Source organism: Leuresthes tenuis, unplaced genomic scaffold (assembly GCF_036924035.1).
Source record: "Leuresthes tenuis unplaced genomic scaffold, fLeuTen1.0.hap1 SCAF_22, whole genome shotgun sequence".
Lineage (NCBI taxonomy): Eukaryota > Metazoa > Chordata > Actinopteri > Atheriniformes > Atherinopsidae > Leuresthes > Leuresthes tenuis.
The window spans coordinates 11,674,081-11,728,816 of NW_027325376.1; the positions used below are offsets into that span (position 1 = coordinate 11,674,081).

Here is a 54,736-nt window from a genome sequence, read left to right on the forward strand (position 1 = left end):
GCGCCACTTGCCTCTTAAGTTCCTTCGGACTTTTCTTAAAAATTGTTGCCTCACCTCTGACCCTTGCACTCCCCCTCCTTCGCCCCCTTCATCTACCAAATCCTTTAATCCGGGCTCCTCTGTGACCCCTCCCATTATCCTGACGTTGGGGTACACGTCTGCTCCCCCGCCCCGTGAAATCAGCCAGTCAGCATTGCTAGTCATGCCGCTCTCCTCCTAGGAGTAAAAAAAAAAAAAAAAATACCAGGAAGCGAGAAAAGGAGCTTATGGCTGCAGCACAATTAATCAAAAAAGATTAGAACACTGGCTGAGCTGGAGTGGCTGTAGTTCATAGTTTGTTTTTTTCAATTGACTGTACTGAAGTTTTTGTGTGTTTTTAGTATTTTCTAAAAGTCTGCAGAGGGCTACATTGACAAGAAGCATAGACTAACATGGAGAGAATGTTTAAACGAGGTTGTGCAGTAGCGGAATGTTTCTTAAACGTTTGGAAAACTACAAACTCCAAAAGCCTCATGGAGTCGTATTGTGCTCAAGGAAAATCCCTAATGTCTCGAGAACTAAACTGTGATTGTGATGCAAATATTAGACTAGCTATATATTATACTTAGGTCAGAAAAGCCACCCTGGGTTGCCGTACCACAACCCAAGCAAACTTATGGAGAATGTTTATGAAAAAAAATTCATGGAACATTCTTAGAAAACAAAATTTGTTAGAAGGAATTGGATAACTGACAGGCGGGTTAAGGAAGGACACCCATACAAGAAGAGTTCATACATACAAGATGATTGTCTAGAAAAACATTTGGGTTTGCATTCCAGATGGTCTAGATTAGAAATACTTATTGAATGGACTTTTCTTGTAGTTTTCCTTTCGGTATAATAGCAAAATGAATAATGAATAAACAAACAAACAAAACAGTCAAAATAAACAAGCGATCTACAATTATAATTTCATTAGCTTATATATTGCATCTATCTCAGTTTCAGCTCTGGAATTCGTGCATAAATCATCAAGATTCAATAAATGTTTCTTCGGACCCCCATTGCTGCTTAATCCCACAAAATCAGTCCATAAATCAACAAGGTCAACCAAGAAGTCTGATGTTCTCTCAGGTGTGTGGGCCACATGTTTCTGGAGAAAAATCGGCGTCCACATGCACCTGCCGGCCGTGACATCATCCGTTTACCTGTAGTCCCAGTGCAGCCCTGTCTGAGGGCGGGGCGCGAGTCGCTTGGCTTCGACTCAGCGCTCGAGCCTCTCAAACGGCACATCCTCCGCTCCAAGACTGTCACAGTGCTCCGTATTACTGTGATCCAGTTCAAGCGCTCGAGCTCCAGCGACACAGACAGCGCTCCTGACCTGGACGTTATTTTCTTGTTTGAATTTAAACCGATTTTTTTTTTTTCAAAACGAAGACCGGCGGAGGTTTGGTTCTCGCAGCGGGACAGACTCTCTAGGCGACATGAAGGCTCAGACCGGGTGAAGAGCGAGGCTGCACGGCTTATTATAGCCCGGGACACTGAACATTATTCCCGCACCGGAGGACGGTACTTTGGATTACTTTAGTGCGCAGTTTATGACTGGAATACACAAGAAATATAACTAAAATAATCCATCCGCTTTTTATCAGCGTGACACGTTTATTTAGTGACAAATACCCCCCCACCACCACCATATTTGCGCTAAGCGGATGCACACACTTCTGTGCGCTTTGTGCAGATGGCAGCTCCGGGAATTCAGTAACCTGTAGCAGAACAAAACAGTGCTCTCTCTTTTCATTTACAAATAATATCTGTTTTTTCATGACTGGATTGGACCGAGTCCTGAGCATTTTTAAACTCACAAACCTGTAAACTGACCAGGATCAAGATGCATCGCAGCTGAAACCACGAGTAAGGGACTTTGGTGTTGAAATCAGATCAACTGTGAGTGCAGGACGGGAGCTGAAACAGGATGACTCTCGGTGGTGTGATGCTGGTTTTGCTCCAGGTGTGCTGCCTGCTCTCCGGACTCTCCCGGACAGCGACTTTGAGCAGCCTTGGCGGTGAGTACAAACAGTAAGATGGGGGAAAAAAGGTCAGCGAGGCAAGCTTGGTTACGAATTTGTGACAATCAAAGCTGACTTGATCTCCAATAAACGTAATATAAAAGAAACATAATATGTTTCTTTTTGTTTTTTTGTTTGGCTGCGGACTTAGTTGAAATTTGTAGCATGTACTGTGAATCTGTCAGTGTTCTTCGTGCCAAGGCGCATGGCATCTTTGGTGATAACAAGCAGGGCATCAAAACAGTCGCGCGTGGCATGATAATGGAGCAACACTTGCAACTCCGAGTGCGCATGTTCCCTCAAATCGTTAATCACTTACTGAACTGAAAGCGTTCTCCCATAATATTGCACGGTGAGTTTTGACAAACCTGAGCTCCGCTTCAACCCACCTTAGCCTGCATATGTGTTAAAGGATCCAACCACTGCCTCGGAGTCCGGTTTTACGCGCTCGATGCGCGGAATCAATCGACCGCCTCTAGTCTTTACTGCTGCTTTTATAAATGGTGATGTTGGCAAAGCAAACAGGTGCCAGACGTGTTGTGCTCAATCCAACAACAAGTGCACAGACTGCACAGAATCACTGTGGTGGTAGACCGAGACATGTATTATTTACATTTTTTAGGTTTAAATGGGCATTTCAGTCAAACGTGTATTTCGCTGGAAGGACAGATGCTTGTAGGAAATTTGTCTTTGCATTTGGCCTTTTCAAGACATGGCAAAGGTGAGGATCAGGGCTCTGTAAGCGGTAGTGATTCAGCATCTTTTTTTAGTCTAGTAGGGGAAGGCAGAGCACTGAACTCCATTCCCCGTAAAGTAACAGTGCCCATCATGTTTCAAGTAATATGCTAAAGTGATTATGGCTGAAAAAGAATCAGACAGATGTTTTATGGCCACACATCGGAGTGAACAGAAGAGGAGCTCAGTTCTCTAACAAGCTCCCTCTTTGTGCAGCTGACCCTCCTGGTCACAGACATGCCAGCTTTCCTGCTCTCTAAGAAGCAACTGACAGTTATAATGGAAAACAGAAATAGAAAGCACACATCTATCACAACAAAATAAAAAGTCACACAGCTATTTGTTTTTTCAACCCAGTGGAGATTAGATTTTATTCTGTGGATGTTTACATCTCTTTGTTTCAGTCGGATTCTTTGCAGGCAATTGCTATATGTGCCGTCTGTTGTTTTTTTCTTTAAAATTTTTGATGCCTGATTATTTGTTGTCAACCTGTTCTTTCTCTCTGTGTTTTGATAGTGTTTACACCCAGATTCAGCGAGAAGGAAAAGATTTAGAGGTTGCGTCATTCTGTCCATTGATCATTAGTCTGCTCTCGGGTCACCTGATGGTATTAATGGGCTTTGCCCTGCTTCTGCGAGTCACAGCAGAGCTTGTTGTGCTTTAACCCTTTGTCTTTCCCATGTGTGATCAACCTCCAGGCTCTTACTCTGGACCATTGCTTAGTGTTGATTCAGGCTCATTTGCTGAATGAATGCAATGTCCGTAAGTTATCCCCCTGACTCTGTTTTATTACGCAACTGTGGTCTGTGTTATGCTGGACTCACAACAAATGCAGTTTTGTATGAGTGCCAAGACACGGCAACGAGGGTGAGGCACAGAGCGGGAAACCTTCTGATATGTTACAGTCCTGAGCAGTATCTGTCAGTTTTCACAGAAATTCAATAACAGGCAAAGAAATGTTAAGCTTGTTAGAAACATCTTGCCATCGGATGCTGTGCAGCAAAAAGGCACCATGCTAACTGACATTCACTCTCTCCAGAATGCAGATAATTATGGTGACATTGTGACTTTTCAACTGACACCATAAGATGCTGCACTTCACATTTGTTTCGCATGCACTCCATATCTGTTTTGCATCATAAAGATGTTTCACTGCAGTTATGACACATATGTTATTGTGCCTCTGAGATGCGTTCACGGAGCAACTAATTAGACTGCTGTGGAAATGCTCCAGTTCTCTGCCTAAATGTTTGGACAGAAGTCATAAAACATTTAGCCATGAAATTACACACAGAATAATGAATTCACTATGAGCTTGTTGGTGTTGAATTAAAAGAAATCCCAAACAGGCCTCTCCAGAATGAATTATGCATTTAGTACTCGTTTGGAGCCAGTGGTGAAACTTCACTTTTTCTGACTAAACAAATTTCCAGCAACTGTTTGCCGTTCTTGCCTGGATCAGAATTGCCTCTCTATCAGCTCCACCGAGGTTCACTGGTTTAGCACCAGTTTTAATGCCTCTCACATGAAACTTGTTAGGGAGTCGCCACAAGTGGGGTGGGGTCTGTTGCCCACCCGTGCAGTTTGGAGAGCAGAGCTATTACTTTTAGCTTGGATAGCCAAAACTTATGCGGGTGCACAGGCATTATGTCGCTCTTAAGGCCACCCAGTGTCCACTTATCAAACCACCTGCGTGGTCCACCAAAACTATACTTTATCTTTGTTTGTAGTCAACAGCAGCTTAACACAATCTCCATTCAAACATTTCTCATGCCAGTAGCCTTTAGTAATCAAAGATTTATTACTCTCTTGTGGCATTCTGTTTTCGTGCCAACATTTGCACTTGGCTAGCGATGGCTTCTTTGTGGGGCTACAGTTTGAGCAATCATTTCATTGCATGCTGCTGTGTGTGTTGTGGGAAGGTACTGAGGTGGCTGTCATTGGTCTGGTGTGAGCTTCTTGCGAATTTTACATGCAAGATGAAACTCCTACTTCACGTTAAGTGACAGTGGAAAGGAAACAAGGAAGCATCTCTCACCGGTGTGTGTATGAAAAGCGGAGCTGTAGCCAAGTCTTTGAGGTCATCAAGTTGAAAAGGATTCCGCAGCTCAGCTGCATGTCCCCCTCTTTCAGCTGCATCTCTGTGAAGTCTGTAAAACTTTGTCTTTGTCTCATGATGAATATAGTCGTCAGATTTCTACTAAAACAGCAGTTTCGTACAAAAAAGTAGTTCCATACAGTGTTTTCGGTCAGAAATGATCGTGTATCCTTCTCTGTAGTTGGAATTCTGTGTGTGAGCATAACATGTTGTATTTCAAATTATACACATTTAAGTTGAAAAGTGTAATATTTCTGTGATTATTATATTATTATATTATGTAACAGATGATCCAACCTTTGTCCATTTGAGGTGTTACATGACATTCAGGCATTTAAGCTGTTTGTACAGTGATTATAAAATCTCCTGTTTTGAGGGACGGCTCATAATTCTTGTTATTGCTGTTGTTCCTTTTCAGAGAAAGATCTGGGGATTAGGCCAGGAAGAGTGTAACCACAGGCTTTGCCTTTGAGAGTTTATGTGAACTGAAGCAGATATTGTGTTTGGGTTAAGGCTGCATTGTTGTCCAACCCCCTGGAGAATATAATGTGGTCATACAAAGGCTAAAGAGCTGCTTCCTCTTTGTCATCCTTGCATCCCATTGTGTCCTTCTGTCATTCCTTTGCAGCTCATTGGCCCTCTTCTTCCTCGAAGTGTAGCTGATAGGGTGTGGTGGAGTTGAGTGGTGCCATGGGAATGGGGAGATGGCTTTTAGCGCTTTTTTCAGCTTTGTCTCATAAGCCCTCGTGCTGACCATAGCTTGAGTACATAACAGCAAGCGGCTGCGTTTTAAAATCCGCCTTCAAATATATATCACTCTCTTCCATCATCAGAAATACTTCAGGTAGTTTTCTGACGCGCATTCTTGCGTGTCTTTATGTTGCTGCCTTTTGCTTTTCTGTCTTTCCTGCTCCTTTTTAATTATTCCTCTTTTCTTTTTCATGCTGTCTTTCAAACCCTCTCTTAGTCTCCCTTAAAAGAAACGAAGCAAAAGCTCAAACAAAGCTTAAAGACTCTAACGTAACAAGGCGACAAACAGGTGTAACATACAGTTCGACTTACTCAGCTGTAGTGTTTGTTAGATTAAAAAGCAGTCATCTCTTGACCTAATATCGTTATTGGCAGATATTCAGCTTGTTGACTGCAGCCGGCCTATTGGTGAATAGAATGACATCAACCAATGGCAGTGGTCGATATTTATCTGATGTGTCCCCTTTTTTTATTGTATTGACTTTGTCCTGAAACTGATTTAATTCATTTCCATTTAATTTTATTGGGTACAAAAAAATGGTTGAGTTGGTAATGGTTTGACAAACTACAGCTTTGTATGAATGCGTTTGTGCTCTTTCAAAGATAGTGTGATGAAGTGCACATTTTATTGTTTCCCTGGCATTAAAGGGAAAGTGAATGGCAAAAACAGTATCAGGACGGACAGTATCAGCTATCAGTCATCTGCCAAATTGTTATGTTTAACATTAGTATTGGAAAATGGCTGCATCCCTCATAGAAATTGTGAAGGAAGTTTTAAAGTGAAAAATCTCTGAGTGAAACATTCAGGCAGAAAAAGAGGAACCTCAATCGATTTCAGATCAAAATGAGTCGAATGTGACGGAGAGGAATAGAGGCAGTGGATGAAAAGGAGGATCAGAGGAGTAAATTCCCAGCTGTCACGGGCCACCTACTGGAAATCCTCCCTCACTCCTTCTTACCTTCGTCAGCAAAGTTCATTAGCTTCCCATACGCTTTGACTCATAATGCTCTCTCTATGAAGCCCAGACATTGCCTCTGATCTGGAGAATTATATTAGCAGTGCACACGCACATAGTTGTTCATGCACACCCTTGTGTTGTTTGTCAATGGTCAGCCCACACAGGCACTTCTATGACTGGAGTCTGTCAGAGTACAAGTCAAACCGAGTCAGATGTCAAAGGCCACACATACTCTCTCTGTCTCTTTTTCACACACACAGACACACACGCACATGGACGGAGCAGATTTACTTTGATGGACTTTCAAGATGATTTCATGAATGGGATTACTTTCATTTTAAATCAATTGTTCAGATATGGCAGAAGTCACTTCATCTGACCTCAGTGAACTGTTTGAAATGCAAGATACTTGTAGGTCAGTGACTCTGGAGGCAGCTATTGTAGGTTGGTTTGATGGAATTCAGCTCCATATTTCATGCATTCATTCATGCCGCCCGCCTGGTTCTCACTCCTTCGTTCATAAAGATCCTATGAAGTGTGCTGTTTCTTAATGTGAAAAATGCCTCTCTAAAGGCTCTGGAGTTAAAAGTCTTTAATAGTTTAGCAATGAGTGCATTCATGTGTATTACCTGCAGAGCGTTTATAGAAGTGGCGAACAGCGCAAGCATGTATCATCACCTCATTGGGATTCACACCTGCTTTCCCCTCTCATCGCCAGCTTCTCCAGTCCTCTGTTGCGTGAAAATCCCATCTGACAGAAGGCAAGCTGAAACTGCATATAAGGCCTAGAGATTACTTTTCAGCATTTTGATGAAGAGAATATATACTAAGTTGTCTTAATTTCCAAATGAAAGTTTATTTAAATTTTAACCAGTTCTGGATTATGCATTGTGGTGTTTTCTCTTTGCTAACTACTGCTGTTGACCTGCTTTAATCATAAATATGAGCATTGATCTTATTGGTCAACAACTCAAGGTGCAGTGAAAGAGAAAAAGATTGGACATCAATGTGACTAGTTATTGATTACTTAAGACATGGTGGAAAAAAAGCTGTGAAAATGGTAAATAGAAGTAGAGAGTGTGAAATTAACAAGAAAAGTAGGCAAATTAGAGCATTTAAAACGCATCAGAAAAGCTTTTAGAAAAGGAACACAAACTAATAGACATTGATGAAATTAAAAAGAGCCAGAAAGAGTAATTGATCCGTCCTACTCAGGACAAAATCAAACCGACACACGCAGGGTGAGAGGTCGCAAAGAGTCACCTTGTTCAAGCTTAGACACTGCATCCACTTAACCTCTCAGCCTCTTTGAGATCACACACAGGCAAACACACATGCTCAACTGTAGTCACAATAGGATGACCCTTGGAGAGTTGGTGGCTGTTTACTCAGACAGATTAGAGGTCTGGAATAAAAAAAAAAAGTCATCAGGCGATTGACCTGTCAATATTTCTGTCTGGCTGTTGGTCTCTGTGCTATGGGGTGTATGTGTTTTTTAAAGGTCAGGGAGTACATCCATTAATGGAAAGTCCTTGATTTGAAGGCACGCTCCATATATTCATGTGAACTTTCCTTGCTGAAATCACATGTTGGAATGAAACTTTTAATGACTTTTTTTTGCATGTGCAACTGTGTTGGATTCAGACAGTAACTGGAATGAGATGAGGCTGCAGTGTGATTTGTTTATGCTGAAGGTGAATGCATGTTGTTGATGTGTGTGTGTGTGTGTGTGTGTTGCTCTTTGTGCAGAACCTGTGTCAGCAGTTAGCCAGTAGGATGAATGTTGAAGGCTGAGGAAGGAAACACATTCACACATACTCAAACAATCACAAATACAGTGAGATCTCAACTCTCGTGAGCAGAATGCTACACTTCCTTGAGCCTATTCCTGTCAGACAGACACAAACGAGAACACGCTCCGTCACACCATGCATTTTCAAAAAGATTTTCTGCCATTGATTCCTATACTTCAGGTGTGACTCTGCCTGTAAGAAACCAAAATCAAATTTAACGCTTGATGAACGGCACGTTGTTCTCCCAGTGTTTGTGTTGAAGTAGTTGATAAGGTGGACACGTTTTAACCTCCTCACATCAGCACAGCAGTGAGCTTTTTTAAAATTTTCTTATTTTTCCAGATTTGGGCCTGTTGGCAGTTTTTTACTCTGTGACAGTGTCAAGCTGGGAAAAGCCACAGTGAACACACACAGTGACTGCTGAGTGTGAGCACAGAGAAAATGTCTTGTTAAATCCGGTTTTACTGCCTCCTCACTGCACTGCACTGACACTGAGCTGTCAGAATAAAGACATTTCTGCAGCGATGGTACTCAGTGACATGACCAGGCCATCCTTCTGCATCATATCAAGTATCATGAGTAATTTGTGAGGAAGCTGAAGAAAACCTTTTTGATGATACCTTTATTTTGCGGTCAAAAATGGAGAACAAACTTGTAGACATACGTATACTTTCTTGCAAAGTCCTTTTTTCTTCTTTTTTTCTTCTTAACAGTTAAAAATGTCCTAAATTTGACTTCAATTTTAGTGGGTGCGTAGTCACACTGAGTCCAACTTTGGTAAATGTTGACTGCTGCTCCTACAAGCTTCTAGTGTTGACAATAAATACAACATTTAGGATGCTGAAGAAAAAGCTCACTAATCTGCTGTTTTTGAACAGCAGACACCTTGCAAATCCACTTGCAAACACAGAGATTGCATTGGTCTTAGAATAAATGGAAGCTACCTGATTGCAGCTCCACTCCTGTGCTGTAGTTGGAATCTAACTCAAATGTGAGACAATAAGGCTCAAGGTTAGATTACTGTACCAGCAGCTGGTCTTGCCTCAGGTGTTCAGAGATCAAATTTCTGTTTGTGTTCTGCGTGATCTGCCATGGGAAAATGCATCACTAAACCACAGTATTAGCTGATGTGAGTCTTGATTTAATTCTAAAAGGTTTAAGACATTTCTGGGCTTGAATGTTAAAAAAAAAAAGCATAATCAACTTATGACACAGCAGAACTAGGATCATCTTATTTTGAAACAAAGTACAAAGTGCAAAGACTTTGGAAGGAATTTTAAGGGCAAAGTAAAAGATGATATCTGTCCCATATTGTTAATAGGGCAGTTTAACATCCTTTAAAGTGGAAATTGTAAACATAGTATGCGGGGCAGAATCTTTAAGGACATCATTAGTCGGGTGATGAAAGCTTAAATATATGAGACACAGAGATTATTATACAGGCTCTGGAATGAGAACTGAATTGTCAGGTTAAACTGGCCTTCATTTGTCAACATGAGACACTTGGTTTAACCGGATAGGCTACGAACCATAAATAAAGTCAGAAAAGAAAGCGTGTGTGTGTGCCCATTTACACAAACACACCCACACCACAGGGTGTAAGGTTTGCTTTGCAGAGTAAGTCACCCCTCCTGCCATGATCAAGGTAACACACCTGGTCATAAAGTCAGAGGACCGAGTCATCTGGCGCAGACTCCCATCTTCAAACAGAAGCCGAGCAATGAATCTTTTGAATTAAAAGAATAAACCAATGAGGCATCCGTGTGTGCATGTGTGTGTTTGTGTGTGCGTAACGAACCGAGATATCTATTTCCTCTCTGTGAGTTGGGCCTGGTCTCCCTTTGGCAGCCGGGCAAATCAAAGCACCTCTCTGCACTCCTTCTCCCACACTCCTTTTGTGCATGTGTTTGTGTGTGTGTGTCTTTTGGCAGTTGCAGTTGGCACGCAACTATGAGGCCCATTTCATACGTACACGCACACACACACACTTGCTCACAAAAAGACAGCTTGACAGTGAGGGCTACCCTGCTGCGTCTACTTTGTGTTTATTGATTGATCGTGTCTTCTTCTAGAGAGAGTTTCTTTGCTATTATTTTATGTGTGTGTGTGTGTGTATACACATTGGTCAATATTGAAAGTGCATACTGTGTTGCTGTCTCTTATCTCTGTTGCTTCCGCGACTTGTTGATCTATGGTTCTCCTGTGTTGTTTTTGTAATTCTCTTTTGGCATATTGACCTTCTGTGTCCTTTTCCCTCCTACTTTGGTGGGTATATGTGTGTGTTTGTGGATAAGGCTGTCTGTGTGTGTCTGCTGTTGGGGAAGGAGAGCAACATTGGGAACCTTAATGGCAGGAAGCTAGCTTAGGCAAACACAAAGGAAAAACTGTCAGCAGTCCCCCTCACACTCACGCACACACACTCGCACACAAACCTATGTGTGTGTAATTGAGGACATTTACACAAAGATGCACATGTACAGATGTGTAAACAAATATAGTGTTGTCCTTTTACCATTTAAAGTAACTCAGATTTTAAGAATTGCATAACCTGCATTGCAAAGTTTTGGAAGTTGTGTGTGTGTGTGTGTGCGTGCATAAGCTGCTCATTAAATTCCCCCATCTCTCCTTTCCTTATGCCTTCCCTTGGTCTCCCTCCTCTGATCCTCTTATTGTGGTTTCTTTTAATTGGAGTCTGAGGTGGTAATTACAGGGTGGGAGAGAGTCTAGGAGAGGAGGACGTGGAGGAGGAGGATAGACAGAGCATGGTGAGCCCAGTCTCACCAGAAAATGAGTGTTCGTTAAGTTTGTCAACATCTCAAAATGTAATAATGTGACAGTGCATAGCTGGAAAAAGTGAAATGGTGACATATTGCGAGAGCGTTGTTTCTGGTTTGGCGGGGCACTCGTGACAAAGACCGCGACCCATGAGAAGTAAAATAGGCAATCCCTAACCATGCATAATAACTCCAACCCTAACTATGTCTTTTTAACCCTCAACCTCGACTATTCGTGAGTGAAAGCAAAGTACAAAAATGTTGTGTAGGGTGGATCTGGGTCAGGCCCACTTCCAGTTTCTCCTTACAAGAGTTTTAGACCAAATCAGTGGTCTCAATTGTGAACTATCACTGTGTAGCAAGATGTCTTTGTGGTGGCAAACGTAGCGAGATGACAAGCATCAGTGTCATCACACAGAAAAAACCTGAGCTGCGCTTCTGTTGAGAAACATTGACTTTTATTGTGAAACTGTGACATCTTGTGCTGTGGACCAACACAGCCTTCCATGTTCATTGGGTCTGGACAGGCCCTTAGATCCCCTGCTTCCTTTCTTTTGCACCACAAAGCAGAACAAAAATATGTGGTGATGGTACTTTCAGCTACTACGCCCCAAGCTGCTGAAACAAACTGAGAAGATCTGAGACAAGCTGACAACACCGAGTCTTCTGAGCATACACTAAAATCCCATCTGTTCACTCTGCCTTTAAATGGATGTTTTGTCATTCTATTTTTATTATTTGGAGAATCTTTTTCCAATAGGGTCAGATATTAGAGACAAATGTTTGGATTGAACTCTAAATTTAGGAGCAGTGCAGGTTATGCGGTGTCCTTTGGTTCACTTTGGTACTTCTATTTTGAATGGTTTGGTTGTCCAAATAGTCTGTCCCAATACTGTTAAATTAATGAGGTCCCACTAGAAAACTGCATCTTTTTTTGTGATTCATGAAAGGATGATGTATTTGAATAGTTTTACATTATTTATTTAGAATATGTACTTAAAATGAATTTCTTTAGAGTACTGACTAGTTTACATACAGATTCACACAGAGGAAACCCATAAAAATGACTTGCAGTCCTTATTTTGTCCGTCTCCAGCATTTCCTCAGCGTGTCCTGGAGCTTTGGACCTCACCATCTAAATTTCCCACTTCAGCATTCACAAGAAACTTTCATTATTACGGTGGATAAAGGTCGCAGCGTGCATATATGTGAGTTCTGGGTACAGAAATGCTGAGGACCTCAGCATTTTTCCTATCTGCTGGGAGTAACCTGTATTAAATGAGATACAGTAACAGCCCCTCCTCTCCTGCTGTCTGGGACATACGCACACACTCGCACGGAACATTGTTGAAAGCCAGTCGTGCTGTAAGGATACATTAATGCTGATCCACATTATCATAATTGAGGTGTCTGCTGAGCCTGTTTGTGTATTTTGTGTGTGTGTGTGTGACTCCTGCACCCATGGGGAATACAGAAATGGCGAGATTGGGTATTTAGTGCCAGACAGACACCATACTTTCATCTTTTAGCTTAACATTACAATAGAAGACACGCTCCCCTAAAATACGTGTTTGTGTGTGCATGTGTAACATCAGAGACTAGGAAAGCCTCCTAAAAGCATTATCACACAGATCTAGAACACATATTGACATTACAAAGCAGGCACTGCATAGATGTAGATGGTGGCATTTCAGGGAGAACATGTGAACTGAGCTTTTGTTTTGAATGGAAGAAAGGTCACAGAAATGACAAAAAAGCACAGTACTTGCTTGGTTCTTAGACTGAGAATATACTATATATTTTTCACATCCAAAGTTTTCTTACAGCTAATGAAATAACTCTTCTGTGAAACTGCTTGACACTGATCTACTTGTGATTTAAAGCTATAATTAAAGGTTTTCAATGACATCACACCTCAGAGTGTACTCTCAGACAGCATGATGACATCATAGCGGCCTCTGTCTTGGACTATCTCATCAACTTAAGTGCTTTTATATAATGGCTCCCTTGTCCACATGGAACAGAATGAAAATGAGGTCCCTGCGGTTCTGATTTGATTAATACAATGATGCCTGATATGTTGCAAAGGCAGAGCAGAGCAGTACATGCACAGGAAAAATGCACAAAAGCCAGCCAGTTTACTGGCATAACATTTAATCTTTTGTCATGGAGGGAAATATATATCATGGAAAGTAAGTGAACATTTGTCTTCACGTAAAAAAAACCCCCGCATTGTTTATAGAAAAATGCATCATCTGCAAATGGAAAAATGCAACTTGTTTAGTTTGAACAAGTGAATTAAATGAAAAATAATTGGAACAGTTTTGTTGTGTCCACTGTTGAAAAAGTACAGTGGATCAGAGACCTCAGAGCTTCCTCTCAGCTGGACGTTCCAACAATACCTCCAAAGGTAAGTGCCTAGGACGCATCCTGATTTCATGCCAAAACCACCTCAGTTTACTCCTTTTAATGCGAAGAAACACCGTCTCTATGCAGAGCTTCCTCTGGATGTCTGAGCCCTTCACCCTGTAATTAATTTTATCTGAGCTTTGCCACGGAGAAAACTAGGTTGATAAATCGGAAATATTATCTCCTAGCTTTTTTAACCACATCACAACAATGTGGTACAATGCCTGAATTTCCTTTGATGTCACACCAAGCTGCCACTAGGTTTACTTTGTGAAGAACATCTTGAAATGCTTAAAGTCTTGCAGGGGTAAGTGACTTGTCCCCTAATTGCACAAAATGATCCAGTGTTTTATGGCGGAGAACCAGGGCCAACTTGATTGATTGAGCTAAAAATATAGCTATTCTCAAAAGAAAATGGTTCAGTTGGTGAGTAGTGAAAGTCTAACCTGCTTTTGATTTATGCAAGATATATTTGCCAATCCCTCTAAAAACCTTTACAGGATGATTGGGAATATTATACTTCCAGCGCACTCTTTTCTGACCTTGCCTACTGAAACAATTTGTTTTAAAGTGCTCATAATTGATACATAAGCAAATGTAGTCTTCACAGTCATATGGCGAATGCTAGTTCTTCTTGCTCAAGTTTAATTCAAGAAAAGAAAGCTTTTAGCTAAGAAACTAATGGAGATGTGGAACTTGTTTGCTGGTTGTTATGCAGAGTGGCGCTATTGCACTCATAGGGAATGTAAATAAAACACCTGCATGAAATACACTTAAAGGTAACGTAGACTTATCAAACCCCCACATATGAGGAAGTAAAACTGTGTGTGTGTGTTAAGACAGAAGTAAAGGGTGTTACAGCGGCTAATAAGTTAGAACTTTTGAACCTCATTAGAATTACTTTGATAATGCGTTTCTCCTAATCATGTGTGTTTAAGTGTGTGTTGATTGCAATATGTAGCTGCGAGGTAGTAACTTAAGGAAGCACAGAGTTACCGTATTGTTCTTGATTGTCTCAGCCATGTGTGTCCTATTGTTGCGCAAACACACACACACACACACACACACACACATAGAAAGGTTAGTGCTTGCAGGATCTGTGGCGTGTGTTGTGTTGAAGTTTGTGTGGGAGAGAGCAGTGAGCTGGACAGGTAGCACACAAACTTGTCAGATGTCATGAGACTAGCTTTATTTGCTTCAGGGTTTTTTTTTTTTTAAAGTTAATGATTAACATTAGACACCCTCTGAGGCCAGGAAGCTGTTATGTACCTATCTGTGTAAACAGTCCTCTCAGCACCTGATAATAAGCCACACAATGTAGTGTACTGTGCTGTATAGCAGTAAATTTCTAAAACATCCCATAACTTCTCACCAATTGGGATGTTTGCTTGAAAGTTAATGCCAATTAGGGATAATCCATCTTTGCATATACAAAAGATATTTAGAAGTGACAATTAAACGCTCTTGATTGAGACTAAGGGTACAATGGATACTTCATCATCAATCATTTGGTTGTATTAAAAAAAACTCACAAAATACATATATGTGTGGTTGTGGTGATGACAACAGCTAAAGGTGAAGAGGAAACTGTGTACTGCCATCTGCTCATGCAGTTTTAAAGGCACAGTCTCCTTAATAAATGTCACAACACTGTTTATGGTTGGAGGACTTGGACAGATGAGGCTAACATGTCAAAGGAAGGTCGACCCAAGATGTAGATGATAAATTTTACACTGATGGTGTACAACATGTTTAACTGTTTTCAGGCTCAGCTTTTGGAAACCATAAAGCCACTTTAGTGTTTTAGCTTTGGCAGTTTTATGAAATAGTCCTGTTGATAGTCTTGCATGTTGTTCAGGTTTATTTTGTACACACTGAGTGTCACAGTGGACGTCATGGGTGTGCTTGGATCAGGCAACCATGCTCATTTGCATTGTGAACGTGCAGGGAGTTTGCATGTCACCAATGTACTTTGAACAGTGACGCCCTCAGAGATACTCGGAGGACAGAACAGAAAGAGAACAGGTGCTATAAAATTGATATTATTGAATACTTGTTTATAATTTTAAAATACAAAGCTTCAGTTCAGGTAAAGAAATAAAGGTCTTAAGCAATTTAAGGAGATGAAAATGATTGAGCAACAGTCATTTGTCAAACATTACTCTTATTTAACTGTTAACTTCACTGTTTTCCTACAGGCCACACACACTGTTGTCACTGTTAATGTATTTTTCTCAGTTTTTTGTGATTGCTTATCTGTTCGTAATCATGTGTGTGTGTGTGTGTGTGTGTATGTTGAGTCACCAGGCAAGACCGACCATTTAAAGCAGACATATTGGCCTCAAAGACATAAAGCACTGATAAAGATGTCAAATGACATGCACTGCTTATTTTATGAAAATTGGAATGTTGACAGGAAATCGTTAGCCAGACGCTTTATTTCAGACACACAGAACTGAAACAAAGTTCTGACACGGATCCTTATAAGGACACAATGGTTATGTTCATATGTGTGACACTGATATCAGCTTGCAGTTTAAAGCGTTCCTATAATTGACACTTCCTCCTGTTCTTAGAACTCATGTAGAAGCAGATCAGCAGGTTGACTTTCAGCTAAAAGCCATTAGATGGACAAAGCTTTCCTTGTTAGGTCAGCCACACATGCTCGCGCACACACACACACACTTAAACACACAAGGATGTTAGTATGTGCCAGGAGTGAGCTTAGGGTCATTAATCTTACTCTGCATGGAGCAACCAAATTCAACCTTGCACATACATTGAATATTCATGTTTGTGCACACGCACAAATTTCATGCACACACACACACACACACATGTACAAGAAATCTTTCTGTTAAAAACAAGATGGAGAGATTTATATATCCAAGTGAAGCTTCTCCCTCGGTGTTTTGTATCTTTCTGAAGGGTGGTGTGACTTAAGCTACGCCTTCAAGCTGCATGCCTACATACAGGTGCAACCACATGTTTGCATGCTTTCTTCTGTTGAAATGCATGAATGAATACACCAAGACAAGGTGTTGGCTCTTTCCTGGAATACTGCTTTGTGTTGTTTTGTTGTGTTGTATGTTATGAAATGTGTGGGTATGTTTCACAGAAAAGCAATGGCAAAAACAATCTGACCTGGCAGGACATGCAACTAACTGGGTGGTGAGCAAGGATTTTCAGTTCGAAGCTCCTGCAGTGATGAATAGGATTTGACATCCTCGTGATTATGACGGCAGGGGGCTCAGAATATTAACATGGTTCCTTCTTTTGATTGACAGTTCAGTATTTTGTTGTTTTTAAAAGTACCTGTTACTGTTGATGCATTGCTATTGATTTGTATATATGTTATGTTAGTGGTACTAGAGGTTATATTGTGTAAAAAACAGTGCTAGTTTTAACTGCTCCATCTACTGATGGGATTTTTAATCTGTAATACTACTCAAACCTGGATTTCAGTTATTGAAAGCAGCACTCTTTGTGCTTTGTTTACTTCAGAAGTCAGTAGCTTCACACCGGAGTTGAAAAATTAGGTAAACCAGTGGGAAAACCAGGTTAGATATTTTAATTAAGGTAAGCAACACCAGTAGAGAACAAGGCACTTTTCAGTATTTTGTACATGAGTCTGGGCAGTTTGTGACACATACAGTAGTGCTGAAAAGTGGAGGATAACTGCAGCTTTCACCACTCTTTGGGTATTGAAGTCAATGCTGGCGAGAACTATGACTTTCCGCATCAAAATTCTGACTTGTGGGTGTCTTCCAGTTGAAATGACCCTCTGAAAATCTTGACTTCACTGTTCAAATTGAACGCAGCATGAATGTAGTTGAGTAATGCGAGAAGTATAAGTGGCAGTGAGTTGGTTCCACAATTTGAGTCTGAGTGAGGATAAGAGTGAGCTCCTGCAACAGAGAAAAATCAAACAGATGAGCAGAAGATGAAAAAACGAATCAAAAAAGATGAAAAGGAATGAATAACATTGTGTTTTTATATTTAGCAGAATTTGGAATAAATCAATAGGATGAACTTGCGATTGTGTCTATGGAAAGAGAGATCAGAAGAGAGAGAGGAAGGGCAGAAAGTCGAGACGAGCTGTCATGTTCTGTTGACTGCTTGAGAGGCTCTACAGGAGGAGAGATGAAAAGAGGAGGTTTCTTCCTTCTCTTCTGTTTCTCCCTCCATTTCTCTTTCTCTATGTGCAACCTGCTCTGTCTCTCCCCTTGGGTTTAATCAGGCAGATAGTTGGTTGGACCCAGTCTCGGGGGAGAACTATCATCAGTGGACATTAATCTGTGTGACAGAGGCTGATTAGATGAGTGCAACCACCCCTGCTGGCTTACACAGTGGATGGAGCCAGTCCTAACAGAGAGAGGTGGCGGAGGGGAAAGTGACTCTACAGGAAGGGCAGAAGAAGAAGAGATGCTGTTTTATTTTTGTTTGCTCTGATTTGAGGGTAAATTAGAAATGTGGGAGAGATCGGCTGTCTTTATTTGGAAGGTCAACATTAGTGGTGCAGTTGAAGCCGAAGATGTCCATGTCAATATCATTACGCGGCTCTGTGTTTGTGTGTGTTTGCTCTCTACCCCGACACTGTGTTCACACATGAATGACTGATCTTTAGTGCTGATTATGTAATGGCACAGCCATTCTCCAGGGTTTTTGTTGTACAGTGTCTCCTCAAGCAAAAAGAGGATGTGATCATTTTAGAACTTTGGCCCTGACTGCTCTTTCCTCTTCATGTTTTGCTCGGCTGCACTTTCAAGAGTTCTTTTCAGTCATTTGGAGTTATGAGAGATAGTCTTGCAGCAGAAAGCAGGTTAAGAGAATGTTGTGACTCTGCTAAATCATGCCTTTTTGTATGAGCAAAATGTATTTTTATACATGAAGTTGTGACAATGCAACCAAACCTGGTAAGTAAGTATGTTTGTATCGGTTCAATGAATACTGGGAAATGACCTTTAGACCAGTTGGTAATGGAAGCCAGTTAAGAGAATAGCAAAACATCTTTCACACCAACAAAAGCCTTTAAAAGTAAAAAAAAAAGCCCTGTCCTGCCACTGAATATCTGTTAGTCGCTGGGCTGTTAGGAGGAAACACATACAGGATGTTGCCACTCTAAAAGCTGCATTCCAGGAAAAGACTCCAACAAATCCAATAACCTTATAAAACTACCGTAAATTCTGGACAATAAGCTGCTACTTTTTTCCCAGGCTTCGAGCACGGCGGCTTATAATATGGTGCGGTGAATATGTGTTTTTCTTTTTTTTTTCATCACCAAAAACATTTTGCCTCGTAACATTAGACCAATACAATTAACGAATAGTTTGTTTTGGTTATTGTAAATCAGTCATTTGTACTCGCCCTCAACATGGCAAACAAATGAAGAAATGCATGATGCAGCTTTTAAATTAAAGGCGATCAATCCTAAATGAGACTGTGAGAGCGACAACGATGAGACTGAAGTGACTGACGAAGTTCTGAGGCTGTTCAATTCGGACACTGAAGAAGATGACTGATGGTTTTAGTGTGCAGGAGGAAGATGAAGAACTGATCAATGACTTATGGCTACTGTCTTTTTTTTTTTTTTTACTAGCCGTGTTACAGGCACTGTTTGAAAAAAACAAAAAAAGCATTTATGCCACGAATTTGTGCGTTACTGATAAGTATTTAAGTTAAAACCATCGGTGTTATAGGCACTGTTCGGGTAAAAAAAAGCATTTGCAGCATGTATTTGTTTATATTACTCTACGCATTTAATTAAAAGTTTAAAAATCCTCACGTGTAACATCTTTCTGTGTAAATATCTCATATTACAATGTGGACACCTGCGGTTTATAATCCGGTGTGGCCTATACAAGTACAATATGGATTTTCTTTTAAAATTAGAAGGTGCAGCTTATATTCAGGAGCGCTTAATAGTTTGGAATTTATGGTACTTTACATCACAGCTGCAACACTACAACCAAAATCTGGTTGGTCTTCCTGTTTCTTTGCTTTGCTTATCTTTCTCTTTGGCATTGCAATAAGATGAAGGATGTATGACATCTCAGTGCTGACCTAATTGTAGTGTTTTACAACAAATAGGCACTCGCATGTATGCAAACACACACACACACACACACACGCACACACCCATTGGTACAGTTGCAGGGCAGGTCCAACATGTTTGTATGTTTGTGTGATTGAAAGGAAAGTGAGGAGGAGGCACCTGGGGACGTGAGTTCTCTATAAAAGCCTGGAGGCACGAAGCATGTGTGAATATTTTAATCTGTGTTTCCTTAAAACTTTGCTTTGGGAGCATTTATAGCATATGGGTTTGTTATTTTCTGTTTATTTTGACTCTTGTGCAGGCTTAGAATTGTAGAACAGAACATGATCAGCAGCTCATTTGTCCTGCATAATTGTCTCCATAATAATATCTAATATAATAAATATATTTATATAATAATATCTTTAGATTTAGTTCTACCTCCTGTTGCATGTGCAACTAACTCAGACTTTGAAAACTCCTGCAGATGTGTCCTTTTTATGTATGACTCCCCTGCAAACATAATCAAAGACTGAGGTTCATAAAAAAATGGAAGACACACACACACACACACACGCACACACACACGCACGCACATTTACATACACAGACTTTGCGTGAACCCATCCAAGAGCCTTTCCTGCATTACCCAAAACAGTGTGTGTCCCCATTGTATTGGAGATTGTGTCAGGAAGGAAAGCCCCGCCTCTTTATTTCCCCTTGTCGCCCAGAGTGTTGATGACATCACAGACGACCCTAGAGCTGCAGGGCATCGTGGGAAATGACCTTTAGACCTATGCACATGTAGATGCACACAGGCTCGCACACAAAAAGCATTCACATTGTGGATGTATGCAAAAGAGAAAAAGGTTCAGTAATATTCTACCCTCGACAGCAGTTTGTGGACACTGTGTGCATCCGTGTGTGTACTGAGAAAAAAGGCAGTGCAAGTGGATGGATGGAGGGATGAAGGCAACCTCACAAACATGAATTAGGACTGGACGTTCTGTCTTCAAGTATTTATTCTTCTGTCTAAATGCGTCAGAATTCTGTGAACTTTGAAGCTCATAGATGCAGTATTGGACTCGATTGATGTACGTGTGTCATCTAAACACGAGGTTTGACAGTAAGCTCAGTATAAAAACTTGAGGTAAGAGAAACAAATGAAAACAAACGAACAAAAAAATTCCAATAGAGTCTTGGTTGCCTGGTCAGTCCAACTCATGGCCTCACACAACACATCTTTTTGGTTTTAGTGTTTCACAGCTCCTGTTTGGCAGATTTTAAAGACGGAGCCTAGCTCATTATTTTTGTTGCTTTCAACAGGCATGATATGATAATTCCGACCCTGTTTTAGATTCATAAGCAGCGATTTATTCATATGTATTTATTCTATCGATCTTCTCTTATTTTGCTGTACTTTATTGGTAGTTTGTACATTCCACTTAGTATGATTTATTATATATTATATGAGTAGATAACTTTGTCCATGATGCCCTATCTTTTGCGTGAGTGCATGTTTTTATAGAGCATTAAATGCATTTTCTGCATAGATATCTATACAGAGAATACACAGAGGCTGAGATAGGCTGAGACAGGCTCATAAAATGTTTCCCTCAAAAGGGTTCATATTCAGTTAAAAAGCCAATTATGCAGAAAAAGATCTTAACCTCTAAATATGCTCTGAGAGTTGGGGAGGGACAGAGCTTATAGTGCAGTGTTCAGATATAGCCCCAGATATAAAACCCCACCATCCAGCTAATGTATCCTTATGTCTGTGATTGCGTATGAGTGCAATGTATATACAACTTCCTGTGTCTTCCTCACTACCTCTCTCAACAACTGATATGTTCTAAATGTCAAACTTGTATTATCGGGGGCCAGCAGGTAAATATAGGTTCTTCACTGTCATACCAGTATCTCACAGCAGAAGAAGATAAGGCGGAAGCATCCTAAATAGCAGTAGAGACTAACAGCTATGTGCCTCTGGTAATTTCCAGCACACACTGTCAGATTCTTGTCTTGAACTTACAAACATTTATGCATGAGTAAAAACAGAGCATTGCACACAGGCAGACAGGGAGGACGCGCTCGATCTAGCCATACATGGAGTGGAGAGTATTGATTTTTTTCTTTTTTTTGTCAAGCATTATTTCTATGAGAGGAATAATAGGATTACTGGATGTTATATATTACATTCATTTCAAACTTGTGGGTTTCAGTGTGACTGTCTGTTGCAGCCTTATTTTCTTAGAGAAAAAAAGCAAAATAGCAGTTGCAAGATTTAAGAATAAATTACTAAAAATAGGGCATCACCTTCTGGAGTGGCTTTAGGGATCATTGTTTTCTGTATCAGGCTGAAGACAAGTTCAAGTTGACATACTGTGAGGTATGTGTGAGGATAAACTGCTCTCTCACCTGTCTAAGATTACCATGCTTACTGGATTATGGCACACAAGTTTTCATTATCATCACCTACTGTCCTCTTGAGTCGGAACACACACAACCACGCACCCCCCCCACACCCCTCCCACACACACACACACACTAATCACACCCGTGGTGTTATTTGTGACATTCTTAGAAAAAGAATGCGAAGAGGAAGTGGGCTATTTTTCTGATTCACATGTAGACGCACAAATATGTGACTTGCAGATCATCAGGATTATGTTTATATGCACATTTTTTGGCAGACATTTCTACACACTCTCTTAAGCATTCATGCGTGCCAATGGTAAAAGATATTAACTACTGATAGAATTACTGGGTGTTAAACAGCTATAGTTTGCTGTAACTCTCGAGCTGATTTCAAACAGTAACACCGGATATCTTGTGGAGACTGTGTTGAGAATTTGGCACAGACTTCCTTTGCTGTTGGTGTTTACACATGAACTTCAAAAACTCCACTTCATACAATTTGTGTTATTGATTGCAAAATAAATGCAGTTGAGATTTTTAACTCTGACAGAAGTACTTGTGAAGTGGAAATACTTAAATTCTAGTCTTTTAATCCATTTGTGTCATCCTTATATGTAATTTTTGTTCATGGTTTTAAGTCCAACCCATAGCGGTGTCCTTTAAATTGCCCTGCTCAGAACCTCATGTCCACATAGGACGTTTGGTGCTCCCTCATGTAAGTCTTGTGTGGCCTTTCCACATCGGAGCAAATGTCACTGTCAACGGTTTTCTTGAACACAAAAACCTCTCAAGGAGGGGCGCCATCATGCACAGCACTTTCAGCCAATAAACTCCCCTTCAAGACTAAGACACAACAACAACTCTTATAGTAACGTATGGGTTAAATTCAGGCATTGACACATCACTTTACATCGCTTTACTTAAATATTTGTGTCACCTCCTGGTGGAGTTCATGCAATAAAATTTCTTAAGGAGCATTAGGAATCACTATTTGAAAACAATCATAGTTGAGCCTAAATGACATTCTTTTTATAATGCTACCATCGCTTTAATATATACCATTTTGACATTTCACATGCAGTCATTCTCATCACCACTAGTGGTCACATATTGAATAGAATCATAGGTCATAATTACCTGTATGAACAAAACAACTCCTGCATGCAATTACTTTATGAACAGAAAGTTACAAAAGTTGTTGGTGAGGCCCATCTATATTTCTGACTTTTCTGTAGAAGGTCTGGGGAAGTAGACAAAAACTTCCTCTGAAGCATGCCGAGGCTATTCAGGTGAATTTTGCTGTACTGATGTAGGATCCTTTGAGATAATTGAGATGAGGTAAACATTTTTCGACATTCATCCATTGTGACTCTTATGATCTATTGTTATGACGCATAATATCATACGTACACACACCCTGATCTCTATGTGTTTTATTCTTGCGTGACAATGTGTGTAGCAGGTGTGTCTCCTCAGTCTTTCAGCATAACAACACGCCACGGTGGGCAATTCCCGTGCAAAATGTATTTTCCTATTATTACTTTTGCTTTATAAGTTTCAGATTTGTGCTTTTCCTTTAGTTAATTGATCACATTACAGAGGTTTAAGTCTCATAACCATTTGAATGAGGAGAAGTCCTTCAATTTGATATTTCTAAAGCACATGGATTCCCTGACACTGAGGATTCCCTGGGAAGATGCAATTTTCATGTAGCAGCAAAACAGTTTTATCCAAACTATACAAGATGTTTATAATGGAGCATACATGATCAGGGTGGCACTTATTGATAATTTGTCCTTATTTTTTTATATAATTTTTGGCCCTAGATTCTATGTTTTTCTTTTTCAAAGTTATTTTAGGACATGTTAAAAGATAAACAATTCTTCTGGCTGGTGCAGAGATGCATGATATACGATGCGCCATCTGCTGTTACGATTTGGTCTCTTGATCCTGAGAGTTGCCTGCAGTACAATATATCTGCTCTGCAAACACACTGAGGCAGACCTGAGTTGCCATTTCACAAGAACAGAGCAGTTAACCCATCGACCTTTGCAGCCGTATATCACCTTAGACATGTTCACTGAACCACAGCAGCACCGTCTGTAAAAGCAAGCTCAGAAAATGGCCCTGATTTAATCACAATACTGTATCTGTCCACCCTGCACTTTCCATCTGCATCTGTCATGTCAGCAAGTTCGTTGCGCCATACAAGGAGAGAGATTTGTACGTCTGTATTGATAAATCAATACGTCAATATGGGTATTCTTACCCTTCTGGACTTATACCCAATTCTAATCATTTTCAACTCAGCTCCCTTTAATGACACATAACAAAATATATGGTGTAATTTTTCATTTACTGGGCAACTGTAAATGCAATTAATGCAACAATAAAGCCATCCCTTACACAACAGTAGGGTCTTTTGATTATGGCAAAGAATATAATTGACCATTTTGTTCCAAATTCAGATCAGAAGCCAAAATTCCTTAAACGTCAAATACACCACAGCCACGGAGACATCCGTGCTTCTGAAATTTTAGAGGTCAATTTTACAATCAAGCCAGTGTAAAGCCTGCCCCAGTCTTCCTAAAAAAAACATATTTAGTACTTTCATCCCATTTAAAAAATTTACAGTATTAGTGTCACTGTCAATGGTTATAAATCTTAAGATGCAGTGTGGTGCTAGGCAGATCTTTTCTGTAGAGCAATGTTCATGTGACATGATGGGAATAGAACCTCTGAACTGTAGGAATGTCTAGACGCTAAGCATGGCTATTTTTTCTGAAATGATAGTCATTTACTTTTAACTCCTCATCCTAAACATTGATGAGCAAAAGGGAAGTAGAAAAGTGAAAGGACTGTGTAAAATTGTTGTGTTGGATTGGTCAAAGACGTAGATGTAAAAGTCAGGCCCCTGCATGTAATTATATTTGGCCCACAAGATAATAACAAATGTCTACTTGAGCTGGCCTGACGATAGACATCACATGCCCCACTAATACTACAAATCCCAGAATGCTCTGCTGGTGCCTTGGCTCCAAAGCACCCCCTCCTCTGTTGACAGTCATGAGCGACCTCATGCTACCAGCCACATCAGGCCACCCCTCCCAAAAATGCCCAAACGAAAGGTGGAAAACAGGAGCTTTCATCATTATATCTGAAGAGAAGGAAAATTTTTCTCAATTGTAAATATTTTTTCAACCCCTGGTCTAAGACTTCATCAGTGTTGAATATGTGAAAAATAGATGCATCTAATATTGGATCACAGTTGCTTCACTTTTGCCCTCTAACTCTCCCTGTTTCTTCTTCTTCCTGTGGAGCTTCAATTGTGTGATTGGACAGTATGCTAAATAGGGCCTAAAACTGCTCAGAGACAAACAGACTCCGTCAGTGTGAGGGAGGTACTGAACTGCAAACAAATGCAATTTGAAAGCACATCAAGCTATTTGGGATCCACCAAGCCTTGATAAATCAGCCAAGTATGGAGGGATGGACGAGTAGCAACAAGGATAGAATTAAGAAGTCGAGGCAGAATGTTTTATATTTCCTGCAGTATTTTTCTGTATCTTTTTCTGTCTTTCTGTCTCTCTGTTTTGGAATTTGTCCATGTTTTTATTCTGTTTGAACAAACTGGTTTCAGTGCAGCTGCAAGGTCCTTCCACTATCATTCCCCAGCTCTGATACTGATTCTATAGTGTTATCATTTGATGTGGCACTAAAAGTGTGTGAAAGTATCAAACTGCATGGAGAGGGGATCACAGGCCAAAGAGGGTGTCGTGTTTGTGTCAGTGTCTGTGGAGAACTACTGGAGTGAAACCTCTCATATAAACACTCTGCCAGACACACGGTGAGGTGTGTGTTTGTGTGACTTTAGCTTTGTGACACACAACTGAGCTTGAACTATATAACCCAGGAAGAAGCGATTATTTTTGTAGTATAAGCCGAAAAGACATACAGCGTAATTTGTGTCCTTGAACAATGTGTTCAGTTGTTCTGGTGAGGAGTGAAGACCCAATGTGGCTGGTGAGAGTATCTCTCCCTTCTCAGATTAAGCTATTCTCGCTCTTGGATCTACGATGAGAACCATCTCGTTTTCCTGAAGAATAGCTTGGCAGTTTTCAAGGGAGGAAATGCAAAGAGGATTTACACCTGCTGTCAGATGATGAAACACAATTTTTCAAAAGAAATATTCAATGACAAGAGACCTTGTTCAGAGGGCAGTAATGAGGGCTACGGTTTTTGACAGACACACAAGTCTGGTCACAAACACCCACATCCCCTTTTAGTCCCTCTTAGGATTAGTCTATTGCTAATGATTAAACGTTGGTAGCTTTGATCTGTGGTCTGTGTCAGTGGCCAAACTCATTTCAATACACTGGTTACTTTGTTCTGTGTTTGAGAATAGATCTAGTCCCAGACACCATGAATGCAAAGGGTATTTTTGGGGCATGGAGTCAATATATGTTGTTTCCAAGCCCCTCATTCTTAAATGTCACTGTCCCTTATGGAATTCTGTTCAAATAGACAAGTTTTTAGGTTATACCTTGTGTCCAATACTAGGGAAATACATTGCTCGTAGGTATAACGATAGAACGGCAGGCTTTGTCTTTTTTAGAGATTCTATTAAGTAGAATTTTTCTCAGCTTCGCCTTGTGGTCCCAATGGGAAACTTTGGAGTTCTGAAATATAAATGAAGGCTCCACAATAATTTGTTTAGGTTCCATTCACAGTTAATAAAAGGTGTGAGGATAGTAGGATTTATCACACATCTGACTTTCTTTCAGGCGAGACTGTATCTTGTCTCAGCCCCACAAAGACCTTAATTTTTCTATCTATATCTCCAAATTTGGGACCTTTGCATTCAAGTGCCTGCCAAATAAATTGACATGTTGCTGTCTAAGCAATGTCTCTGTCTTTATCTATCATGCAGTATTCCAAACTTTAATTTCTGTTCAGCCTATGGTGACATTTCCAAGCACACACTCCTGTGATAATGTGCTGAAAATGAGAGGCTTAAGAGACTATAGGTATCCTGCTGGTCTAGATTAAAGAAGACAGTCAGCATTCAGAAGAAAAACAGTCTAAAAAAGAATCGATAGCAAGAGCAAAAATGGATTTCCACTAATGTAGCTTTTAGTCAACATAAGCAGGGGCTATAAGTCTCACAGTGTGTGTACACTCTCACAGCAAGAATTAGGAGACAAAAGTCCAGCACTGCAGGTTTAATAGTTACCACCTTCTTTCCCAAAACCAGTGAAGCCAGCTGGGACATGTGATGGAAATCTGGTCCACGGAAACAGAAGTTTATGACACTGTTAGAGGGTTGGGTTGTGGTATCTAGGATGTGGGGTCACCTGGCAGGCTTGTGTGTGTGTTTCTGTGGTTTTTACCAAATGTCTATAGGGATGGAAATGTTTCTTTCTCTACCAGATGGGAGGTAGACCTTTTTGGTTTCCACTTACTGTGGCGTGTGCTGGACTGATGTGATTTCTCATGTTGTACTTTAGTTGCTCCAAGTTGTCTTTTCTTTTTTCCAATTGAGCTATCGGTGATTTAAAAAAAAAGGCATACACATAATATATGAGAATAACAACAGCACTAACTTTTAAGATGTCTTCCTCTGCATTGAACTTAGAACACAAGAACACACAGACTGAAAGCGCAGCAGGTAAGCGTAAAAGTGTAACTTCATTATTAAGAATCTGTGAAAATATACTATGCTTGAAAATAATAATAGTAAAAAAAATAATTGTGGCACAATAGGACTACATTGTCTGCATTCCTTTCACGAAGAGGGGCTTTTCAACTCTTCTGTGTGTCTCATCTCAGCTGTCCTGTACATATCTGTCATATATAGGACAAGAGATTGTTCCTCGTCCTCTTGATGCATCCTCACCCGAGTGCTCTCCCACTTTTCCAGTAATTATGTCTTGCTGAGACACAGTCAGATCACTAGTAATGACGTGACCTTTAACCTCTGACTTGAGTCTCAGGGCAGAATGGGATCATTGGTGAAGACGGAAACAAGAAGGAGGGAGTGGATGAGAAACTAAGTTGAACACAGGGTGACAAGAAAAAGAAGGTGGGTAGACAATGATGGATACTTGAGGGGTTGAGGGGGATCAGAAAACCACTATTTTAATACACTGTAGACAAAAATCAATGTCCTATATTCTTCTCCTCCCTTCTTGGTGATCCTTGCCAACAGGCAGCTTTCTCTATTATTGATCAGCTCTATCTTCTTACCCTATTAGTCTCTATTATTACATGGTCCGCTAACTGTTGTTTAGGTTGCTTTTAACAGCTATTGTCAGGTTTTCATTCAGTCAACATCGTCCTCCCCGTGTTTTTTTTTTTGCTGTAGTTAATTTCTGATCACTTTGCCAATTTCTTTTGAAAAACAGAGGAAGTGAAAATCTGTGAAACCTCTGTGAATGTGGGAAAAGAAAGGACTGAAAAACATTCATGGAGTCATGTGGTGAGACATTGTGTCGATATGTCAACATTATCAAGTGTACCAATGAGCAGGAAATAGTATTTAAACCAAAGTTCTCAAATATGAGACACACTGACTCACACTAGATGCAAACTGTCAACCTTTGTGAGTAATTTCCACCTAAATGTCACCACTTTGTCACCTTTTGCACATTACTCAGAACTATTTTTTGACTTGTTTCATTCAGGGTGGTTAAAACAGCAGGGTGGTTAGTGTCAGGGTGGTTAAACTATTAAACTAGAAAACAATTTGGCTCTCTGTGAGTTGGTGTGTGTGTATATGTGTTCAGGTCAGGTTGATATTCCAGCTCCAACAACATGTAAACTCCAACCTATGGCTTGTGACCCATTAGCTGCTCAGCCAAAAAACATATGATGCTGACCAGTTCTTGTTTAGCCATGTGGATGTGGTATCCATCCTTTGTGTGCGAGTGTGTGCGTGTGTGTTCCTCTCACATACAGATGCTAGCTACCATTGTGTGGTTTCTACAGTTTTAACGAGAAATGTGTGGGGTCTCTGTGTGGTTGTGTGCACAGGGTATAAAAACACACCATATATATTTAATCCAAGAAGAAGCCCTGTAGAAATTCAAGTGGTTGCGTGGATTTTCCAGTTAAATAGGCAATACAGTGCATTGCACACTGTGTGTTGGCTTCTGCAGACACGTGCTGTATATGCACGCAACCTCACGTGTTGTTGAAAACAAAGCAGAATGTGTAAAGGTGTATTTGTGTGAGCATGTGTGTATCCTTGTGTGCCACTTGCGTGCCAAATACATCAGGTGAAAACCTTCAGCGTGTTGGTGCCTTTCTTTTTGTGTGCATGTGTCAAGTTTGCACTTGGCACAACTGTATTAACCTTACAGTATTAGCTTTTTGCCTGGAAGCCTCTCTTTCATTCTTTGTTTGTCAGTCTCCTGACGTCTACTCTGTAGCAGGGAGAAAACATCTGTAAATCACTCAGCTTAGCACATAAAATACTGCAAGCTATGTGTTTCATTCAGTCACACAAGATGATATTTTTCTCTTACTTGAAATGATCAAAAAAGAGCCTGATATAACTTACTACAAGCAGTGACAATAAAGGCCTCACACAACTTTCCAGGCTTTCAGGACTTTAAACCCTAAATACTTGATTAATCTGAGTACAGAAATTATCCGTCTTATTAATCCTTTTCCCAGGGAGGTGGAAGGTCAGGCACAGCTATAGCAAAGCGGCACTTAAGCTGATAGTAATCAAGTGTCTTGCATTACAGCACAGTTGATCCGCTTGTTAACCAGATGAACAACTATAATCAAGCACACTGGACAATCAGGAATACATATGTTACAGTAAATGGGAAGTGTTATAGCTGGAAGCATTTAATATTTAATCTTTTTTACAACTTTTATTTATACAGGTTGAGACATGAGGCTACAGCAAAGGCTCAGTACAGTAAAATCACTACAGTAAGATCCAGTGTTATAAGGAACAGATTAAAAACACTAAAAACAGGGACAAGTTTCCAGAGATTTTTTAGGCGCCACTAAAGACTGTTTAACAAATCCAAACTGGACAGTTTCAGATGATGTTGTAAACAGTTCCAGGTTGAAGGTACAGAGTAAGAAATAAGAAAATACCTTTTTCCCAAGCTCTGTCCGTACTGAGGGAACATTGTAGGTGATAAAGGCCTGGGACTGCGTGACATGTAAGATGAAAGCCAAGGATTAATTTATAGATTATATTATACCAGTGCATAAGTCTACTTGGGGATAATGATAACCGCTGATTAGAGAATACAGAGTGTCGTGGTGGGTGTGTTGATTACAGCCAGTTATGAATCTCAGGGCTCCATGATAGACAGCATCTGTAGAGAGCTGGCTGAGGCATGTCACCATAGTCTGGTCACCATATCTGAGAGTCCGTGTCATAAGGACAGGTCTAAGAAAGATGCAGCATGGTAGTCCTTGGTGTCCAGTGCTTCTACAACATAATTTAAGACCGTTATGTAGGCAGTCACTGTGTTTCCTGAAGCCTGAGATAAAATTTAGAAGTACACAGATACTCTAGCTTTTTCAAAACTTTGGCTTAAATGCAGAGTTTGGAAATTGGTCGATAATCTATTAGTAGAGTGTTTTCCAGACATTAAGAATGATATTATTTTGTATGGAAAGACTGACACTGGTTCAGCTATAATCGAGCGAGAGGTGTTTGGAGGATAGGAGAAGTTTGTGATTTTCCATAGAAAACATTGTATCAGTCAAGGAACTGGAGGCAAGACAACAAAGCTTCTCAGATTTTTTCGAGTTGACAGTTAACTGTGGTGGCAGCTCAGATGAATTGGCGTTACTAGAGAGGGATTTAATGGTTTGCCAAAATCAATTAGGATCGTTTAGACACTTGTTGGTCTGAGATAGGTAATAATCACATGTAGCAGCTTTAATAGAAGTAGGACAGCGATTTTTATTTATTTTTTTATTTTTTTAGTTCTTTCCAGACAGCCTCCGATACTTGAACATTGGTCTCCAAACCTCTAAAAATCTGGTTTAAACACTTTAGAAGGGAAATATTAATCTGATCTGATCAAAACCCACATCCATAAAATGAATGAGAACAACTGTTCTGTTGTACCAGATATTATGTCTGCTCCTGCTCAGTTTGGCTTGAAAGACATAGGTTTTCTCCTTGTTTAGTCTGAATTCAGTAGCCAGAATCCAAACACAGAGAGGCAGGTGAGTGTGTGTGAGTGTCTGTGTTTGAGAGGTGTTATCCTATCCTATTACTCCCCCCACCCTCTTGTATATTAACAAAGGTTTCCGGACTCAGTTAGAGGTAGATTAGTCCTCCTTAAACCTATGTTTTCTTCTTTGTCACCAGTGTTTAGAGGTCAGTAGAGTGGATATACTAAATATAAAAGTTTATATCTACCTCTTTACATGTCTACTGTACTCAGCAAGTTTTTTTTCGAGTCATGATATTTCCCAAGATAATAATTATGCAACATAATGAATTTTATTATCTAGCAGTACAGTTTTACTTACTTTGAGATAAAATAGCTCTACTGTGTTGACTTGATGACTCATTCATACTGAAATTGAGTTTCTCATACACACTGGGCTTTATGTACATACACTGTCTGTGTGCGGGCTGCTGAATCCTGCTGGTGACCAGCTTCAAAACCAACACATGCATACACACACACTAATCCTGCAGGGCATGTGCGAATTTAGGGCAAGCCTGATTAGTAGTGCTACTGCTTATCATCCACAGCCAGAGGGAGAGAGGATGGGGGTGGGAGAGACACTGGGAAACTGGGGAAGTAGGTAGGTGGGTGGCTGGAAACAGGAAGATGGTTGCAAGAGAGCTGAAGCATTATAGATGAATCAAAATTCAAATAAACACACAAATGCACACTCCATCCCATCCCAAGAGGAAACAAAATAATAATAAAAAAAGCAGATGAGGAATAAGAAGAGTAGCATCAGATTGTGCCATCAGCTGCTGCAACCTTTGCCCCCCTTCACTTCATCGTTACCTCTTTTTCTCCCTTTGTCTTTGTTTCAGTGAAATTCTGATGCTTTCATTTCTTCCCCCTACATATACTTCAGTTTTTCTCTTTACCTCTCCCCACATTTTTCTTTATGGTTGAAAATCCTCCACTTCCCTCAGGACTTTAAGTATGCATGTGTGTGTGTGTGTGTGTGTGTGTGTGTGTGTGTGTGTTACTGCTCTCACTGAAGCAGAACCTCAAAGGAGAGGCCAGCGCTCTGTGTCAGGGTCATGTTGCTTTTTTTGATGTCTTCACCTCTGAGTGAAGAGGAGGAAGACAAGAGTGGTTTATGAGTTGTAACTAATGGCTTCCTCTATCACTCAAATGGTTTTGCTTAGTGTGACTTAACTGTTGAAGGATAAAAGAGGAGAAGTTGTTCTTATTTTGTTGGTGAAATCTTTCATCGGCGCCCTCCTCAAATCTGACATATTATGGAAACAAAGCTGCTCTTTGCAAATGATTTGTGGTTTAGTGAGGGATCTTATTTGATAGCAGGACAACAATATTATGTATCTTTTCACCACATTTGCATGAATTAATGTTCTGCCGTTCTACATATCCTTGAACAGTCCAAATACGTCAAGTTTTTAATAACCTCAGTTAAGATTCAGCTGCAGTGCTGTTAAACAAATCCTGTTTGTGGTTGTGGTTTCTGTACTGCTTTCTGATGTAGAATATCTTCAGTCACACAAACACGGACACAGCTTTGTTAAGAAAAACTGTTATTTCCATTTTTGCTCATTTCTTTGGGTTGTATTTTGTTGGAGCTGCAATTAAATCTCACAAGCTGTTACATTTGACATGACTAAATTTGCAGATGCACTGTAATATGGGAAACACTTTTGCTGTAGCTCCAATTTAACTGCCTGAAAAGAAAACTAGAGGCTCGAGAAAGATTTAGCTTCAGCGCTGCATGACTGAATAGTTGAAGGTTCACTCTCTACAGTAAGAGCTTGACTGATTTGCATTGTATAATAAATTATTGTGTTTTGGCAACTGAAACATATTGTTATTGTAATGTTTGCAATTGCCGTTCCTTCATTTCAAGTGATACTAAAACTTCATACAGATTTGCTTTTCATTGCATGTTCTTAATGTTTGTTTTTCTGCACGTATTTGGAAAATTGCACCATGTAGTTTTCAGATCCACTGTGATAGTGGTGCATCCACATCTTTTTCATCTTCTAATGTTACATCATGGTTGCTCTTTTAAAAGATAAAGCACTGATTTTATAAGTGTCTGAGCAACAGCATTCTCCTTCTCTTTAGTGATGTTTCATGCATAAACTGTCACATAGGTTTTGTTTTTCTGCTGTTGTGGCTTTGGTATGTAGCGGCTGATGCTAAAAGGAGCTAAACGATGAGTGATCACTGTAGATCTTATGAGCTCAATGCTTTGATGACTTTGAGAAGCTATTTGTAGACTGAAACAAGGCTGAAATTGACCATGACCATGATGTTTTGTCAATGCAACGCTGGAAAAAAGCATATGCAGTCTATGGCAAGATGCTGGGCAACATGTTAATCTCAGTTATTTCTGAAACACACTTTGTTGAACTGTTTCAATCCCTCTCTCTAACTTTTACACTGTTTAGAAACAGCTCTTGATATGCCTGAATAGCCGACTTCTCTCATCAGTCAAAGTAAAGGCAATAAGACACTTAGGAACAATGACTAGGGGTTAACCAAACATTAGACGCATACACTCTCACACACAAACAGTCTTGGTAGCCATTTTCATTGTCTAGATGTAACAGACACTGTATTTGTCTTGTTGTGAATTGTGTTCAAAATTAGCTACGGTACAATAAACCACATGTTGCACAATATTTGTGCAACTTAAACATTCTGTGTTTGGGATGTTTGCAATTGTTGTTCCTTCATTGTAAATTAGAGTAAAAGTTCAGACAGAGATTTTAATTAATCTTAATTTTAATTTCATGATTGCATATTGATGCATTTGAGCTACTGCCCCCGTTAGTGGCTGACTCCAAAACATCCCTGGCTAAGAAGAACTTGCTTTGAAAATAAATGTCTTTCTCTCATGAAATACTAACTCATTGAAGTTTCCATTCTTAATCCATTCCTTCTGGTCTGAATTCTAATAGTCCTTTTGAAAAAAGGGGCTGTAACTGACAAGATATCCGACCTGAAATAGAGATAATGTTGTTGATTCAGGTTTCAAATGCTATCCCATTCTAAAGTTACTCATTGCTTTTGTTAAAAAAAAAAATTTTGTTTATTCCAGTGAAAGTAACAGTTTATATCAACCCATCAAAAAATAAAAATAAAATCCTCCAAAGGAAAGTGTTATCAACTCTTCTACCACACTGTTGTGTAAAAAATGACAATCTGAGTGATCTGTTAATCCATGTAAATAAAAAAGCTATCACTATTTAAAAGACAAAGCTTTTGTTCAAATGGTTTCAAGGGGTTTTCAAGGAGCATCATAGATCTGTTAGATTCCTCTGAATGGCTGATTATATGTTCCCTCTGCCCGTTAATGTGCCTGTAGTGCCTACTAAGTGAAAAGTACATGGTTACTTTGTCCAACAAAGGAAGAATTTCATTTCAAAATGTTACAGAAAACTACAGAGGGGGTCATTCAGATTTGACGTGGCCATGTTCAGTTACTGACAGGTTAATGGGGCTCGAGTTGATTTACTTAAAGTTCCTTGAACAAATGTTAGCTGTGGTATTTGCAGAGAGGTGATTGACATTCATCGGGTTATAAGCATTTTATCCTCAAAATCTAACCATTTCTCCTTTTTAAACTTTCAGTAATGGTATAATTCGTATGAAATATGATGGCAGCTTACACAGGGAAAGAATATACACTCATGTAAATGTAAATGACAAAGGGGTGCCCCCCCTCCATTGGATGACAGATGATGTCTGTCTTTCATTATACAGTAACGCTGGCTAACATGTTTTTATGATGCAGGTCAGTTTGCTAATGGCTTTGCAGTCTGACAATCTGCGAAAAGCTGGTGTATTCCTTTAACCTGTGAAGCAGGTCTGCCCCCGTATGCTGCGCAACAATTCAGAGGAAACTGCAGCCGGAAAATCTGAAATGGCATTGAGTGCATGATAGCGCTATAAATGTGTGTCTCTGCACAGTGTGGGATTCTGGTGATCCTGCAGCTGTGTCCTGTCTCACTGTGAGGGCTGAGTGTGTGTGCTAGGAGACTGTGGGGGCAGGAGAATGTGTGCTCCCCCTCTGCATCTCTTCGCTCCATCCCGTCAGTTTTGATTGACAGTTGAAGGAGGGAGGTGTATAATTTATCACTTCCTTCTTGGTTCTGTCCCACAATGCCCTGTAGCTAGAGACCAAGGTTGGTGCCTCAGAGCAAAAGTCAGTTTATTAAACCCTTAATGGACAGTCCCTCCCCTCTCCACTCACACACACAGTCACACACACAGACCCTGTTGGTTTCCCTCCCTGGAAGCCTCTCTGTCATGTTTAATGTATAAAGAATAAATGATTCATGGCAGGGGAGAGAATTTTGTATTTTAGGACTACTTATTCATTTATACTCACACCGGTCGCTTTTTACTTTGGGTGTTTTTTTTTTTTTGTCTAGCATATTTAAGGTCTAGCATATTAAAGGGGGGGGGGGGTTGATACAGTCCCCTGTTGTCAACAAGGAGGCATTAACCTAACCTGTAGAGCATCTTCCCATCCTTTATAACACATGTCAAAGTCAAATTTATTCAAAAAGCTTTTCTAATGTGATTGTGATCATGAAGACTAAAGTGAAATACGGTTAAAAAGGTTTATTAGTTTTAGAGCTGACTTTTTTTCCTCTTTTTTTCGTGTAGGTTCAGAGGTGTGTGTGTGAGTGTATTTGTGTCACAGTGTGCAACAGGGGCAGATGGTGTAGCTCTAGGAATCATCTCTCTACATTAGGGTGCACAGCAGGTGGTGGCATCATGTGCATGTGTGTGTGTCCTATACAGCCAGTGAGGACCAGTTCACAAGGACACAGCTCCAGATCTTGCCTTTGGCCTGTGTCACTAACGCTCATGTCTACTTTGTTGCACATGTGTGTATGTATCAGTCCAGTAAGAGGATACAGGCAGAAAAGTGAAACTGTGGATGCGGGGTCTAGACCACAGTTTAAGGAACTGACAAAAGAAACAAACATGAAAAAGGAGGAAGAGGACTGAGAGAGCTGGGAGGTCTCATGATTTTATGATTCTCATCCAAACTCATTTCCTTTTTTCAAGTCAGATTTGACAGACAGATTGAGGAGGAAAGTGTTTATTTCTGTAGCTTTGGGTGTAAAAGCTAAAGAAGGACAGCATACTCCAAAAAATTTCAATCAAGGGCAACATGGAGACTCACACATTTAATATCAGCAGCTGCGATGTATTTGAAAGACACTTATTGTATTGCTCCGCATGTCTCTGTCTTCTGTTCTTTCAGGAAGTGCAAACCCTCTGCAAGCAAATGAGAACCACTCTTGCTATTTAATGCCTGGAGGCCTTTTAGCTGAACAGATGGCTTCTTAGTAAATGAGAAATGACTTTCATGTGAAATGTTACAGGGAACAGACAGACTTACTGGATGAGGGAGTCTGGATGGAGGCAGGAGGAGATAAAATGTTTGTGATTCGGTTACCGGCAGATGTCAGCATGTTGGGATCTTTTTTCATTTCATAGAACGGCACAGGCGGAAACAGACGGGCTCTAAGTGGAAAATCATGTCAGCGCGATGTGATTTATGTGGATATCCCGATGTGGTGCTTGGGGTCCCAACCACCATAAAAATATGAAGATTGTTAATCTTTTAGTCAGCAGCTGCTAAATTGGGGTTCATGTTCCTCTAACTCTATTTGGGATCCTCAAAGGATTTTTCTTCATGATTTTATTATTCATGTAATTTGTGGAAAAGATTTTAGACTCTGATTTTACTTGCCAACTGTCATCCTGAAGTAATGAAATGTTTTATGACTGAGCGGTCTGCTGTGTAATGCTTTTCCCTATCATCGTGGCTTAGTGTCACATTCTCAGCTGTACCTGCAGACTAATACAGGGCGTCTACACGTGTGTGCTTTTGTTCTTTCCTCTATATCCCTCTTGAATTTCCCTTATTATTGATGCAGTAAGTAACGCCCAAAGGCATGTCGCTTCCAGTCTTGTCTAATTTATATGGGGGTGTTAGTTTGATGCCTTAAAATCAAGTACAGCTATGACTGTAGTAAGGTTAGTTAAAGGTTCAATGTGCAACATTTAAGGGGATTTATGAACAAAAAGGAATAAAATATGTTTTCACAAGTGTACTGACTTTACAGTAATAAATTACAGCGTGTTTTTTTGTTACCCTACAACAAGCTATTTGAATGTGCACAGCATGAGTTATTTTTCCTCTGACTCTGCTGTGCTGCATCACCGTGTTTCTAGAGTAGCCTACAGTTTTATCTTCAAACTTGAAAAGGGAGAGGATAAGGTCAGCTGTAATCAGTTTACTGCAACGTAAATATCCTTCTACTGGATGTCACTACATATTATACACCATGCCCTTAAGAGAGAAAGGTTAAAAAACGGCTTAAAATGGAACTTTGAATGTAACAGTCTTAACCTCTCTATGACTATTTAAATTCACAAAACAAAATGCAAAGCTTTTGTTGCTTATGAAAATTAGTTAATGAGAGGCCAGCTTATGTTGGTTATTTGTAGACTATGTAATGGACTTGCATTGGTTGTTTTTTACACAGCAGTAAGCTGAGGATGTTTATGGATGATTATTTCTTAAAGAAAAAGAGAAGAAGACATCACATATTGAAGTGTCCAACAGGACATATTAAAGTGTTTGATGAGGATTTGCAGATCAATTGCTGGCTCCTCCCTCTTTGGAAATGAGTGTCTTTTTGAAAAATCTCTTATGTAATTGAGCATGTCTGGCCTTTTTCATGAAAGCCTAAAAAGGTCAGAATTGTAGCAGTTTGAACACAACTAAACTTTCTCGCTCACATATACATATGCACACACACACACACACACACGCACGCACGCACACACACACACACAGGTAGACTGTGCACACAAAGCATCCCACCAGCACTCGAAAGATGTTCAGGACACAGCTGTACACTATTCTTTCAGCTGCTGCTGTGACATTAACACACATACACAAACAGATAAGGTTTTGTACAGAGGAAAGAGTAGGAGGGAGAGTGACTGACATAGAGAGCAAACAAGAGCTGGAATGCAATTCAAAAGCCTCAGGGATTCGATTCATACAATGTGAGGAGAGAGATATGAAATTACACACATAGATTGCATAACGTAGATTGTTATGTAAAAGATGAGTTGATTATTTATTATACATTATAATTATATTTTATTTATTTTTTTAATGTTTTTTTCTCATGAGTGAATGTGATTCTGAAGGTACACTGTTCAAAACAGATGTTAACAAAACAGAAAAAAATAAATAGTATCCAACTGTTGATAAAGGAAAGAAAAAGACTAAAATGTCATCCTAAAAGCTTCATTAAGAGCAACTGGACTTCTTCTTGGTTCTTAAAGACGTTTCACCTCTTATCTGACAGGCTTCTTTGGTTCTAAACTAGTTGTTGTGGAGTATAGCCTTATAAATAGAGGGACCGTTCACACTGGGAAGGTTGTTAAGGTCACATGTGTCACTGAGTCACTTGACCAATGTGTGAATTGTGTGCATCAAGTTCATGAGGGAGGATGCGAAAGACAACAGGCTGCCTTTTTTGGACTGTTCTGTGCACAATGAGGAAGACGGAAGTCTCAAGACGGAGGTTTACCGGAAATCTACACACACAAACTGGCCATCATCAGAACACCTCATCATGTGTCTGAGAGTGTCCCTACTAAGGCTGAAGGAAAACAAAAAGAAAACCAACGCCTCAAGAAAGCACTTCAAACTTGTGGAGATCCAAACCAGACCTTTGTCAAATCAGCAACGAAATCTGGACCAAGAAGAACAGGGGCTAACATATTGTAATTCCATATGTGACAGGTGTGTCTGAGAACCTTAGACATATTTTCTCCAAACATAACATTCTGGTGCATTTCAGTCATAGGAACACCCTCAGACAGAGACTGATGAAGGCGAAATGTCCTCAAGAACCAAGAAGAGGTGCAATTGCCCTTATTCAAGCTTTTGGAATTTCACGACCTGGATGACTGATAAACCACACTGACACAGACTAAAACATAGCAAAAAAGAATGTTCAGGGGCAGGTTGAAAGGTTTACTTTTATAACTTGATTTCAGCTATCATCCCTCCTTCTTTTATCTCTTCCTCTGATTAAATTGCACAGAAATCATATTTGATTTAAATCATCCTGTCAGCCGCGGGCTCTCACTGTTGCATGGGTAATGCAGTACATGTTGGTGTACTTGCAGCTCACTCTGAGAATTTTTTTGGGTCCTTTTTAGATCCTACCGTTGGCAACAGTAACAACTTCTCTAGAAAATGTCACGGCTTCTCTCTTTTGCTCTGCAGACACCATTCTGGGTTCAGAGACGCTCAAGAGTGCGGCCAACTTCAGCACCTTCCTTCTGGATCGTTCGTCAGGCTTGCTCTTCCTGGGTGCCAGAGACACCATACTGGCAGTAGACACCAACAACCTCAACCAAGAACCAAAAAAGGTGGTAATTAGAATGTGCCTGTGTGTGTGTGTCTGTGTGCATGTTTGTAAGCTATGAATAGATATAAAGTATTTACTAATATCGCTTGAAGGTTTGTGAATTGTGAAAATTATACTTGGTTATTTATTTATTTAGGAAAACAATCTAAAATTGCGTAAATTAGTAGTATATGAATTTGTATACAGAATTAGAGCCAAGTGATCTATCATGGATTATGGCCTATCAGATTAGAAAAGGTTACAATACCATATCCAAAGACTTTGGACTCCACTATTAAATATCGACAGATTGTGTTGAATTGGAGAAAATTCAAGAAAATCCTTACCCTCTTCAGGAGTGGGAGCAAGAATTTGAAAGGAAAATGTTAAGACATCTGTTTTTTAACTGAATCTTAATGCAGCAAAGACGACCCAAAGCACACGTTATTCTACCATGGAGTAGCTAAGAAGAATCCACTTGACATTATGAGCAGCCCTGTTGAAAACTTGACCCTAATTTAATCAGAAATGTTGTGTAAGGGCCGAAGGTGAATATTTTAGTAAATATTTTCACAATACTCTGTTTGTCATTACTATAACAGAAATGTAGAGATTTCCAAGGAGTGGAACCAGAACTTTCTGTGATTACTAATCAGCTACTGACGAATAAGTGACACTGACAGTCTCTTTACTTTGTCTCCAGATTGTTTGGGATGTGCCTGAGGATAAGAGGAAGTCTTGTGTGGCGAAAGGAAAGACAGAGGTGAGACCCGTGTGTGTGTGTGTGCGCCCCACATAAAGCTAAAAAAAAAAGAAACAAAAAAGAAGATTTTTGCAAATACTATGCTAATTTCTTAACTCTTGACAACTAAGACACGTGTCACCAAAAAAGGTGTATGAAAAACCTGCATGTGCTGCAACCCAACTAGATTCATAAATTACTGAGATGATTAGTCTCCATTTTGGACCCAATATCCTACAAAATGTTATCTTCCAATGTGACTGAGGTTTTGAATATGAAATCATTTATACATGTTACCACTATAATTTTTGAAGGATAAACAATAAATGTAAATGAAATTTCACCAGTCCTTGTCACCAAATGACAAAAAAAACGTATAATCAGTGATAAATTGGTCTAAATAACTTTTCATTATGAGAAGCGTTGGCATTTTTAACTGGAAACAGCTCCACCAAATCAGAAGACACTAGTCCTTTACATAAGAACAACTTTTAGAAAATCATCAGTTGTTCCTTAACTATAATGTTTTGGATCCAAGTAGCCTCACAGATTTGTGAGATGTCGTCTACATGTGTATATGTCTTTTTCTATTGTGTGTGTGTTTTTTTCACAACCCATTGCTGTTGGGCATTGGATGGGAAGTTCTGGGACTCATTCCAATGCATCACCGCGTGTGCGTGTGCATGTGTGTGAATGTACATACCAACACAAAAACAGTAAGAGTGAGAGATGGTGTATGTGAAGTCACAGATGTCCAGTAACTGTCTGTGGGTTAAATAGAGCATACTGTACTCTAAAACAGTCCTTCTCATTAAGCTCTGCTACTACTTAACTACTTACAGTCAAGCAACAGTGGACTCAATCTGTGTTGGTTGAGTTTTAGCAATTTGTTAGTTTTAACAAGCAACACCGGACTAATATAGAGATTCAGCATCAAAGTGGAGGGTCTGAGATTAGTATTACAGCCAAAAAAAAGACTGACTGTGTATCCTCAGTTGACCTGTTTGTACTAAAAAAATAAAGCCTCAGTCCAGAAAAACGAGGTTGAATATAAAGATAAACAAAGTTAGTGGAAGCTCAGGGTTTTAAAGGTAGGGAAGGGCAATTAGTTTTTACCTATTTCATACACTTATCATCAGCACAGTTTTCTTATTTTAAACTGTAAAGAGGGGAGGTGAATGATTGACTGATAAAAACCGAGAAGATATTGGTTGTGTTTTTTCTGTGAAAACATTGATTAAAATATTATATGTGAGTTAGAGGAGAAGAATGAGGGCAAAGAGAGTTAGAGCAACTGCTGAATTGCTGGCTTTTGTCTTTTCACTTTTTTTTTTTTTACTGAGATTGAACTATTTTGATTGTAGAAAGGAACAAGGGAACACATTATGTCAGTGACTGTGTTCCAAAGTTAGCCACACAAATGTGCATCTGCTTGAATCATGGGAAAAATACAGACTCACAGGAACAAAACAGGAAAACTTAGCGTGTTACCTCACGACCACCAGCAAGATGTGACTAAAACACAACATCAGCGGTGTTGAAATGATAAATTCAATTACATTTCACTGAAGTTTAAGTACATCTTTGTGTTCATCACATGGGGGAAACGCATCAACAAATTAGTTCTTAAATGGTGTTCATACACTCCTCTACCTGGCCGAGGTGGATTCATCAGTCAGCAAAAAGCCCGTAACTGTGGACCTAATGGATAATACTAAATGTCAGTGAGCATGAAAAACATTTAGATGCCTTTGTAGTAAGACACTCAATTTCCCAGTGAGCACTTAAGTCATACAGGGTTTTAATATAAGAAGAACAGTCAAAGTTATAATCAAGTATACATTAGAAATGTATTTGACACATGAATAATAAAACAGAACACTTTGATCCACCCCATGCCAGATTGTGAATGAGGTTAATTTGCAAGAACATGGTTTATTTGGGCCTATGAAATGGTTAATCTGGAGATGATTCCATTTATATCAGTCTGAGCACATGTTCTCTCTTTCTGGCACCATGTTTGTCTCACGTTGAGCTGTACCAGCATGATGGTGGTGAGTGGTGTTAGTGGGGAGGGCTGATTTCAGTGACATGATCTGGGCCCCGGAGAGGATCAGTTCCTTGGGAAGGCGATGACTCAGGCCTGGAGCTCACTGAGGGTGGCAGGCAATGCCACGCAAACACAAGCTTGATAAAAAATTACCTGCGTCACAGTTTGATGGTGACCTGGAAAACGGGAGCGTTTTTCCATAACAGAGATGTGAGTGGAAAAAAAGAAACTGTGCAAGGACAAAACAATGTATCATCGCTGCAGTGTTTAAATAAGAGCAAAATTTCCAAAGAAGCATGTGCATTATTTATGCATGAGTATAAATGGTCTTTGCCTTCATGTCTGAGTGTGTGTTCGTAAGGGTGGTCTTTTCTGGGTAGCAGTGGGGCTCTCAAGTGTCACTTCAAGCAGTGGGGGTCTCCGATTTCCAGTCAGAATCATTGATACCCCTGCTTTTTCACAGAATCCACTACAGTTACTCTCCTAAACTCTAGTGAGGTTTGGGACCACAAATTCATGTAATTTTGATCCCAAAAAAGAAGATGGACTGTGTTTTTACGTACATATATATATATATATATATGCATGTATATGTATGTATATGTATATAATTAGAAGAGTATATATACTCTTCTAATTATTAAAGTTGAGCCTAGCTTTTCTTTATTTTTATGGCTTTGTCTCCCTCTGCAGGTGGACTGCAATAATTATATCCGTCTGTTGGAATTTCTGGGAGATGGACGCATCTACGTCTGTGGCACCTATGCCTTTGACCCCCAGTGTGCCTTCCTGGTTTGTGTTCATAATCTTGTTAATTAATGATGATCTGTCATAGGAGGGGACACAGTTTATGCACATGTGTGTAATCAAGTCACACAGATTGACTTTCTGTGTGGCTAGATTACACTTTCATTCTAACCACATAAAGGACAAGCAGAAAAATATACACACACATACTCAAGGACAGTCATTCTCATGTTTTATCAAAGTATGCAAGTTAATTATCATTTAAAGGATTTTGCAGACCTCAGTTACACATTTCCCAGCATGTACTAATTCTAATTCCATTAAAGCTTTGAGCATTAGAGAGCATAATTAGAGTTGAGCAGCACTGCTTACTAAAAGATAACCTGTAACCGATCAAACAGAAACCAAGAGCCTATTTCATGGTAATTAATTTCAAATGGGTTGAACATACTTAATTGCTGTTATCATTTAAGTTTTAAGCTGTGCCTCTCCTCGTGTAGGAGCTCTCCTCCTTCACCCTGGAAAAAGCTGAGGATGGAGGAGTGAAGATGGAGACAGGAAAGGGCAAGTGCCCCTTTGAGCCCAGTCAACATTACACAGCTGTTATGGCAGGTAAGTGCTGCTGGATTATTGACTGATGATTCAATGTTTGATTGACTTTCAGGCTATTTTGATAAGGATGTTTTAAGCATTTATTGCATTTCCAAAGCGTAGATAAAATCCTCTTATTTCACTCTCTTTTGTCTAGATGGTATCCTGTACACAGCAGCCACAAGTAACTTTCTGGGAACTCTCTTCGACATCTCCCGGGCAACGGGCCCTGAGCAGGAGCGCATCCGAACTGAGCGATCCATTAACTGGCTCAGTGGTGAGATGCACATGCACACATTCTCACTTGTTGACATTCCACCACAAGCCTCCAAAAAACACACTCTGTGTTAATGTCACACTTACTTATGGGGATAAGTAAGTTTTTGTATCTGTGTGCACATATTCAGATCCAGAGTTTGTCAGCTCAGCCTTCATAGAGCAGTCTGCAGACAGAAACCCGACAGGAGACGATGACAAAATCTACTTCTTCTTCACTGAGATGGCCAAAGAGTATGATCTATACACCAAAGTCAAAGTGCCAAGAGTGGCACGGGTCTGCAAGGTAACACAGCATCTTGACTGAATTATTCAATTCTTTATTTGCTTGAACTGAACTGAATTCTCGTTGAATTTTCAGTCTGATGTTGGGGGGATGAAGACTCTGCAGCGACGATGGACCACTTTTCTCAAGGCCCAGCTCGTCTGTGAAGACAAACCTAGTGGTCAGCGCTATAACATCCTGACAGATGTTTTCACCCAGCAACACACTCCAGGCGACGCCAGCAGCACACACTTCTACGGACTGTTCACCTCCCAGTGGTAAGCAGAGAAAGGTTGGCAAATCAGAGCCACGGTCCTAAATCTGCTGTGTTTTGTAACTACTCTGCTGTTTAATAAATGGCAAGGAATCATGTTAGTTATGAAAAGAGAGAAAAGGAGATTGTTCAGAGAGGTGTTGGAGAACAAAAGCTGCAGAAAGATCAATACATATACCATTTTTGTTTACAGATTGTAAAGCTAAAATTAAAGTTTTTCCTCCATATATGGTGACTGTAAATTTGTAGAATAACTCAAAACACTGCTTGTAAGCATTATTTATATCCATAGAGTATCCATATCAACATATGGATACTCTAACATATATCCATAGCAACATGGAGGCAGATGAGCTGTTCCCTGTTGTGTCCAATAATTATGCAAAGATAAACTAACCATTTTCTGGTGGTAACTTAAACCGTCTCTCTATTAATTTGGTCAAAACACCCCCTAACAACAGCCAAGACCAAAATATTTTTATTTAATCGTGTTTTTTGTGGTGCTTTGGAATGTTATGGGCAGAAAACGGATTGCACTTATCCAAAAAGTAAAGTCATCCCTGCAAAATCTTAAAATACAAACTGCCCCCCCTTCACAGGGAGCCTGAAGAGGTGTCAGCTGTCTGTGTGTTTAGTCTGTCTGAAATCAGCAAAGTGATGGATGGTCCCTTTAAAGAGTTGAGAAAGACTTGCGAGAACTGGATCAATCCTGAACCTGTTCCTACACCAAGGCCTGGCCAGGTAGGAAACTATTGTCTCTCTTCTACATCACTTCAAACAATACCTTTTGTTGTGTTCCACTAAAATACCTAAATGACTCATACCCCCCCTTAAAGTGTTTAAACAGTGCATTAAAAGCTGAAGGATTTGAATCCTCCTTGAAACTTCCTGACAAAGTCCTGACGTTCGTGAGAGACCACCCTCTGATGGAGAACAGTGTCACTGCAGCACCCCTCCTGGTCCGGAAGGGAATCACATACACCAAACTGGCTGTGACCCTGATGAGCAGTGGAGAGGGGCAGAGCAGAGCAGTACTACATCTTGGAACAGGTGACAAGAGAAGGAGTTTGAGATCAAATTGAATAAGAGGACAGATAATGAGATTTAATCATGTTAGTGGATGTTTCGAAAGTCTAGCCTAGATTGTAATTTTTTCAGACATGTAAAAATGTTACACATATTTATTCAAAATTGAAATGATCTTCCACAAATGGTTTGATTCAAAGTATAAGAAATAAAGTGAAATATTTATTAATGTGTATTTTTGCTGCAGGCCAGGGGGAGCTCCACTGGGTGGCAGTAGTGGGCCAGAATGCCACTTTACTGCAGGAGATTCCTCTGTTTACGTCACAGGAGCCTGTAAACAACATTTTACTGCATCAGGTAGCATGTGCATTCCTACCTCACATGCAGCCATGCATATTATCATCTGCAGTGTCTGCAAACATCCATTTTATTGCTCGTTGAATCTGTAAGGGTTCCCTGTGTTTCCAGGGCCGGGCTCTGGTGGGAAGCCCACTGTCTCTGGCTCGTATCCAAGCTGAAGGCTGTTCTCTGTATACCAGCTGTGAGGTGTGTGCCAGAGCCAGAGGACTAGGTTGTGTGTGGAGCACAACGGATAAAACCTGCAGGCTCACAGAGGCAGAGTGAGTACCGGAGTATCACAGTAATTTGGCAGATGTCCAAAAATGAAAATCAAATTCAGAATGCATCTACATTAGTTCATAAAAGAGATTTTGTGACTGACCTATTTTTATTACATTAGATATGTACTTTGTTTTAAACATCTGATACTGACCAGAGATGTGGTTATGCCTTTGGACATTTGTGTAAAGCAGTTGACATTGAAATGCTGTAAGAAAGGAAAGGCTTCCATATCCAAAAAAGTGACTAAAATGACCAAATGAAGCAAAAGTTGAAAGAAAGAAAGCTTTAATAATCATTATTAATCTGTGTTCAGCCCTGGTCCAGGTGATGTGGTGGATGATGCTTTGAAAAAGTGTGATGCACAGGAGGGTAAGTATATTCAGGAGCATTTCTATACCTGTTTTGTAGATGATGGATCATGTGATCAGGTTTTTACTTTATTTCAAAACTGTGTTACATTATTAGAATCAATTAAATACCTAATATGCCTTTCAGGTCTATTATTCTGCTCTTTGATTCTTGTTCTCTTGTCCAGGGCGTTGCCGCCCATCCATCAGAGAGCTACGAGTCTCCATGGGCCTGCGCCTCTTGTTGCCATGCATCCAGCTGTCTCCAAGGCCCTGCCACTGGGAACATCCTCCCCACAGACACACCAGGCAACACCATTCTGATTTGGAGGTGACTGTTACCAAGGACAGCCTTGGACAATACGTCTGCACATGCCAGGTACACAAGCGTCACAGAGAGACTCCCCAGCTCATTCTTTCTTTTCTTTTTTAAAAATCTATACTGCTGTTTACTTTTTCACAGAAAAATATAGATCATCTTTGATAGATTGTATCTGAAAAGTATTTTTCTCTGATACACCTTTCCTTCAGGAGGGGGGACCAGGCATCAGAGACCCCACCCCTTGCCGCAGAGCAGCCTATTATCTAACACTAGAAGACCCTAGTGCTGGAGGAACAGTGGCAGGAACAGGGGGTCGTCAGGTGCTGGCCATCTACATCGTTTTCTTTGTTGGAGGTCTAATATTTGGGTCATGCCTCCTATATTTCGTGATCCGAAGGCGAAGCAGTGTCCGCCAGGGCCACCAAATGCCAGATAATTCGCTGTCATCAGAGAAGGAGCGGGGCTTGCTCGGCTCCTCAGCTACTCCTCAGTCCCCTAGCAGTGCAAGCCTGCTTTCTGATGGATTCCGGCTGATAGAAAAGCGAAATGGGACGACTTCTACCACAACGACAACACTCCTTAGTAATCAGGGAAATGGTGGTCACCATCAAAATAGTTACAGTGGTGCCCTGATAAACAGCAATGGCAGCAATGGACATAGAAATTCACTTTATGGCAATTGCAACACAAGTAGCAGTGGGCTGAAGCTCACTTCAGAAATTTTAGTAGCGGACATGCTGGATGGAAGGACGGAGGAGCGGGTGACATCTGAAGGGGGAGAGAGGGAGTTGGGGGAGGGGGATGAGGTGGATGAGGAGCTGGGAGATGGATTGAGGGAGGGAATGAAAGGACTAGAGGAGGAACTTGCTAGCTTTCCGATGTTTAAATCACCTGCACCGCTGGCTCAGTGTGAAGAAAGCTCAATATAAGGTGATTTAAATACTGTTGAACCATTTTGCATGCATCCTCCAAATAAACTGAATACCAATGGGACAAATGCAAAGTGTGTTCTGCCAAAAGCCTTTGGATGGGAGCTGTGGGATGAAAAGAGACTACAGAGAATTATGAGAAATATAAATTTATGTCTAAGCATGTAAGAGAGCTTTTATGCAAGAGAACTGCAAGACAGAAAACTTAACAGAGTGGGACAGACTATTTACTGTGACTCACTCAGGTTGAGAGCCACAGCTAAAGAAAAATATGTTGGATGTAAATTTACAATGTAAATATAAGCAGTCTGAAATGGACTGTTAACATGAAAGTGAGCGGGTTATTGTGTTATTCCAATGTCACAAGAAAACAAGGATGAAATGTCTTGATGAGTAGACATGGAAAAGCCATATTTCACCATAACCTTTGTTGTTGTTTGATCTCTCATTCACTTCTGTTGATGGCACTGCAAAAGAAAAGTGATTTTTTCTTTCTGCACCGTTCTGTTTCTCACTCTGACAACCCACTGAAATCCCAGACCTTAATGAATCTAAAAGCACCAAAGGACCACTGAGCCATAGACTGCCCAGTTGAACTGCTCAGGGGGTGAGCTTCAGAAAGAGAGTGTGATGTCACTTTCAAAGACTAAAGAACCATAAGTTCACTGCAGACCCTTCAGTGAGTTGGACAGGGCTGTCCCTGTCTACATTGCAGCAGTTCAAGAGGTGAATCAAATCCAGATCATCTCTCAGAATGTGTCCCTGAGGAAATTTGAAGGTGCATCAGATGCAAGACTGTCAGTGTTCTGACTTACCATTACTGAGACAGATGGCCAACATCTATCAAATGATGTCAAATTACTTTCAGTATGGAAGAAAGGACCTTGTCAGACTCAAAACCACCATCACCTCATTTTTTCAGTTTCTGTCATGTTGTTTTGTAATAAAACATGAAAACAGTTGTAGTATCCTGTTGCCATATTGTGTGGCGAAATCCTGAATGTGAGAAAATGTAAAGATTTGTAACAAACTCCAGATAAGGACGGACCAAACCTTTGAGTAAATTTGTTACACACAGAGTGTGATGTGCCCTACAGCTATGAGTGAGTGTGTGTGCTTGTTTGTACATTAAATGCATTGAATACATGTTAGCAATCATTTCCAGATGCATTTGTAGTTAAATGAGATAAATGTGCCTCAATAGAACTGCTCTGGCCATGTATAGCTCTTACTCTTAGCAATTGACACATTGATACTTTATAACTTTAGTACTAAAAAGCAAGCAGAGGATTAGTTCATGATTTTGTCTTTGATTTTCTGCTGCAACCAGTCACAGGTAAGGCTTAATATCTTTCAGGTTCCTGATGAGTTGACTTTAATCCTTAACTTTGATTGTCTTTCAAGCTTTATGGTAAACATTGCTATATTTTGTTTGCTTGAAAGTGTGTTTAAAGAAATACAGGAGTCATTGACAAATGAACAACTTAATCTATTTGAAAATAATTGGCTATTCTAGACTGGTTAGAATAATCTTGCAGTGAAGTGCAGTTGCATGGAAACGCTAACATTGTGCACACTGTGCACAAATTTAAGTTTCTATTTGTTCATTTTGTCAGCCATTTGATGCTGGTCAAGAAGTGTATATTGGCCTTATCTTAGTTTTTTATGGGAGAAATAAAGCTCAGAAGTTCAGCAGAAATCTCAGAGAACATTTTGTTTCTGTTGAAATAATAATAGTAATAATGGCTGACTTCTAAAATTTAATTATGTCTCCTTTCACAGAGTTACCTGTAATGCTGGCAAAAAGAAAGAAGAGAAAATGATGACCTGATGACCAGTAAAATCATACCTTAGAGAAACAGAAGAAACAATGTTTTTGTCTAAAGTTTGACTTCATTACTGATATCTATAATCTTAATAGATTATTATTTTTTTGTTCTTGTTTTATGATTGTGAACTTCACTATATTTGCCTTGTTAGAAAAGTGTCCTTACTCTATGAATGGAGGCTGACACAGGTGATTCATCTGTTTCCAGTGGGGCTCAACAAGCTCCTTCTCCATCTGTGGGTTTACTATGAACTTGATGAAGTTGGAAAATGTGGGGAGCCTGCCTGATTTATGTGCTACAAACATTGTATTTGGTGGATTTTGCTGGTTGACACAGAGTTTCAGCATACGCCAAATGTCTGATAGAAGGACTGATGTTCTACTTTGTAAGTGAAACGACAGACAAATGGGTCCTGGATAAACAGGAATTTAGTGTAGTTCTTCAGCTTCACCTGCAGAACAAAATTGTGAGTTAGCTACATTCCTCTCTCACACAAATACAGTTCTAATTAGAGCTGCTTTGATGGAACAAGGTTGATCTCACTTGTCTGTTGTAACCACCCCAGAAGCAAAAGTGACTACTCGTGATACATGGGTGAGCCCGTAACCTGTGGTCCTAAGGGTTCTTCCACTTGTTGGGCATGTTTGGGCTAGGTTCACAGAAAATACTGGTTCAGGGTTAAAAAGTGACACAGCAAGCTACAAATAGTCAAACTTAGAGAAACATTGAGGGCGATAACATATCTTGCATCACTCACTTCCCCTTTCTGTTAGTCTCTTACCCTCTTTCTTAAAAATACAGAACCAGGTGTCTGGCTGTCTTGGCCTTTAGTTTATCTATATGTCAGATCTAGAAGATCACCAAAATCTATGCGCTTTAATTATCTCTTTACCCTGACTGTTTAATGAAAAATGCTAAATGTTATCAAGTCAGATGAAATGCTGTTACTGTGCCTGACGAGTCACTTTCAACAAGAGGAAAGAATTATGTCACTCTTGCCCTCTTTCTTAAAAGCACAGAATAGATTGTACTGGCCTTCAGTTTATCTACATGTCAGGCATACAAGGTCATAGAAATCTACATATTTCACATCTCCCTTTAGCCTGACTGTTCATAAGCAGTGCCATATGTTATCAAGTTAGATGGACTGCTGTTACTGTGCCCGACGAGTCACTTTACTCAACAAGAAGAAAAGGAGTTGGTTCACTCTTGATGAGTGCCAGAGGGAGAGTGTTGCACATACCAATTCCTCTCCATGCTGGCGAGCACTCCTCTTTAGACTTAGACTCAGCCTCTGGGAAATTTAGTCTCCAGCAGCTTATACGATACAATAGGAAAGAGTCAGCACACAGAGGGTAAAAAGAAATAAATATATATATATATATATAAATCTAAAATTAGATAATAACATATACACTCTTAGAAATATAGAAGTAACAGTGGATAATTGACCAGGTATTTAGTGGAATTAAATTAAGTTATTGCACTGTGGTTGGCCGATTATTGAACATAAGATGACCATTTTGATAAATAAATAGGTATTGCTGTTGAATAAAGAAAAACTATTTACTGTGACGTGAGGTGGTTAGTATTACCGCTTCCCACCAGGTGAGGAGTTGTACAACCTGATGGCCTGAGGGACAAAGGTGTTCTTCAGTCTGTTAATCCTACGGTCTCTCACTGAACAGGCTCCTCTGCTTGCTGATGACGGTGTGCAGACTTAAAGTAAAGTTGGAAAAGATATTCACAGATTCAGACTTCATACCAAATTTTATTTTCTCTAAATTAGGAGAGCTAAATTCTTTTTACTTTATAATTATATTGAAAGAAAATCCCCTCAAATTGATCCTACTTTCATAAACAGATGCTTCTTTCTTGGTCACTGATCTACAAACATAATTTTTCCCCACATAGATACTACATATGGAACGATATTGGTATGAAGTTCCAAACTGAAGATGGCTTCTTGATAAATTGTTTACGCCAATTTATTTTGAAAGTATTATTTAAAGTGTAAAAGTCTAAAAAGTTAAGGCCACCATTATCATATGAGTTCATTATTACAGATTTTTTAATATAATGGTTTCTGTTCCTCCATATAAAGTTTAATAACATTTTGTCAATATCTTTTGAGACATTTTTGTTAACATCGAGAGATAAAGCAGCATGTAAGATGGGATATTCCCATCAAAATATTCTTTAATAGCAGCGTGTACGTTGTCACTAGCAGTTCTCGTATTTTGAAAACATAGTTTTTCCGTGTTTAAAAGACAGACCACCACCAGTCCAATCAGCGACGATTCATGTTGCCCGAGGGTACCTACCATTTCCATTTCCATGAAAGTCGTTGTGTTTTCTCTTTTGTCACCGTGTTTTGCACTTCAGGGCCTTTGAGCATCAATCTGCTTTTGTCTCCTCACTGCCAAGGGCGATGGGTTCAGGAATCTGGAGTTACCAGCAAAGTCAGAGAACTGACTGTTATGACATTTATGACAATTATGACGTTGTGCTTCAAGACGATGTGTTTTCACTCTGAGTATGTGAAAATCAAGCCTGACCTGTCACTTGTCATTTCGAACAACTGGTTCCCATCAATGAAAACGTAAATTATATATCCAAATATATCAAAATATATATCCAAATTAGCCAAATCCAAATGAAGCCAAATTATATATCGCCGGCACACGAGGCACCAACAATATATATTTATAGCGGACACACGTAGCGTATGGCATGCCGTTCAGGAAATTAATCTTTGAATATATGGAATGAAACTCTGAATATATTGAATGAACCTTGAATAAATGGAATGAAACTTTGAATATATTGAATTAATCTCTGAATATATGGAATGAAACTTTGAATATATGGAATGAAACTGTGAATATACGGAATGAAACATTGTATATTACTGATATCTATAATCTTAATAGATTATTATTTTTTTGTTCTTGTTTTATGATTGTGAACTTCACTATATTTGCCTTGTTAGAAAAGTGTCCTTACTCTATGAATGGAGGCTGACACAGGTGATTCATCTGTTTCCAGTGGGGCTCAACAAGCTCCTTCTCCATCTGTGGGTTTACTATGAACTTGATGAAGTTGGAAAATGTGGGGAGCCTGCCTGATTTATGTGCTACAAACATTGTATTTGGTGGATTTTGCTGGTTGACACAGAGTTTCAGCATACGCCAAATGTCTGATAGAAGGACTGATGTTCTACTTTGTAGTGAAATGACGGACAAATGGGTCCTGGATAAACAGGAATTTAGTGTGGTTCTTCAGCTTCACCTGCAGAACAAAACTGTGAGTTAGCTACATTCCTCTCTCACACAAATACAGTTCTAATTAGAGCTGCTTTGATGGAACAAGGTTGATCTCACTTGTCTGTTGTAACCACCCCAGAAGCAAAAGTGACTACTCGTGATACATGGGTGAGCCCGTAACCTGTGGTCCTAAGGGTTCTTCCACTTGTTGGGCATGTTTGGGCTAGGTTCACAGAAAATACTGGTTCAAGGTTAAAAAGTGACACAGCAAGCTACAAATAGTCAAACTTAGAGAAACATTGAGGGCGATAACATGTCTTGCATCACTCACTTCCCCTTTCTGTTACTCTCTTACCCTCTTTCTTAAAAATACAGAACCAGGTGTCTGGCTGTCTTGGCCTTTAGTTTATCTATATGTCAGATCTAGAAGATCACCAAAATCTATGCGCTTTAATTATCTCTTTACCCTGACTGTTTAATGAAAAATGCTAAATGTTATCAAGTCAGATGAAATGCTGTTACTGTGCCTGACGAGTCACTTTCAACAAGAGGAAAGAATTAGGTCACTCTTACCCTCTTTCTTAAAAGCACAGAATAGATTGTACTGGCCTTCAGTTTATCTACATGTCAGGCCTACAAGGTCATAGAAATCTACATATTTCACATCTCCCTTTAGCCTGACTGTTCATAAGCAGTGCCATATGTTATCAAGTTAGATGGACTGCTGTTACTGTGCCCGACGAGTCACTTTACTCAACAAGAAGAAAAGGAGTTGGTTCACTCTTGATGAGTGCCAGAGGGAGAGTGTTGCACATACCAATTCCTCTCCATGCTGGCGAGCACTCCTCTTTAGACTTAGACTCAGCCTCTGGGAAATTTAGTCTCCAGCAGCTTATACGATACAATAGGAAAGAGTCAGCACACAGAGGGTAAAAAGAAATAAATAAATATATATATATATAAATCTAAAATTAGATAATAACATATACACTCTTAGAAATATAGAAGTAACAGTGGATAATTGACCAGGTATTTAGTGGAATTAAATTAAGTTATTGCACTGTGGTTGGCCGATTATTGAACATAAGATGACCATTTTGATAAATAAATAGGTATTGCTGTTGAATAAAGAAAAACTATTTACTGTGACGTGAGGTGGTTAGTATTACCGCTTCCCACCAGGTGAGGAGTTATACAACCTGATGGCCTGAGGGACAAAGGTGTTCTTCAGTCTGTTAATCCTACGGTCTCTCACTGAACAGGCTCCTCTGCTTGCTGATGACGGTGTGCAGACTTAAAGTAAAGTTGGAAAAGATATTCACAGATTCAGACTTCATACCAAATTTTATTTTCTCTAAATTAGGAGAGCTAAATTCTTTTTACTTTATAATTATATTGAAAGAAAATCCCCTCAAATTGATCCTACTTTCATAAACAGATGCTTCTTTCTTGGTCACTGATCTACAAACATAATTTTTCCCCACATAGATACTACATATGGAACAATATTGACATGAAGTTCCAAACTGAAGATGGGTTCTTGATAAATTGTTTACGCCAATTTATTTTGAAAGTATTATTTAAAGTGTAAAAGTCTAAAAAGTTAAGGCCACCATTATCATATGAGTTCATTATTACAGATTTTTTAATATAATGGTTTCTGTTCCTCCATATAAAGTTTAATAACATTTTGTCAATATCTTTTGAGACATTTTTGTTAACATCGAGAGATAAAGCAGCATGTAAGATGGGATATTCCCATCAAAATATTCTTTAATAGCAGCGTGTACGTTGTCAC

The 54,736-nt window shown here is 39.8% G+C and overlaps 1 protein-coding gene across 1 annotated transcript; it reads left to right on the top strand.

Moving 5' to 3' along the window:
- The first annotated feature begins 1,277 nt into the window (after positions 1 to 1,277).
- On the top strand, positions 1,278 to 48,994 carry sema4f (sema domain, immunoglobulin domain (Ig), transmembrane domain (TM) and short cytoplasmic domain, (semaphorin) 4F). Its single transcript, XM_072376840.1, has 15 exons — positions 1,278 to 2,045; positions 39,530 to 39,675; positions 40,357 to 40,416; positions 43,139 to 43,237; positions 43,693 to 43,804; positions 43,941 to 44,060; positions 44,191 to 44,345; positions 44,421 to 44,602; positions 45,198 to 45,339; positions 45,435 to 45,648; positions 45,872 to 45,981; positions 46,093 to 46,244; positions 46,559 to 46,614; positions 46,781 to 46,971; positions 47,124 to 48,994. The coding sequence occupies exons 1-15, from the start codon at positions 1,955 to 1,957 to the stop codon at positions 47,841 to 47,843; spliced, it is 2,550 nt and encodes an 849-aa protein (XP_072232941.1). The 5' UTR covers positions 1,278 to 1,954; the 3' UTR covers positions 47,844 to 48,994.
- Positions 48,995 to 54,736: the final 5,742 nt, after the last annotated feature.

Excerpts from the sequence above, each read along its gene's own strand:
- sema4f (XM_072376840.1), top strand. The coding sequence starts at position 1,955 with ATGACTCTCGGTGGTGTGATGCTGGTTTTGCTCCAGGTGTGCTGCCTG. Across the intron at positions 39,676-40,356 it reads TCAACCAAGAACCAAAAAAG|ATTGTTTGGGATGTGCCTGA; the intron begins GTGGTAATTAGA and ends CTTTGTCTCCAG. Across the intron at positions 43,805-43,940 it reads TTACACAGCTGTTATGGCAG|ATGGTATCCTGTACACAGCA; the intron begins GTAAGTGCTGCT and ends TCTTTTGTCTAG.